Source organism: Lissotriton vulgaris, chromosome 3_1, assembly GCF_964263255.1.
Source record: "Lissotriton vulgaris chromosome 3_1, aLisVul1.2, whole genome shotgun sequence".
Lineage (NCBI taxonomy): Eukaryota > Metazoa > Chordata > Amphibia > Caudata > Salamandridae > Lissotriton > Lissotriton vulgaris.
Window position 1 is genome coordinate 1,092,486,784 of NC_141689.1, and position 72,089 is coordinate 1,092,558,872.

Sequence of the window (72,089 nt, forward strand, 5' to 3'; positions counted from 1 at the left end):
TTGCTTTATGCATGATAGCAAGAAAAAAATAAATTTTCTTTATCTTATTGTAAGCTATATCGCAAGATCCATAGGTCCCCAAATTTTCTCATTCTTGATCATAGAGCCTATACCCCTAGCCTTTGCGAGAGCAGATTCCATATCGTAAGTTCCTTTGACAATAGACCCACAGTCACTGATGGTTGGAGGCAGCGGGGAGACCCACATCCGAGCAATAGCCAACCTGGCTGCCACCATCATAATTGCAAAAGACTGTGCCACAGCTGGTTTATCCACCTGATACTCTAACATGATTTCCAAGACAGTCAAAGTAGGTCCCAATCTAAGTTTGCTGTACAGTACTTGACCAATCTTCTGTCAATAAGACTGCAATTTCGGACATTCTGCAAACATAGGGATAGGATTTGCAGCCTTAGTCCCACATTTAGGGCATCTAGTCTTTTCCCCCTGCTATTACCTCCTGCCCATTTATCAATCCTTTCAGGTGTATAGTACAAAATAGTAATTGTATGAAAGTGTTGTAGTTGCAGACTCACAGAGTGAACCGAGTCGCCTATATTGCCCAAAACCTGAGTGATCGTTCCAGTTGTTATAACAATATTCAACATTTGGCTCCAACGTACCACTAATTTTACACAGCCATCTACTTTAAAACTCACCAGCAGTTTGTACATAAGGGATTTAGGGCCAGATGTAGGTAAGTTAATGTTACCGATTCATAAGTACCGAATTTTACCGATTCGGTATTTATGAATCGGTAAAATAGAAGGGGGAGCTGTAGAAAGAATCAGTAATTGAATTACCGATTCTGTAAGAATCGGTATTTACCAAATCGGTAAATACCGATTCGGTAATACCCATTGATTCCTATGGGCTTCAATGCCTATAGGAATCAATGGGCATTAATTTAATTTCGGTAAATACCGATTTTTGCAAGGGTGCAGGGGGTGTCACTTTGACACCCTCTAGCACCCCGATTATAAGGCATGTGTGACATGTGGCACACAGACATGCCCTAAGGGCATGTCCGTCTGTCACATGCCATAGGTGTGCATGCACACATGTGCATGCACACCTACATTTCAAAATGACCGAATCAGTAAAAATACTGATTCGGTATTTTACCGATTCAGTAAATTTACAGATTCGGTAAATTTACTGAATCGGTAAAAAAGGGCCCCTACATCTCAAATGACCATTTACCGGTCGGTAACGGCCGAAATCGGCCGTTACAAGTCGGTAAATGGACACCTACATCTGGCCCTTAATTTTCTCGGTATATAAAAGATCTCATATCGGGGATTTAGTAATCATATTTAGATCCACGTTCTTCCGCAAATATTCCCTTATCTGTTAGTATTTGAACAGTAGATTAGTAGGCAACTTATATTGAAACTGTAAGACTTCAAATGATTTAATCCCTCTTACATCATACAGATCACTCAAGCATAAAATCCCACATTTAAACCAAGATCTGCCCCTATCATCTTGAAATATGTCCGGGAGCATTGGGTTTCCCCAAAGTGGGAGCTTATTATGAATCAAAGACAGATCACTCTTGGCAGCCATAGCCCGACATATAAACACACTAGGCCTCATTTATGAGAAATGACGCATCACTGCGTGAAAGCAGCGATGCGTCACTTCTCAGTGCGCACTCCTTGCGACATGATTGATGCTTCATATTTATAATATGACGCATCATGTCACAAGGAGTTACAGATACATCAGTATTTCTGAGGTATCTGTAGGCGCAAAAGTGACGCATTGCTGGAGTGTGTCACAAAAGTGACGCAACTCCAGCAATGCGTCCTTTCACATGGGGCAAGCCCCATGTGAAAGGGCCTGCGTCAGTCTTACGCCTGCTGTGAGGCAGGCGCAAGATTTTGATGCAACGGCGTCCTAGAAGTGACGCAGTGAAATCTCATAGATTTCACTGCGTCACTTCTACGAGGCTTTTTGCGGGGGAACTCCCCCCCTGCATACATCATACCTGACGCAGGTATACTGTAGCGCAGGGGTTTACAAAGTGACGCATCTGCTAAGATGCGTCACTTTGTAAATAGTGCGCAATAGGAGGCATGTTTTACGCTGCCGATGCGTCACAAAAAGTGACGCATCGGAAGTGCAAAACTGACGCAAGGTCTCATAAATGAGGCCCACTGTCTCTAATTGTCTTAAATTTTAAAATAATTTGGATCGTTAAGGCGACATAGGAAACATAAGCTATCATCACCTAGCATCAGTCTATATAAAGAGTCCTTCCGATCAATACCTAGAAGATGACGAAAACGCCCAGCGAACGCTGCTTAAAAGTAAACTCTAAAATCTGACAGACCAAGACCACCTTGTTTATAAGCTAATTTAAGCAGGTCAATGGCACGCCGAGCCTTCTTGAAACCCCAAATAAAACTACTCAGGCCTTCATCCACTTTTTTAAAAAAAATGTTAGGAAGACGTAAAGGAATAGACCTAAATAAATATAAGAATTTGGGAAGTATTTTCATCTTGATTAAGTTAAATCTCCCCAAAAGCCCTATAGCGAGTTTATGCAATTTTTTTAACGTTTTGACAGTTTCATCTAATAGAGGTGTATAGTTTAAAGATATTATTTGGCGTACCTTAGTAGAGACCTTGACACCCAAATACGTCGCTGTAGTACAACTCCCTGAGATTGGAGAGCTAGGTTTAAAATTAATAGGAACCTGTGTTTTGTTAGTGTTTAATTTGTACCCGGATACTAATCCAAATTTCATTGCAGCCCTCTCAATAGCTGGAACAGCTTCTACTGGATTGGTAGAAAAGATTGCCAGATCATCCGCGTATGCTGTTATTTTCAGACTGCTAGTATCAGTTCTAAGTGATTTAATATATTTATTAGCTTGTAAAGTACGTATAAACGGCTCTATATAAAGAGCTAATAAAAGCGGGGAGAGAGGGCAACCCTGCCTCGTCCCACAAGAAATATCAAATGAGGTAGATTATGATCCACAATATAAAAGCTTAGCTGTGGGTTGATAGTATAAGGCACGCACCCACTGTCTGAATGGCCTTCCGAGGCCAAATGCACTCAGTGCAACCCATAAAAATTCCCACCCAACCTTGTCAAAGGCCTTTTCGGCATCCAATAGGATCATACCTAGACCCACCCCCTCTTTCTCAGCATAGTCGAATGCCCCAATGGCCATGTTCACATGTGCTGCAGTATCTCTACCAGGTATAAAACCGTGTTGGATATCGGACACCAAGCCTGGCATCATTGGGGTAAGTCAATTTGCGAGAAGTTTCGAAAAGATCTTCGCGTCTGTATTTATGAGGGAGATGGGTCGGTATGATCCACAATCTGTAGGCGTTTTGCCCTTTTTAAGAAAGAAAACAATCTGAGTCATGTTCCATGGCTCCGGCATCTTACTGTCTAAACCAATATATTGAATAACTGCGCTAAGTGGGGCAAGCAATGTACATTTAAAAACTTTATAGAACTCAATAGGTATTGAATCTACCCCTGCAGCTTTGCCTGAAGGTAGTGCAGAAATAGCTGTACCTATTTCTTCCAATAATACGGTATCATCTAATAGTGCTGAATCATCATCACTTAAAACTGGAAGGTTACTTTCAGCAATATATTGTATGATATCCTCTTTATCGACTATAGCCGAAGACGAGTAAAGGTCCCCATAAAAAAAAGAAAACTGCTCCAAAATAGTTGAGATTTGGTTATGTAAAGTACCATCTGTACCCCTTATAGCACTAATTTTAGTTTGAGCTTTTGCTTCAGCTGATTGAAAAGCTAACACTTTACCAATATGCTCCCCATATTCATATTGTCCCTGATGATATTTATTATACCTTTCCGCTATTTTACCCCTAAATAGTATTTTCACTGCCATTCTTGCATCTAGTAAAGAGAGCAAAAGCTGATCCTGATCTGTTTGACATTGTATTACCGCCTGAATTTTCAACTCCAAAAGGCCCTTTCAGTTCAAAGTGATGACAATTTGGTTTGAAAATGCACCTGTCACCTTCCAGAAGTTAGTGAACAGAGCTTAGTGAACAGCATTCTTTCCGGTCCATGAGCTTCCAGTCCAGCTCATCTTGATGATATTACTCTGTCTATTTTCACCTTGGAGGAGCACCTGGTCACCTTAAGGAAGAACTTCAGGTGCTGCAGCAGGCAGGCCTGAGTATTAAGGTAAGTAAGTGCCAAATAGGGCAAGGCTCAGTAGTGTTCTTGGATGACCAAGTAGGTGGAGGTCATGTACAATCTCTTCAGCCCAAGATCCATACCATCTTGGCTTTGGAGGGTCCCAAGACTCATACTCAAATAAGAGCTTTTCTTGGCCTGACTGGGTATAACAGAAGAGTTAATAATGGGTAAGGTACCATTGTGGGACCATTGACAGAGCTTAATTCCATGAAACAACTCCAAAAGGTTATTAGGATTGAGCAGTGTCAAAAGGCCTTTGACACCCTAAATGAGGCTTTGTGCTCAGCACCTGTCTTAAAACCACCTGACTTCAGCAAGGAGCGTATTGTTAAGACAGATGATTCTGAACATTGGATTGGGGCAGTGTTGGTAATGGAAAATGATGAGTGCCAGGATTAACCAGTTACCCTTATTAGTGGCCGACTCCTCCCCAAAGTACAAAATTCGAGATCCATTGAGACAGACGCCTTTTCTGTGGTTTGGTTCCTGAAAAAGTTGCGACCCTAATTGTTTGGGACACACTTTAGAGTTCAAACTGACCATAGACCTCTCAGGTGGCTTGTACAGATGAGAGGAGAACACTCCAAACTGTTGAGGTGGTTCATTTCCCTACAGGGTGTAAACTTTACAGCACATCCAGACTTGGTACCGAAACTGGCCCTGGTGACCAGCTCGGCCGGTCCCGGTGTGGGGGAGTGTTAGTGGAAAGCAGCACTCCTGTCTCACTGCTGTTGCTTTTGTTACCGGGGGCCGAGGCTGATATTGCAGATATGCTGCAAAATCAGCCCCCGGTAACAAAACCACCCCGTCAGGGGTCCAAAAACCACCCCACATCCTGCCCGCCCACTGGGGTCGCGCCTGGTGCCCGCTATGGCCAGTCCAGCCCTGCTTTACAGTGGAACACATACTTTGGGCTGACCATGGCTGTGCATATGCCCTTTCCAGGTTCTTCCACTTGGATGATGAAAACTACCTGGAAGTCGGTTAGTTTCTTATCACCTTTCATCCGGAGGGGGACCATGTAAGGAAATACCTCTGTTTGCGCAATCATCTTCAAGTTTTGGGGCTGATGCTGCTGGTATTTGAACTCTGGAACTGAACTGAGCCTGCCAAACAGACATCTGTGCCAGTGCTGTGACCCTTAAAAGGTATATATATATATATATATATATATATATATATATGATTGGTTCACCCACAATTGGCATATGTTGAGCTACATATAAGTTCCTAGTATATAGTACCTGGGGTACAGAGGGCCTGTAAATTCAAGTGTCCCTCATGGACTGCAGCATTTATTGTGGTGCCACGAGTGTGACAAAAAAATTGTGACTCCCATTTGCCATTGCTGGCTGGTGGAGCAGTTTTCCGACTGCTAACTCGGCTTTAAAGTAATGCCAAATCTCAACATTCCTTTTCAATATATGTAAGTCACCCATCAGGTTGGTCTAACTTCCCCAAAGCCAAAGTGCTTTATATTAAAAAGCAGGACATACAGTTTTGTATTTCCTGACAGTAGAAGCCCCACATTGTTGTTTTTACTATAGAAATGCTTGTAGCCCCATTGGCGAGTACAGGGTTGACAACTCAGCTGTGCTAACTTCTGAAAGGGACTACTAAAGATGGTACTTCAAGGTGTCAAAGAAATTGTTGCAATGAACCCAAAGATGATCAAGTTGGATTTAATTTAACTTTTGTACACATGTCACCTTTGAAAGTTGCCACTTTGTTGCCCAATGTTTTCCAGTGACTGTGTATGGTTGCTGGCCATAAGTTAGTCTTCTGCCCTCCTGATCAGAGGTGTGAATGACTCTCAGGACACAACAGAAAGGGCCGCCAAAATACAATCAGGTAGACCAAGTACTGACACTCAAAAGTGTTTGCACCCAAGACTGCTGGACCTGGGAGAGTTGTCAGAATGTAGTTTGGTCACCCAACAAGGAAGTTATCATTGGCTAATGGCCCTCTGATTTCACAGTAACCGGAGACCAGTGGCAACTGTTTTTGGCTGAACTTCGAATGGCATTGATCCCTGTGCCAAAGTCGCCCTACTGCGTTCATGAACTGAGGGGTGGCCACAGGAAGACCTCCATCACTGGGTCAGCATTCTCAGCATCCTTGACCATCTTCAGCATCCTGTATTTACTGCATCAGAACCTCTCAATTAAAGTAAATGGTGGTTCTCGCAATAATGATGAAAATGCAACCTATTTTTATAAATGGATGTTGGATTTTTATCTTGTTGCATTTTCTTCTTATTCAGCTGTTTTGGTACTTTTTAATACTTTATAATAGTTCTTGGGATAAAGCCTGCTTGCACAGTGCCACAGCTACACAGGGTTGAGTTATCGTTTTTTAAAGGAATCTCACTGAGCCCAGTGCAGGTAGTGAGCTTGTTACACGTTGAGGTCGTTCAACCACACCACATAATAAATCGCTTTCCCAACACTGATTTCTTATGTTTGACCGACCTTTGCCTCCTGATTTTGGTATATGAAGCTAATTTCTCCTGGCTGTGTGTCCCGTGCATACTTGAACTGTTTTCATGTGTCCACCATTTATTATGCCACCATCACTATGCAGACAGTGATTGTTTGACTGTGTGGACACAGATTTCACAGTTAATAATTCTGCATATTAACTATTATTGGAGAATTACAGATGTAATATTTTTTCTGTGTTCAATATAACAAGATTGTTTAACTTGATGTGAGTGTGGCTTTAGGCCAACACAAGTTTTCAGTTACACATTTTAATGTCGGTGAGTTGAGCAAACTGAAGCCAACTCATCTGCCCCCTCTCTGCATGTGCACCATGGAGCTTCAATTGTGACCTTCAACCTTCACTGTTTAATAGATAGCACAATATGTAATTAGTTCTGTGATCTGTTAGCACTTTGACATTTATAAAATGTAATGTTTTTGTGCCTGATGTTCCTGGACAGGACAGATTTACAACTGTATATAGAGTGATGGCCACTTCCTTCTGCCGAACAGAGGTGCTGCTGGTGTTGTTTTCTGCGTAAAGCATAGTACAGCATATTCATTCAATTTTAGGAAAATGCCAATATTACCGAGGGATGTGTTTTATATTTAGGTATTGGCTAGTGCAGTGTTACCTTCTTTGTCACAACACAGATACTGTAAGGTTGCTCTTTTTAAAATTGTGGAAAGGTACACCATTCGGAGGTTGAGCCAAGTCTTTTAGTGGCCCTCTGTGGAGCAGACTCCATGCTGGTCTGTTGATCACTATTTACTTAGAATAACTTTCAGGTTTTCTCCTGCTTACTGAGCAGCCCATATGACTGATGCTTCTTGATTCTCATTTGTCATATGCCAGCCTATATTCAATGCAGGCTATTGATTGGTTTAGGACTTGATTTCTGCTGCCTATCATATTTTACATTACTATGTGTCCCACCCTCCCTCTCTTAATACGGCTAAGTCTGATTCAGACACCAGAAATAATAAACCTTAAACATACCACTAGCCCATCCTCAATCCTGGTCTTTCTCTTGATGTGCTCCTACCTTCCTTCTCTTTTCTTTTTCTCGTTCTTCTGTTTGCCTTGTAAATCTTTTGTACAAATACTGGCTTAGCAGATACTTTATGTCTTTTGTACATGTTCACCAACTGCCCAAGGAATCTTTCCTTCCAACTGTAAACAGCCCAAGGAATCTTTCCTTTCAACTGTAAATAATGTATATATACCTGTACATATCCCTTCATATACATATAGGCCCCTGTCTATAGATTTTTTGTGGGCTTATACTCTTAATTATGTATGCACAAGCTCCATGTCTATCTTGTAGTGTTTTTAAACTGTTTGTAATTGTACATGATGTTCTAATATGTGTTGACTTATGTATATATAAATTGATGGAATGCATATGTTTTTACCGACAGCCCTGAAGAAGTCCCAGCTTGGGACGAAACGCGTCGGCTGTATGTTTTACTGAAAATTGAAAATAAAGATTACCAGAAGATTACCAACCACTTTTTGAGAAATAATTCTTTCTTGTGATAAATACCATTTGCACTTATTTTTTGTCCTTTGTGGTGCACCTTTGCGGTTGTTTTAATTATATTTTACATTATGAGTATTTTGAATGTTGAATAACCATATTTTTAGATTTGGGGGTCTCTAGTTGGCACAGGTAGGTACTTGTGACAAATAGGGACCCCTGCCTCTAGTCAGGGTAAGGGGGTACACTCCTAAAATAACCCCTGCTCACCCCCATTGTTAGCTTGGCACAAGCAGACAGGCTTATCTCAGAGGCAGTGTGTGAAGCATTTGTGAACACATACAGTTATCAAGTGACAACACTACAGATGGACACCACACAGGTTTTATGTAAAAAATAAGTATTCTTTATTTAGACTTATCACAAGACCACAAACGACAAAAATCCACAATACTATATTTAAAATGGTAGAATTAGCTTAGTTCTCTTTAGATCTTAAAGTGCGACACTTTGAGCCAATGAACCTTAAGATGGGACAAGCAGGGCTACGAAAGTCTTGCAGGGAAGTTGATGCGGTAGTCTCTTACACGCAAGGACAGTGATGCGTTGAAGATCTGGTGCAAAGAAATAAAGATGGCGCTTTCTCCTTGATGCAACAGGCTTCCCGGTGAAGTGGCGGCATCTGTTGAGATGTCCATCCTCTTCTCCGGCGATGCGGGATGCTTTCCACGATGTGAGCCGCGACAGGCCCTGCGACATTCTTCCCAGTGGTGCGGCGGTGTCTGCTGCAACGTCGATCTTCTCTCCTGGTGATGCGAGTTGCTTCCACAACAATGCAAGCTGCAACAGGCCCTGCAACACTCTTCCCGGTGATGCAGCGGCGTCTGCTGCGACGTGTATCCTCTTCTCCGGCGATAAGCCGCAACAGGCCCTGCAACACCCTTCTCAGAGATGCGGCGGTGTCTGATGTGAGGCCAATCCTTTTCTCCTGCGATGCGAGGCACTTCGTGTTGTGGAGCAGCAGTTCAGTGACACGCTTCTTGTGCTTGAGTCGCACTTCCAGCTCCTTGCGACACGCACGTCCTCAAAAAGTCCAGCACAACTGCAGGCACTTCAGGAAGACTCTTGGGGAGCTGGTGGGTGAAGTATGTTGTCCCTGAGACTTCAGCAGGAGGTAACCTCTGTTCCAAGCCCTTGGAGATCCTTACAAGTTGAAATAAAGTACACAAAGTTCCTTTCTCCTTCCTTTGGCAGTCAGGCAACCACTGCAGGCCATTCCCCCAAGCAGCACATCAGCCTGGGGATAGTCTCTCCTCAGTCTCTCTGGTTCCACTCCTCAGAAAAGCTTTCTTCTTCTTGTTCAAAAGTGATCTAAATTAATATTTATACCCCAAAATCCTTTGTCCTCTGAGGGCGGAGGGGCCTTTGCCTAGTCTAAGCCAGTTCTGGAGCACTCTGTTTACATGACACCTCTTTCCTTTCACAGTGCTGGGCAGAAACATCAGACACCCCACAGGAGGTGGAACCAGCATGGTGGAGGAAAGGCACAGCCCCTGAGCACTCTGTTGACATGACTCCTTCTCTCCTTTCACAGTGCAGGGCAGAGACATCAGACACACCACAGGGGGTGGAGCCAGCACTGTGGGGGAGCGGCACAGTCCTAATCAGGTCCCAGGTGCAACTCCTCCCACCCATCTAGATGCAGATCTCTCTATTCACCACTGTGCTGACTCATCCTGTCTCCTGGACTCCCCCAGCCCTGTCACTCAAACTCCAGACAAGGAATACACAACCTAGCAGAGGCAGACTTGGATAGTTAGACAAGAAAATACCTTCTCTCTAAAAGTGGTATTTTCAAACACAGAATGTAAAAATCAACTTCACTAAAATATGTATTTTATCATTCTGAGTTCAGGCGTACTAAACTCGAATTTCTACCATGTTCTTTGAGTCAGTTAGGATTATAAAATGTAATAATCTACCTGCCCATTCTGGCCAATGGAGAACAGGTAGCCTTGCAATAGTGAAAAATGAAAATGGCTGTAATTCACTATTAGAACATGCCACGCACACACCAGAAACCACCACTGGGTCTGGGCTCCCAACAGCACAGCTTAGCCACAAGCTACTAATAAACAAAATGAGGTGCCAATACTGCTATTCAATTGTAAAAAACATTTTTCTCAAAACATCTGAGTTAAACAATATGCTTTGGACTCACATCTCTGTTCTGAATTCAATCTTTTTGTTTTTTATCAAATCATTTTTAGTTCACAGGTTTGGTTTCTTATTTGACCAAATTCACATATTTAAAGACCTTATATACACAGAGCAATTACATTGATCACAACACAAATTTCAAAGGCAATATATACATTTTCAAACATCATTCAGTCATACACCTCTCATACAACCACAAACATCATCTAATCATACATTTACACTGGAATAACAATATTCACAGAAAAGCCATATATTCTTAGTTCGTTTGGAAAACCTATTGGTATCTAATATATACAACTTTTTTTCTTTTTTTCTTATGGCATTGGTAGTCTACGCGTTTTGAACTCGCGTTATTAGGGAGTTCTCATTAGGACCGAGATCTCTGACTCGCAGAGTTCTTCTGGTGGTATTGAATGAATTTGTACCCGACGAACAATCCACTTTATATGTTTGGCTTGCTATTCACTTGATGCCATGGACTGCCTGGCTCTATACTGCACTGGCAGGCTCAGGCTGCTGTGTACATATATGTTCACGTCTGCCTTATCAGTTCTTGGCAGGACGCCTATATCCAACCTTATAGTTACAGTACACCCTGCCCTTGAGCCTTCCATAGGGGTGTCTGATATGAAGAAAATTGAAAGTTTAGGGACTAGCAAGTGGGTGCACTTGCCCAGTCAGCATGGCAGTACCAGACTGCACACAGGCTCTGCAATGGCAGGCCTTAGACACACTTTTACAGGCTGCTTCTGTGGGTTGGACAGCCAGTGCTGCAAGCCCACTAGCGGTACAAAAGGGGGTGGTGATGGACGGAGCATCTGAATCAATCAAACACTCACACCCAGTCAACAGATCTGGGTTTAATCCATCACCGTTCTTTAGCCCACTCTGCCACCCCAGCCCACTAGCAGCATTTGGATTACCAGCTCTGGGCACTCCTGGTGCACTGTACTAGGGTCTGACAAGTTAACCAAACAAGCCAACCATGGAATCACTAATCCATACATCAATTTACAATAGGGAGAGCATATGCACTTTAGCACTGATCAGCAGTGGTAAAGTGCCCAGAGTCATAAAACCAACAAAAACAGGCCAGACAAAATACAGGAGGAAGGCAACAAGTTCAGGGATGACCCTGCAAAAAGGGCCAAGTCCAACACAGCCCCCTTCCAGCCAAAACGCAGTGTAGACCAATCACTACCTACATGGGCTTCCCTGCTTTGGGCGATAGAACATGGACCTGGCCCGCAACAGCAGGGGCATATTCCAGTTCTATGCCAATCTGAACCTATTTCAATTCCTCTGTCCATACTCTCAGGGTCCATCAAGCTAACCCATGTGGAGCCTTTCTCCTCACCTGTGGACACCACCTGTGCAGCATCTAAGCGTAACTTGCTCACAGGTGTGTCCCTACAGACAGACAGCAAGCCACAGTGGTCACTGACAGTAGTCAGGAATGAGAGCCAGGCCTTATGCCTCTCAGGGCTCTCAAACCTCTGTGGAGTCAGAGAGCAGGGGGCAGTAGCCCCAGGTGCTCGCACCCTTTATCGGCTCTCCCTCCTGTCAGGTCAGGTATGACATCCTGACACTGACCCACCAGCCCCAGGCCTGTTACCAGTGGCTGGACAAGAGACTGAGGTGGGCTCTCCCACACCCAGTCCTCCTCCTTGGGGCTCTGTACCCTCCCACTTGGAGCGGTACCACCTTCCAGAATTGTCAGGGTGCCTGTAGCAGGCGTCCTGCACAGTTCGCCCACCATTTCAGGGGTTCTATCCTACAACTGGGTTTCCAGGTCAGGTGGACACACTGAACCAGGCCCTCCAACCTAGGGTAAAAATCCTCAGGCTGCACCAGGGTCAGAGGTGAGGATTCCCTCCCTCTGCACCCCCTTCCAGAGCACTGCACCCTCCCAACTGGAGTGGAACCCCTAGAACCTACCTCGATCAGGACACTGATTACAGTTGCCCCTTCCTACAGGTCAGACAACACCTGAACCTGGCTTCCCAACCCAGGGACCAATCCCTGCAGTTGAACACTTGCCTGGCAACCCAGGACTTCCTTGGGAGCACATATGCTCCCCCCGAGGGTGACACATAACTCATGTGTCGTGTGACAGTCTGCCTGGCTCAGATCTCCTGACCCCTGTCCATCTGACAGTGCGCGAAGATCCCCCAGGGCAGAAGTGGTTTCACCATGGTCATTCAGTGGTGACCCAGCCCATCTGGCTGGCCCCTGACCCACTGGTTCTTCGCTGGGGACTCTTTTCCCCTCTCACCCCTCAGTCTGGACTTCAGCACCCTCCACTTAGGAATGGTACTGCCAGACACTAGAACTGAGGGAGGCCTGCTTACAGACAATCCCAGTTCACCAGACACTAGGGGATCCCCCTGAATGGGCAGCCCATTTGGACAGCCTATGCTCCCTACCTGGTGTTCCCTTAAAGAACCATCCAGGCCCTGAGACTGGGTTTGAGGCACCTTGGGACACGCAGCCCCACACTCACTCCTTCTCCACTGAGACAGGATGTGGGTCCCTACACCCCTCCCACTACACTGGGACCTAGCTGGGCTACACTGAACCTCTTCCCCCACTCTGGGCTGGAAGATACCTGAGCCACTCCTCTGATAGTCACTCCCCAATGCCTTTCCAGACCCTCTGGAATCCACCAAATGGTCTGCCTACAATGTGAGCTCCCTGGGGTCAGGGAACTCACTCTCCAACAAGTGTTGGCATAGCTCTGGAAACCACGGACTTACAATATTCTCTCCCACAATTGGATCACACAGCCCCCTACAAGGGTTAACCAAACTATCCTTCAACTCACCATCCAGTGCCTCACACACGTACTCACTCCACACCACTCTTCTGAGATTGGCAAGACAGTATCTGACTGTCTCTGTCACTCAACCCACACTCTTCTGGGCGGTCTTCACACTCGCATACCAGGACTTCAACCTTGGGGGAACCCCTCTCCCTGCACCTCTCATCTAGAGTCAGTAGAGTGTCCCTCCCACCACTAGGACAATGAACCCCTGCATAAGTTACCCCATTCTCCTCAGGGACACTGCGCACTACTGGAGCTACCTCATGTCCTTGAACCTCCTGGTGTATGTTAACCCCCTCCAAGTCAGGCATCAAATCTCTAGGTGTGTGTACTACTCCCTCAGCACTAGATAACTTAATTCTGCTGCCACCACCTGAGCTGGATTCCACCTCCAACTCAGCAAAGCTCACTCTCTGAGCTACACACATTTCTTTTTTCTGGGCGGAGACACTCATGGCCTCAAGCCTCTTGAGCTCCAAATCAAACTCCCTCATTATCAACTCATACTCAAACTGCATCCACTTTTCCTCTAGGGCCAATTTCCTAGTTTGCAACTCAAATTCTAACTGCCCACTTAACTTGAGCTTGGCCAGCTCCAATTTGTGCATCCTGATTTCTTTCCAGTCAGCCAGCTCCTCTGGGCACAGGCCTTTGGTAGAGACACTGCTACCTGCTGGGGAGGGTATTTTCCTCCCCTCCCAATCACAATCAACAGATGCTATGGATGCTGCTTTACTCATGGTGGTTAAACTTGGCAGTTTGCAAAAATAGAAAATCCCAGGAAAACAATCTACCAAAAGTATGTGGTCACATTTTAGTCTGCACTTACTAGTAGTGTTCACCAATCACTGTACATGAGTCACAAATGCAAGTCCAGAATCCTCACCGCTGACCACCATTGTTAGATTTGGGGGTCTCTAGTTGGCACAGGTAGGTACTTGTGACAAATAGGGACCCTTGTCTCTAGTCAGGGTAAGGGTTACACTGCTAAAATAACCCCTGCTCACCCCCTTGGCAGCTTGGCACGAGCAGACAGGCCTATCTCAGAGGCAGTGTGTGAAGCATTTGTGAACACATACAGTAATCAAGTGACAACACTACAGATGGACACCACACAGGTTTTATATTAAAAATAAGTCTTCTTATATAGAATTATCACAAGACCACAAACGACAAAAATCCACAATACTATACTTAAAATGATAGAATTAGCTTAGTTCTCTTTAGATCTTAAAATGTGACACTTTGAGTCAATGTACCTTGAGATGCGACACTCAGGGTAACAAAGGTCCTGCAGGAAAGGTGATGCGGTAGTCTCTTACACGCAAGGACAGTGATGCATTGAAGATCTGGTACAAAGAAATAAAGATGATGCTTTCTCCATGATGCAACATGCTTCCCGGTGATGCGGCGGCGTCTGCTTCAACGTCAATCCTCTTCTCCCCTTGATGGGAGATGCTTTCCATGATGCGAGCCGCAACAGGCCCGGCACCACGTTTCCCAGTGAAGCTGCGGCATCTGCTGCGATGTTGATCCTCTCTCCTGGCAATGAGAGTTGCTTCCACAACGATGCAAGCCAAGACAGGCCCTGCAACACTCTTCCCAGTGATGCGGCGGTGTCTGCTGCGACGTCGATCCTCTTCTCCGGCGATGACCCGCGACAGGCCCTGCGACACGCTTCTCGGAGATGCGGCGGTGTCTGATGCAACGTTGTTCCTTTTCTCCTGCAACCCTTCCCCATGATGCGGCGGCGTCTGCTGCGACTTCGATCCTCTTCTTCGGTGATGCGAGGCGCTCCGTGTTGTGAAGTGGCAGCGGCAGTTCGGGAACACGCTTCTTGTTCTTGAGTCACGCTTCCAGCTCCCTGCGACACGTAATTCCTCAAAAAGTCCAGCACACTTGCAGGAACTTCAGCAAGACTCTTGAGGAGCTGGTGGGTGAAGTCTGTTGTCCCTGAGACTTCAGCAGGAGACAAGTTCTGTTCCAAGCCCTTGGAGATCCCTACAAGTTGAAATAAAGTACAAAAAGTTCCTTTCTCCTTCCTTTGGCAGTTAGGCAACCACTGCATGCCAAATCCCCAAGCAGCACTTCAGCTTAGGGATAGTCTCTCCTCAGTCTCTCTGGTTCCACTCCTCAGCATAGGTTTCTTCTTCTTGTCCAAAAGTGATCTATATTCTTGGGATCAGGGTCCCAATATTTATACTCCAAACTCTTTTGTCCTCTGAGGGCAGAGGGGCCTTTGCCTTGTCCAAACCAGTTCTGGAGCACTCTGTTTACATGACTCCTTCTTTCCTTTCACAGTGCAGGGCAGAAACATCAGACGCCCCACAGGAGGTGGAGCCAGCATTGTGGAGGAAAGGCACAGCCCTGGAGCACTCTGTTGACATGACTCCTTCTCTCCTTTAACAGTGCAGGACAGAGACATCAGATGCACCACAGGGGGTGGAGTTAGCACTGTGGGAGGCAGGCACAGTCCGATTCCCACCCATCTAGATGCAGATCTCTCTATTCACCACTGGGCTGACTCATTCTGTCTCCTGGAATCCCCAAGCCCTGTCACTCAAACTCCAGACAAGGAATACACAACCTAGCAGAGGCAGGCTTGGATAGTTGCCCCCATTCTCAGTGTTTCCTGCTCCCGCTTCCACCATTTGTCCAAGTTTGGATGGCCGCCTGTACGTTCGCGCTGTCGGGAGAAGAATCACTGAGAAGGCGAGGAGACTCTACGCACCGACAGCAGGGTCGAGAATGACGCCGGTTCTGCCTGCTTTCTCTGGGTTCCAACGCTAACCGGCTCCACAGCTCTACCGCCTCAGAGGCAGCATACAAGCTACTGTGGCTGTTGGCTGTATTTGAGTAAGGTTGGTGAAGGGCGCCAACAAAGCATATTGCACCACCAACACAAAAGCCGAACTTGAATCCCGGCATCAGCTTAACAAGTTATCATTCTGAGCAAATCATTTAACATCTCCATGCCTAAACCTCATCTTTCTAAACCGCGGACAAGGTTTACACTTTGCTGATCTTTCCGGGGAGAACAGCTGGAGCCAAAGAACTCCTTCCCCGTCCTGACCACGGGTGCCGTCTTTGAACTCCCATTAAGGGCATGGTGCGCAGGAGCCGTGAAAACCGTTCATGCGGCATACCGCAGACGTAGTTCCCGCAGTACATTGCCATTACAAGTCCCACCCCCCCAGGTGCGCAGCAGGAGCCGTGAGCAATGTATGTGTTCCATACCACAGAGGCGGTTCCCTCATCATTTGCATATTCTCCCCTATGCGCGGCAGGAGCAGTGAGCACCGTTTGCGTTTCACACCGCGGAGGCGGCTCCCTCCTCCTTGCTCACATTTACCAAGTTGCACCGCAGGAGTCGTGGGCATCCTCTGTTTACCTAGACAGCGGTGACTGTCTCCTTTTCATTTCAAAGCCCCCCCCCCCCAGGTGCGCTGCAGGAGTCGTGAGCACCGTTTGTGTAGCTAGACCGCTGTTACTATCTCTTCTTCATTTTTGTCCCAGCAGGAGCTCGGCAGGAGCTATAGTCCTTATGCTAGTAGTCCCAATAACTGCCGGTGCGGTTACTTCTTCCCATTCTTCATTTGTTTCCCCTTGGAGCACTGTGGATTTCTGGGCAATCATCCCCATTCAGGAATATGACATCAACACCAGTTCAGCACGTCATGACAATCTGAAGTGAGTGCACATTCCCCTGTCCTTTCTATGATAGAAAGCCTCTGCTACTCTATTGTGCACTTCCTTCTACTCTGTCCCTCCTGGAGAGCCTGCTACTTTCACCTGCAGCCGTGCATGGTGTTTGAAGCTCCAAGAGGCATTCAAAAAGGGGTCAGGGCTCCCGCAGCGTGGGAGCCTGCTACTTTCACCTGCGGCTGTGCCATGTTACCGCTGCTTTTGGGGCACTCAGACCACTGTTGGGCCACATCATGGCCGCATCTTCACCGCTGCAGGGGACTACATCCCCCATCATCCTTCATGTGGCGCATGCCACGCAATGCTTTTGAAGCGCCAGGAGGTGTTCAGAAAGGGGTCAGGGCTCCAGCAGCGTGGTACGCGCGCGGGCTGTCCCCGGGCAAAGTCCGGGCCAAGGACCGAGCTTCGTCCGAGCACGTCAGAGATCAGTAGAGGCTGGGCTGGGCCACCCCTCTAACATCAGCTATGAGTACGCAGAAACAACTTTGCAGCCAATTCCAGGGAGGTTGAAACGCAAAAATTCCAAGAAAGTCTGCGTCTATTATCTCATATTTAACCTCAGTGGTGGGTGTATTAAATAAGGAGATAGCTAACGCAGAAAAAGAGCTGGGTTTGGGCACGAGCCAAGACCCTGAGCAGAGGGATGTTGTAACTAAGTCTCTGAATAATCTTCCCGTACCTCTGGAGCCAAAGGTGATGATAAATACCCTGATAGTAGGGAGTGAAGTAACAAACTATGATGTTGCTCTGACTGGAGGTACGGATGGCGCAACAATAGAAATTCGGAAGATCTGGAAAGGGTATCTATAGGACCGATTTTGGGGGCTTTTGGGAAAAAGAGGTCCACTAGAAAAGAGAACAAACGGCCCAAAGGCTCAATAAAGAGCAACTCTATGCAGGGGATTGTTGCAGATACAAACATTCAATTAACATTGCGTAACCTGGAGGAGGATATATTTAGCTCGAGGTCGGAATCGACACTTTCAAGAATAGCTATAGACATAAATGACACTTTGAATACTTGTGTTTCAGGCATTTTGAATAAATGTGAACGTATTGATTCCTTCTTAAGGGAATCAAGAATTCTGCTTGCCACCCTCAGCCTAATTAGGCTACCCAAGGTACAAACAGAGTCTAGACTGGAGAGACTGATCTTGGTATTCCCCCACAATTGCACTCACAGGTCATGTCAAAATCTAGCTCCCCAGTTAGAACTGAGGTAGTCCAGGGTCCCTCTGTTGGGAGGGGAATACCGACCCATGGTGCTCAGAGCCCTTAAAATGGCATGGCTCTGGCTACCAGTAGAACTCCAGCCCCTCCAGAGAGGAACTTAAGATGGAATTGCTGAAGACATAACCTTCCCCCAAAAGCTACCCCTCTGGTAGTGGTTCTTGTAGGGGTACCCCCACTTTGTGACCATGATAAGGAATCCACCCTGTCTTTGCTACGAAAAACTAAACACTGGTGTGATCAATGATGTAATGGCAATGCCGAGATTTCAACTCACATTTTATTGGCTAGATGGGTGGGGTGGGTCAGAAATTGTCCCAAACAGGTTGACAGTGATTACAGTATTGTTAACTTTAATATAGCTGGCAGGTTGTTCTGGGATGCTTCCAAGATGGAGAGTGGGGTATTAGGGCTTTGCCGCTGGGTTTTTTCTATCCCCTAGTAAGTAGATTAAAAGCACCGGCTAGTCTCCATAATGAGGTACACTCTTTGAGGTCCCATCGAAGTGTTAACTACCACTCCAGACTTAGAGAGCCTGAATCCATCCCTGTAAGGTCCTGCTGGAGAGATGTAACAGCCCCACATCGATTAACCCTGCCACTAGGGCAGGAAGGAGGTGGTTTAGCTCTAACAAATAGATTTCTCCCATTGTCACAGCTTGATGCGAATGATTGACTGGAGGCGTACTCTGATTGTTCACCTGATCCCAGCCAAAACGATCAGGCTCTAGATGTAGAAATTGCCTCTAACTATAAGATCATCATCTGGAACATAGCGAGTCTAAGAATCTAAAGAGACGATCCAAGCTGGCTGAATTTTATAAAGCAATATGATATAATCGGCCTCCAGGAAACGTGGGATGGGGCAAACAATTTTTGGTTGGATGGGTTTAATTCTTATTGTTTACCCGCATGTCCTGCCCCGGCTTGTAGAGCTAAGGGGGGCCTTATGCTCTTCTTCTCATTAAAACTGAAAGGGTCTCCAAAGAGGTTGGAGGTGGGTTCCCATAACTGCTTGATAGTAGAACTAACCACTCCTAACTCCTAAAATATTATTTGTTAATTTTTATAATTCTGGGGAAAGTGATTTTATGAATCAACACTTATTTGAAATGTTTTTTAGAAGGTTACAGGCTAAAGCAATCCACGTTTCATTACAATATACTTATGGGCGTTTTTAATATTCATTTGTGTGATTTGAAGTGTTATGTTGATGACACACAACAGGGGGGGTCTTTAGAGGACCTCTTGGCCGGAGCTGATCTCTTCGAACCTGGTTTTAATGATTGAACTGATAAGTTCCCCACGTTAATAGCCAACTTGAGGGGCACTATCATTCATTATATATTTATCTACCCCTCGATGTTATCTAAGGTAGTGTTCTACAATGGTAGTTTGTCTCAGTGACCACAATCCAGTCATTTTAGTGCTTGATAAAGATTGTGGCCTTTTGGGAACAGCGGGAAAGAAAGTGGCAGCTAACTGTGTGGTAACAAGTGCTCAGGGGAGGAAGCTCAAATGGTCCAAGGTAATCCCTGAATTATTCTTTGCGGATCTTTGTGAGTAGGCCAAAGTAAACACTGCAAAATGTGTAGATTGTATTACCCCAAGGGTTGAGGTTCTTAGCGCCTTTGAAGGTATTTGTGGCCAGATCACATCTGATTTGACTGAATATATGACTTTACTCCGCATGAAAAGACTTCGCAGACAATCGCAAAACATTTTTTAGTCTGCAAATACCATGACTTCGCATTTTTTTATAACGAAACAAAGACAACTAAAAATGTTTTTAAACATACAGTCAGTCAGTCAGTCAAATTTCTTTATTCGATTAATAAAAATCAAAAAAGGTGAACACGTAATACATTTCATCATTACACGCACAGTACATCATCTATTAGTTACAAATTTATAAAAAAGTTTCCACATAAAAAATTCATACAGTCAGATTTCATGGAATTAATACATATAAAAGTTATAAAAACATCAAATATGTAAAAAATGGGCAGATTTTAATAGGTGTAAACTATGTTTAGGCGATTCTTATTAATGCGAACTCCTGCGACTAAAAAATTTGCTACGTGAAATGTTACTCTTGCACTAGGTAAAAGTTGCAGGAACATGAGTGCTGGCCTAGCCTGTATAAAGCCTGCCTCACGCAAAATTGGTAGCAAATATTTTTTTCTGATCTTAGTGTAGTGATCGCAGAACATGATAAAATGTAATGTGTCCTGGGTAGAAAAATGATCACAGTCACAGGGTTTAGCATTTTCTGATATATCCCAATTAAGATAATGATCAACCATTAGATGGATAAGATTAAAACGAAATCTGATTAAAAGGAATCGATGAAATGGTCTGGTTACTAAGATAAGGTAAGGTTCGATGCCCGGGACAGTCATTAGCATGTAGTTCTTTCTGACAAATGGCTTCTTTAATTCACTTTCTTCCCTTTCTGATATATACATATTAGCCAGGGTACTTTTTACTATGTTAACGTCCTCTTTTGTAATACGATCTGGGGAGAGAAAAAGCTCAGGACGTCCCGCTTGTGTAAGCTGTGACTTAACATATCTCACCCACGGGATATTTAAGGCTCTATCCAGGGCTACACAGTCTTTAAGGATTATATGATTTAATGATATCTCCTTTTGAGCCAGGTTTTTAGCCAACAAATGACTGGGGCTAACTTTAATGCGTCTGTTACATAGCCCAAGCCCAGTTCTGCGTGTAGTGAGTATGTAGGGGTGGATTGGGGAACAGAGAGCAGAGATCTTAAAAATTTATTTTCCACCTTTTGAATCTTGTCGTGGTTCGTGTGACCCCAGATGGCAGAGCCATAGTAGGCTATAGCCAAACATTTGCCTTTATATACTTTTAAGATAACCTCCATGGGGCGTGCTCCCAGCCTTTTTGTAATTTGAGGTTTGCTGGGGACCCCAGGTTCCTCTGTCATTAAAGATGGCCCCTGAGTATGGGAAGAATGGAACTCTCTTTATCTCCTGCCCAGTACAGAAACATGTTTTTGTTTTCTTTTTCCTGCCTGCAGCTCCTGCGATCATAATCTGGGATTTCTGAGAGTTAATTTTCAGCTCTAGAGAGGCCATAAATTTACCAAAGGAAGCCAATAATCTGTTAAGGGCCACCGCGGAACGTGCCAAAAGGACGGCATTGTCCGCGTACAGGAGGACCGGGATCTTTGTCTCTCCTGCACGCGGGATGTCCAAAGATGAATCAGCCAAAGCTGGCTCAAGGGCGTTAATATAAAGTGTGAAGAGGAGGGGGGCAAGGATACAACCTTGCCTAACCCCCCTCTCAGATTTAAAGTGATAGGTGCACCTCCCCTCCTTGGTGACTTTTACCGAGGCCGAAAGGTCGCGGTGGAGATCAGCCATGTAACTAACCAGTGGGGGATCAAAGCCCATGTCCAAAAGGACCCCCCACAGCCTCGCCCTGTTAACAAGGTCGAAGGCTGAGGAGAGGTCCACAAAGGCCATGTACATTGACCCCCCTTGGCAAACGAATACTTATTTATAAGGAGTTCGAGGTTAACACACTGGTCCAGTGTACTCCTGTTAGCCCTGAAACCATATTGTGCATTTGACATAATCCCTTTCCCATCAAGCCATGTTGTCAATCTCCCCAATAACACTCTGCCCAGGATTTTTACACTGGAATCTATTAGCGAGATCGGCCTGTAACAGGCTGGATCTCCCCTCAGACCTTTTTTAAAAATTGGTATAATTATAGACTTTGCCATTGACTCGGGGAAGTTATTGTCTCTTGTGGCATTAAAAACGTTACTGAGGATTTTAGCCCAAAAATTCGGTGCGCACTTGAAGAAATCAGCGGGTACCCATCTGGGCCCGGGGCCCTATTCTTTAGTGTGTCATTTATGGCTTTCTCCACTTCCTCAACCCTGAAAGCCGGGACCATCGCTACATTTCGGGGAGGCGTCATCTCGTGTATGGTAGTGTGGATTGGATGACTGTAGATGTTTCCAAAATGAGCCACCCACTGTTCATCCGGAATAATACATTCTACTCCATGGTTCTCTACGCCCGAGAAGTAGGGATGGTTTATGATAGACCAAAATTTGGCACAATCCCGCGGAGCCTCTACTGATAGCAAATCATTCCAGGCCTCATCTTTGATCTTTGATTTACGGGCCTGGATGGCCTGTTTATATTGTTTTCTAAGAGATGCAATAAGCACTCTGTCCCTAGGTTTTTCCTTTAGCGCTTTAAGGAGAACTGAGTGGGCTTTTGAGCAATTGGAGTCAAACCATTTTGGCCCCAAATGCCTACCTGGTTTTGCTTTGACCGTTAACTCTGTATTAACTTGATGGCATATAACATTAAAAGCCTCAACTATTGGAGACGCGCGAGCGCGTCAACCAAGATGGCCGCTGCCACCGGAGCTCCGTGAATACTACGGCCCGTAATTTTCTTTGACAATGAATTTTGTGTCAAGAAGTCGGCGAAAATAGCGGCGCTTGCCTCCGCATGCTATTTCGTACCTATGGAGTGAATTTTGGGCGAATTCCTTCGACGGAAGTACTTCTTCTGGCTCCATGGTTCCTGCTCCCAGCTCTCCTTGCAGGTACTGCCGGCTTTGACTGCTTGGGGGCGGAGTAATATTTATGATAGAGCCTGGCTTGGGCCTAGCCCCGCCTACAGTCCAATTTAGCTGCTGCACCTGTCTTTTTATAGAGATTTTTGGTATTTTTCGTCATTTTTCTCACATCTTGAGGTGGTTTTTCTTCACTTTCCTATTCATACGTATTAAGGAATATTTTTTCACCTCAGAATGGATTCCAAAAACCCAACTACTAACAAGAGGAAACAACAGGTTTCTCCTCCTCCTACCAAATCAAAGGTTGTGGAGTCATCAGAACCTTCTCTTGCATTAATTCTGGAGGAACTTAAAGCATTACGTCTGAATACTGACACTATTGCCTCAGAAGTCAAAAATGTTCGTAAAGATATGGCTTCTATTTCAATGAAAGTTTCAGACAATGTCATCAAAATTCAAGACAATAAAAACAAGCTGGACTCTTTCACACCATTGATAGCCAAAATTGTTCCAATGCATAATCAACTGCTGGACTTGGAAGACTTTTCTTCATACCACTAAGCTAGCTGACATTTGGAGATTACACTATCCCACTGGTAAAGATTTTTCTTTTTTCTTCAAACCTCATAATTCTCACTCTAGAATTGATTACTTTCTACTTTCCCCCCTTCTTGTCCCATCTGCCACTAATCCTACTATTGGTACCATTGACATCTCAGACCATGCTATGATTTCTTTTGTTTTGAATGTGTCGTCTTCTTTTGTTAAGCAATCCAGATGGCGTATGAATGCGGACATTGTTCCCAACGATACTCATAAACCCAAATTATTGCAAGCGATCCAAGACTATTTTATATTTAATCCGGAAGACTCTACTTCTGTTAATAATCATTGGGACGCTTTTAAAGCTTATGTTAGAGGTTCCACAATTTCTATTATGGCACATGAAAACAAAAAAATTAATTCTAATATAAAGACTCTCGAGAAACAAATAGCCCACTTTGAATGCTTATTCATTACTTCCAATGACCCTCAATATAAAATTAAATTGTAAAAACTTAGATATGAATTTAATGCTATCCTGAGTACTAGGGCTGGGATTCAACTCTCGAAATCAAATGCTAAATTCAGCTTTAATACCAATAGGTCTGGTAAACTCCTCGCTAATTACTTACGTATTAAAAGGGATAAAACACAGATTACTTCCATCCAAGGCCCTCAAGGTACAATTGCACTTTCTCATAATGATATTGTTCAGGAATTTTTACACTTTCATTCCTCCTTGTATAATAAACCTGATCCCTGTGATGATTCTATAATTGATGCTTCCAATTTACCTCATATTTTTCCTTCTGACAGAATTGGGTTGGATTCGCCTATCACTAATGATGAGATCCTGAATGCTATCAAATCACTCCCAAAAAATAAATCTCCTGGTCCGGACGGCATACCTGCTGAATTTTATAAAGAATTTCAATCTCATTTACTACCTTATTTATACCAAATTTTTCCCCACTTTAGTTCCTCCGGTACCATTTCAGGTTCTTTTTCAGATGCTTTAATTGTTGTCCTTCCCAAACCTGATAAAGACCCTACCCTTGTCTCTAATTACCGTCCCATCTCCCTAATTAATCAATATTGTAAATTGTATGCTAAAATCCTTGCCTCTAGATTAGCTCCTGTCCTGCACTCTATTATTCACCCCGACCAATCCGGTTTTATGAAAAACATATATTCTGCTAACAATACTAGAACATTATTACATGTCATTGAAAAAAGTTCCTCACTCCTTATACCTGCTGGTGTTATGGCTTTAGATGCAGAGAAAGCCTTTGATAAAATCCATTGGCAGTTTTTATTTAAAACTTTATTATCCTTTAATTTTGGACCCTTCTTTATTCGTATGGTTTCGGCTTTATATTATGCTCCCACTGCCCGATTATTCATTAATGGCCAAATTTCTAATCAATTTTCCCTTTTCAGAGGCACACGTCAAGGTTGTCCCCTCTCCCCTCTCCTATTTTTACTAGGAATAGAACCCTTTCTTAATTCCATTCGTAAGTGCGATGACATTCAGGGTATCACCATTAAAGATGTAACTGTTAAAACTTTGGCATATGCTGATGATGTGTTATTATTTATTAGTAATCCTGTTACATTAGTTGCTTGATATTATCTCCAAATACTCAGTGGCGTCAGGATACAAATTAAATGTTACTAAAACAGAATTTGTTCCCTTAAATGTGCTTTGTACTCCCGATATGTTACCTTCACCTGATATTGTTTGGCAAAAGAATACGTTGAAATAACTTGGTATATTATTTTCATCATCTTTGTGTGCTACCTTGAAATTGAATTGTGAATTCATTCTTGATTATGTCAAACAAAAAACTTCGAAATGGTCCTCTCTTCATCTTTCATGGTGGAGGAGAACGGAATCAATCAAAATGAATATTGCCCCGAAAATATTTTACTCTCTTGCAATGATACCAACTCAATTCCCACTCAAATTTTATATGGATGTTGATACACTAATATCTAAATTTCTTTGGAATAATAAACCTCCTCGTATTGCTTATAAAAAATTGAAGATTCCTAAATGCCAAGTTGGTTTTGCCCTACCGGGTTTTCATTTATATCATAAGGCATTCATTTGAAAACAGAGCTCGTTATGATTTAGTATTTCACCTATTGTCAGTCCTCCTATTTGGCTTCATATTGAAAATTCCCTTGCAAAACCTTTTCCATTACCATCCTTATTAACTATGTCTCCCACCACTAAGGTTATCCATTCTTCGTCCATAATTAAGTCATCTAGATTAATTTGTTCTGATTTGGACTCTAATTTTGCATCTCCTTTGCTTTCCACAGTGCATTTGTCCTTATGGCATAGCGCTTTAATAAAATTAAATAGAAATGTCTCTTTTTGGTCTTCATGGATTGATAAGGGCGTTTTCTATCTTAAAGATGTTTTCTTAGATGGTGCATTTATTCCATTTACTCAACTCCAACTAAGATTCAATTTACCAATGTCTGATTTGTTGAAGTATCAATTTTTGTGTAATTCTATTCTAGACTACTTTCCAACTGGTATCCCATCTATATCCTCTGCTGATTTTTAATTTATGTGAATACTGTTTCTGTAGTCTCTATATTTTACAAAAAACTCACATGCTCATTAGGGTCTAACGTTGATATAATCTCCACCTTTTGGAACAATGAACTCTCCATTTCTCTATCAATTGATTCATGGTCATCAATTTGGCTCAATAGTATTTCTGGATGTTTACCGGTTTCACTTTATCAAACTAACGCTTATATTTTGTTTAATTCTTTATGGACACCATTACGTTTATTTAAAGCTAAATTATTACCATCCAATCTATGTTGGCACTGTAATTTACATCCTGGATCTTTACGTCATATGCTATTTGATTGTCCTATTATCATGAAATTTTGGTCTGAAGTTTGGAATGTGATATTGAAAATTTTGCCTATCTCTGATCCGCTTTCTTATCAACTGTTAATATGTAAATCTGTTGTTCTAATTAATCCTCTAGAAGATGCTTAAGCTAAGTTATTTAACTTTTTGGTTGCGGCTGCGTTAAAGTCTGTTACTTTTTGTTGGAAAGATGCTACTTCTCTGTCAGTTCATGCTTGGTGGTCTTGGATTATTTTCACAAGAAGAGGTGCACAGTTATCTTTAAAAGGTGTTCATCATAATTCTATGCATTTTCAATCATTCTGGTCCCCTATAGATTCATATGTACAGTTATGATTCCTGTTTTTTCAATTTTGCTATTTCATCAACTGATTTTTATAATGTTTTTTAGCTTCTTATTGGTAAGTCTATTTATCTAATTTATTATGCTATGAAATGTATCATCCCTCCTTCCCTTCCCTTCCTCCTTCTCTCATATTATTATTTCTCCTTTGATTGACAACTGTATTGTGCGATGTCAGACTATTCATTTGTGATTGTTCTTATTCGCCTTCATGTAATTCAATGATCTAATTCATCAATTTTCTGTATGTATTTATGTGTTTTCCTATGCTAAAAATTTTATAAAATCCTTTTGAACTGAAAAAAGCCTCAACTATTATTGCATTTGGATCAATATTATCCAGGCAAATGCCCACCTCTACCTCGACCTTAGCCAGGGTGTCTTGTAGGAAGGTCATTGGGATTACTTTGTCCCATTTTAGCCTCCGATTCTGGTCTTTAGGGACCAGCTCAGTGGCGCAAAGAGCCTGGGTCTCAATACGTTCCAGTAATCCCCATCAGATGACCTCCAGGATTACGGGATTGTGGTTGCTAAAGACAGAATGTTCTACCCTGTAGTTTATGACTTGCGACAAAACATGAGAGGATAGAAAAATAAAATCAATAACTGTGCCTGTATGATTTCCTACATATGTGTTTGACCAAGCCCAATCTCGCAGCATCCAGATTCATAGAGATTCATTGAAGCCAGGAGAAGCTCCAAAGCCTCCCCCTGTTTTGTATGTTCAAAATGCATCGGTAGCGAGTGGGGGAAACCCTCACTATCTTCCCGAATGCACTCTAAACTACATGGGTGAATATTAAAGTCTCCCATGAGTATGACCTCGAACCCATATTTACTGGACTCCCTGTACTTGCCCAGAAAATCCCCTAGGGAGTCTAGATGCTCGTTTGGGGTATGACTGACTGGAGAATTATAAAAATGTATAAGTAATAGGGTGGGGGAGTTAATTATCATCAGTTCAACAACTAAACAGTTTTTAGAACCAGATTCAATCTGTTTTGCTATGCCTTTTATGTTTAATGAAATGAGTGTGGCTAGTCCTCCCTTCGCCCTGCCAGCCGTACTTGATTTGGCTGGAATACTAAAATGGGTATAACCGTCCACTGCCAGGCTATTTCTCGTATCCCAAGTTTCTTGCAGTGCTAGAATTTCGTGGGCTCTAACCATACCCAACCAATTTTCATCCTTACTTTTTGATCTGATACCGGCTATGTTCCAGCTCAGAATACTACATGTATTTTTTGGAAGTGACTTAGCAACAATCAAATCTTTTTTGCCACAAAGGTTTAGTTGTCAATCTAACTCCTCCATCCCAACAAGTGGCAAAAAGCGGTTTGGTAGAGGTATACCCCCACATTGTGTGTTGACCTTATTCTTGGGGACCATGGATGATATATTAAGTTGCTGAGGAGGGGTACAAGATGCCCTAGATCTAGAGATTCCATCATAAGCAAGTATTTCTGAATGGGGTTGGCTGTATGATGATAATAGGGGCAGCCTACCTTTCTGGGCATTTAGAGGTTGATAGAAAAAGCCCAATGGAAATGGTCTAACCCCAGAATTAGTGATCTCAGAACCGTCCCAAAACAGTCTTTCAGTGACATTATTCTCACGGAAATTTACAACAATATAGTCCCCTTGAATTGACTTTGGACCTTTACCTACCCACCCCACTCTCCTAACCATGCTAATGGAGGCGGGTAAGTCATAATCCCCGCTAGAGTAGTGTCTACACTATTCTCTAGTTTTGCCTAAAAGTTCCCCTGTAGACTCAGTGGCTTCTTGTGCTAAGGGTGGAATCCCAGTTAATACAGCCACAAAAGGGGCGGCATCGGGGGGAAGATGCAACCTAAAGTTGCTAGGTTTATGGATGGTAGTAGTGATGTTTAACTCTGCTGTATTATGCTTCTGAGTGTCAGTATTTATGGCGAATGCACTGGTATGTGTGAAGGTACTTTCTTTGCCAAGGGCCAATTTGTTAAGTTTGCCTACTTGTTTGTCGTTAGCTTTTACTCGTGTGTCAGGTGTAATTACACTTGGCCCTGAACATTCCATAGCCTCCGAAACTATGGGGGGGGCGAGCTTAAGGATGGTGTTCCCCTCCCGAGAGTGCGAAAGATAATCTTTTATGAAATCGTATTTAAACATGCACAACTACATATATCACGCATTTCTCAACAACCTTTGCTTTCACAAAGAAAATAAAAGTCAAAGAAATGCTTTTTAAAAATATTTTATCACTTAAACGTTCTTTCTTTCTAAATCAATTACTGTAAAAAATCGAACTTACCTTACCGCAGATCTTTCCTGCATCCGTTCCCGTAGAAGTCACTCAGAATTGTAAAATTATTGTTATAATGAATTACTGCTTTCGTCAAAAGTATTAATAAAGATAAAAAAGAGACTCAATTTAGCATCAGTACCCTACGCTTCCCTTGTAAACTGCTTCACCACCTATAAAATTCTGCAGCCTCTCCACTTTATTTTTCTCTCGCTATTTTTTTTCAAGAAATAAGTTTCATCCTAATTTTTGGCACATAAGTAATAATTCATATTCGCCATCTTCTATCGTGAATGCAGTGCACGGTCAAGAGTCCGGATTTACCCTTAATTAATTCAGTAAGTCTCTTTTTTTTATTTGTTCTTTTTCCTTTGTTTTAAAAAAAAAATGTAAATCCTTAATCTTCATGCACCCTCTCTGTCAATAACAATCACCCACATTGCTCAATCAGTTGTGATCAATGTGAAAAAGTGACATGCTTTGGAGCACAGAAATGTTTCTCCGTCGACTGTAGGGCCGTAGGTTTCTGATGTAATCAAAAAGAAGCCGGTACTTCCATGTAGATTAAGTAAGTTACTTTATTTGAGGTTAAGATGTAAGATAATAAGATAAAGTGATAACCCCATCAGGAGCAGCTGTCCTGCTGGTCAGCCCCCACCCAACTGACATTCACCAACTTCTAATATTCCATTCATGCAACATTCCACATTACATGCATTCTAACTGAGCAGCAGGAAGACCTAAGATACAACATATCTCCCTTTGTTATGGGAACAATTGCATTGTGAAATATAATAGATGAATCAAGATACAACATATCTCCCTTCGTTATGGGAACAATTGCATTGTGAAATATAATAGATGAATCAATTAAGATAATGACCACATGTAAAGTACACATAGTCACAAAATTAAAACAATGCACTCAAAAATTTTTGAACAATGCACAAATAATAAATACTCAAAATAATGAATATGTGATAGAATCCCACACACCTCGCATCACAACCAGTCACACCATCATCAAACTGACAAAAGAAAATGCATCCTATCACACACCATACCACACCTCTCCAAACTAACGAAGGAGACATCTCACCTCGCACACTACAGTCTGAGCAGAACGCCACATAGCTTCCTGAAACAAAGCACTATTCTTCAACAAACACCATCACACCCAAATGCCACAAATCATACCAGTTGGCCAGACCAGAACAATAAGCAACACCCACAGGAACAAACCCTAACACCGAATATATCAGGAAACAAAATGTACACCTCAGACAAATGAACAAGTCCTTACATAACTCATTCATACACCAGAACAACCCTTACATAACTCAATCATACACCAGAACAAGCCCTTACATAACTCATTCATGCGCCAGAACAAGCCCTTACATAACTCATACATGCGCCAGGACAAGCCCTTCCATAACTCATTTATACACCAGAACAAGCCCTTACATAACTCATTCATGCACCTGAACACGCCCATACATAACTCATTCATGCACCAGATCAAGCCCTTACATAACTCATTCATGCGCCAGAACAAGCCCTTACATAACTCATTCATGCACCAATCAACACTACACAATACACAACTGTTGTGGTCAAATTCTGTGACCTGTATTCCCAACGTGGGCTCTTTGACCCCGTCTTTGGGCTTTCCGTTTCAAACTCTTTCCAGATACATCTTGGCTCACTGGTCTGCCAATGTTTCTGAGACCTACGTCCATTTCAACTTCTTCACCAAACCGCTTCAGACGTTTTTAAGCTTTTTCTCTCAAGCATGCTTACTTGGACTCCAGACAAACAGCCGATAATCTATTTTTTTTAAAAAAATGCCATGAAATTGAACGTTTATTTGAACAACATTGGGCAAACAAAACACCAGTCACGAGAAAACGTTAATCCGGTAAGCAACACTCACGGCAAACTGAAATTAAGTCAGTCCCTGGTTCTTACAGTGCTGCGACATTCTCTGTATATTTCAATGACACAGGAACAGGTGGTTCACGGCACGAAAGTGCACCAAATAATGCCTCACAAGCGTCAGACGTGCATTGATTGTTGTCACAGAGGATGACACTGTGATGAGGTAAACCTGCAATTTTGAAAGCGTCTCGTGCAGAATACTTTCAAAGTAACCTGTAGCCGTTGCTCCATAACGTTGACTCCAAACAAATTGTAGACATATTTCTTCTTTTTTTTTTATTCCATTTTCCGGTTTCCACTGCGCTGACTCCTTTACTCTCACCCAAAGCATCGGTGCAGGCCTCCTTGAGTTTCTTGCCACAGCGCAGACTCTACACTTAAACCCATAATGTAGTCTCACAAAAAACGAATGACACATCGACTGGCATTAAGTATGTGCATCACAATATTAAGCATGTACATTTCTCTGTCTGAGGCCCGGTTGCTGCCCCCGAACACAAACAAACATCAGGGCGGCTGTTATTAGGCATGTACTCTACACCGAGGCTCGACTTTTCCTTGCCCCCGAACTTCAACAAACCACAAATCACTCGCTATTAAGCTCTTAATTAATGCTGATCTGGCACAACTGGGTATTAGGGCGACCGGTGGCAGGGTCACTGATGGGGTTTCTTCTTTTGTGCCAGACAATGTTACACACATTCATATGATAGCTGTTAAAAGTCATTTACCTCCAAATTATTTTTCTCTTCAATTTCCATTTTTGATTCCAACCGCTTTGACTTCTTTACACAGTTTCAGTCTAGTACTCCTTTAGCTTTTCAGTTTCTTTTAAGTTGCACGCGTAGATTCTTCTTCTCAACAAAAGCCAAATGATGTAATCAAAAAGAAGCCGGTACTTCCATGTAGAATAAGTAAATTACTTTATTTAAGTTAAGATGTTAGATAATTAGATAAAGCGATAACCCCATCAGGAGCAGCTGTCCTGCTGCTCAGCCCTCACCGAACTGACATTCACCAACCTCTAACATTCCATTCATGCAACATTCCACATTACATGCATTCTAACTGAGCAGCAGGAAGACCTAAGATACAACAGTTTCTCTTGCTGATACCTTTACAAAAAGATGTACGAGTATCAGAACACTGACACAAACTATGGTGGGCTCTTGAGAAGTTCTACAGAGAGGATGGACCTTCGTTCTGGACTAGCATCAACAAGCTGTCCTCAGGATATAGGTTGGTGGCAGTACTGTTGATTGGCCATTACGTAAAACTACTGTCAATTCCTTCTGCGCACCTTGCTTACAAACTGTGTAAGTAAAGTAATAATGTCACGGACATCCAATTTTACATTGTGGAGTGATAGTATTGCGTGCAGAAAGTATGTGGAATGAATGTATTTGCAGAGTGAAGTATGAGGAATGAATGTATTTGTGGAGTGAAAGTATCCGTGATAATAGTATTCATAATGAAAAATTCGTAGTGAAGGTTGAATACAGATTTGACTGTGATAACCAAACCCAGGTTAAATATGGGCCAAAGGTGGTTTGATAACATCTGCTCACAGGCCCACCAAAATCTGGTCCAAGCCCTAAAAAACACTCCTCGAGATAGGGAACAGATAGCTACTTTAAGGAGGCAGTATAAGTCTGCGGTTCATACACAGAAAAATTAGATTAAAGAAGAGGCCTGGAATGCACTTTTATCTGTTGAAGTTCTAAAGGATAGTTCGAGATTCCGGGCTATTGTTAACACACCTTTTTTCTCCAGCACAGAAAATAATGCTATGGAAAGTAACATTACAGAGGCGCAGTGGCTTTCTCGTTTTGAGGCAGTTTATGGTTCTAATATGATTCTGGGCCCCCTCCCTAGCCTATAAAATGATAGAGTTTTACCTTTGTTGGTTTTTAAGGAGGACGATATTGAAAGGGCGATAATAGAGACATCTAGTAATAAAGCACCTGGCCCAGATTGTGTGTCTGCAGATTTGCATAAATGTGACCCTAAATTCTGGGCTAAGACATTAACAAAAGTTTTTAATGCCTCTGGTGCTCAGGGGTTTCTTGTATCTTGGTCCCTGTTGACTATCATACCTGTTTTTAAAAAGGGCCAGAGAAAGGGATCCACAGTGTTACAGACCAATATCATTGATCGATTCTGCAGTCACAATTTTAGGTAAAGTAATTCCAGTTAAAATCAAGGACTGGGTGGATGACAATGAGGTTTTATCTAATTTACAATATGGTTTTAGACATGGCAGAAGCACTATGGATCCGTGCCTTAATCTATACTTATTAATAAGTAAATATACCATAGCCAAAAAGGGTTCTCTGCAGATGGCTTTTATGGACCTTTCTCAGCATTCGATCTGGTTAACAGATTGAAGCTGTGAACTATTTTACTTGATTTGGGCATTGATCCTCCTCTAGTTTATTTTTTGGCAGATTTACACCGGGACCTCTCAGCTACAGTTAGGGTCACTCAGGATGGTAAATGCACTAGGCACTTAAATCAGGCAGAGGCACCGTCAGGGATGTATATTGGTGCCACTACTTTTTACTCTATATGTTAATGCGTTAGACAAAACCTTAGATCATGCTAGCTTGGACATTTCCCTGTAGAAAGGACTATTCCGGTTCTCCTATACGCGGATGACACTGTGTTATTAGCTTGTGCATCTATAGGCCTCCAGAGGCTTCTGGATGCCTTTGGGGCCTATATGAAGTCCTTGGACTTGATAGTGAATATTGCGAAATCACATGTCAAGTCATTGGGCCAAAGAAACAGAAAAACAAAAAACTAAATTCTGTAACGGAGCAGAGGTGTCCAGGGTAACCTCCTTCACATATCTGGGGGTCTTATTTGATGATAGATGTTCCTGGGTCCCCCAACAGAAAGCTAAAAAATATGCAGTAGTTAGATCAACGTCAGCTTTACTAGGGTTTGCACAGCGATTGGGGGCTAGGCCTCTTGAAACCATGCTTAGCATATATAGATCCAAATGCTTGGCTATTGCTATGTATGGCTCAGCCATTTGGGGTTATAAACACCTGGAAGGGGTTCAGATAGCAGAAAACAGATTTTTACGTACACTCCTGTCCGTACCGCAATCAACCCCAGCTTTGTTATCCATCAGAAACTGGGGCTTGGGTTATGTGTCTGATCTGTTGGGAACAGCACCACTGGTTTGCTGGCTTAAAACATGGCTTCATCCAGATTTATCTCTGAATCATCAGATTATGAGGGATTGAGTTACCTTGGAGAAAGACAGCAGTATTCTGTGGCTGTCCTATGTTAAGTCTATGTTTTTTAAACTGGGGCACCCTGAACTTTTCAATGCTCCGGAAGGAATCAAAAAAGAAGACGTGAAATGGGTTGAATCACAATTTTTGAATATTCTGATGATGGAACACGAAAAGCTGGAGCTAAAGAAACCATGTGTCAGGGCTCATTATTTGATAAAATCTCCACCATTAATGGAGCCATATCTGAGAATAGTGACTAAGCGTTTCCATCGCTGGCTCCTGATCAGGTTTCATCTCAACCTAATTCATTTCTCGCTCGGTAGCATGACAGGGTAGTGAAAACCAGAGGATATAGGCCCTTGTCAGTGCGATAACTTCTCACCTCAGGACACACTGCATTTTATGATGTTTTGTGAGTATTATAATGAAATTTGAAGGAGGTTTTTAGTCCCGCTATTGAGGCATAAGGGCTTCTTACAGGTTAGACCAGCATTACTTTATCTCCAAATGCTTAATAATACTTGGGACATTTTTAATATTGCTAGTTTCCTAGTCGCTGCTGTTCGCCTTAGGAAAAAAAGACTTCCTCCGTTAATTCATGTATGGAACCCCATATTGTATATCTCTATTAAGCATGGGCGAATTTTGCGAATCTCGCGTTCGCGAATTTTGCGGATTTGCGAACTCGCAATCTGCAAAATCCGCAAATTCTCGCGAATTTGCGGATTTTTTTTTGTGTTCGCGCGGGTTTCTGCCAGGTCGCGAGGGTTTTTTTACAATTTCACAAACGCGAACTTACCTGTCAGGTCGCAAGTATTGCGAACTTGTTGTTTCTACGTGTCCAGCCTGTTTGGGACACTCTTCTTCATCACTGCCACCCTCTGTCACCACATGCCACCCTCTGGCTCACCCATGCCACCCTCTGTTTCATCACAGCACCCTCTGGTTGTCCAGTGTACATTATTGTGGCAAAGCAAAGCACACCTTCCCTGCCTCAAGTGACCTGAATTAATTTGGGGCTGATTAATGTGTCACAGAATATTTTTTTAGCTGGCACCTGCTTCCTTAGTGCTTCCTGATTAGTGATCTTTTGCACTTGCTAAGTGCTTTCATTGTTGCAAAATTAGTTACAACACCTGCCCTGCCCCAACTGACAATAATGAATTAGGGGCTGATTAATGTGTCACTGGATTTGAACTTCCAGCCTGGCTCCTGCTTGTCTCCCTTAGCTGTAATTCAGGACCTTTGTGGCATATGTGTAACTATTCTGAGGGTCAGAGCAGGGTCACATAATAGTTGCAAGTAGGCAACTGAACTCTGGAGGGGCCCTTCAGGAAGCACTACAGGAAATGGCTACTAATGATGAGCTTGAACTTTTGAACCTGGTAAGTAGTTTCAGTTTTGCTAAGATCGTATTTCTGCAATTTAGCGCTTATTCGCGGGCGCGAAGTTGAACTGGGAAGCCGCGAACTCACACGAACAGTGCGAGCAAGCCATAAAATCCGCTGCTCGCGGATTTGCAGATTTTGCGGGAAATTCGCGAATCTCGCGGATTGCGAATTTACCGAAAATCCGCAAAATCCGCGAGCGGAACGGATTTTCCTCCCATACTTAATCTCTATGAAATTTTATCTTATATACTTTTTCTCTTAGCTTTGATGAATTATATAATTGCTGTTGATGTTTTACTCTTTTTTTACCATCTCTCATATGTATTGCTTGATGACATGATTTGGTTTATTGTATATTGTGTACTGTACTTTTAGGATTTTAATTAATTGAATAAAGTGGTTTTGTCTGTCTGTCTGTCAGTCATTCTCTGTGTCAGTTATTCAACCTTCACTCTTGCTGCCTAACATCATTCACGTTTGTGCAGCAATATTGTTGTGTTCAGATGTGCTTCTTAAACAACATCAGATACTTATTCATATTTTTCACTCCTCACATTGATTCTGGAGTTCATTTAGGATCTTTTATTCATTCTGCCATCTACATTCTCATAGTTCCTTTATTCAGAGTAGCCTCTGCATGCTTTGTAATGTTTCTGCTTTACCACAAATAACTTTTTATCCTTATAATTTCAAATTGTTTATAGTTAATAGTGATATACGAGCTAGTATGCTGAGATTTTAACCTGTTCGGTCTGCTGAGCAAACCAATCAGTCAAATCCCATGGGAGCATTGTTTTTTCTATATTTCAATATCAACACACTGATGCAGTAAATGTACAGTTCATTAACTGTACTGTGAAAGAGAGGATATTCAGAGTATGCAATAAGAAAATGTAGACAGGACTTTACATGAATTTGAATAGAGTCCCTGGGAAACAAATACACCCAAGTACTACTATCATTTTAAAAGTAAACATTTATAAGTGTCATAGTCTTTCAAAACATTATGAGCAATTCCTTTATTGCGGCATTACTACACTAAACACGTCACATCTGAAACATATACACTTTCTATAAAATTATGCCTTATGACTTTCAGCTTAATTTAGATCTGCCCTGCAGTTTGAATGTATGAACTTGGTAATGGCAATGAATGAAACTCTAAGCCGCTTGTGCAAAAATTAAGCAGCATTTTGTTCTTTTTTTAAATATGTAAAAAGTGCTTTTTTGCAGAGCTAAGATAACCATCTTCCCAGCTTTCAAGAAAAAGTAGAGTTGTAAAGAAATAATATTTCTAAGAGGAAGTCCTCTTTCCCTATTTTTTGCTATCTGTCTAGTTCCAAACTCAGCAAGTGGCCAATAGGGCAGATCACACAAGGTTTTCCCAAAGAAAAGAAGGCACTCATTTTCAATATTTTAGCATAGGGCAGCGACACAAGTTTCCCTGCTGCACTGCCCTACATCAAAAAAAGAGAAGATATGTGCTGTATCACATAGATATGGCACATTCCTATACTCTTTCATATCACTGGCACACAATATGGTGTTGTGTGCCAATGCAGGTACCCGTGCACCATGGTGCAAGGGTGTCTGCGTTGAAATCAGGTTTTTTATGTGGTGGAAAGAACACCTTCCTACACAAAAGCAACTATTTCGCCACCCCTGGGGAGGAGTAGGCTTTTAATGAATTCCCAGGTTTACAGCATATTGTAAACCTGGGAATGTGTCCAATGCCATGGGTGTTATGCTGGAACATCCACTGAAACACCTATGGCATGCCTCCTTATTGCAGTGTGAGGCAATGCTGCGACTTGAGCTGTGTTCCCTCACATCAGACCCACAAGCCTGTGAACAGCCTTGCAAGATAGCTTTAATTGGCCTTGTAGATATGGGTAACCCCAGGGCGCTGCTGGAATGTCATAAAAAGTGAGGTTCTGGCAGCGTACTGGGCTTGTAAACAAGCCCCTAATTGTTTAGAGGTGTGGAGAGGTGTGGTGCAGCGGCCAGGGCAGCTGACTTCGGAGCACAGGGCTCACGGTTGGATCCCCAGCTCCGACGGCAGATCAGCTCAGCACCATGTGATTCTGGGCAATAGCTTGCTTAATTTCCATGATGGCTCCCAGTGCCTTGAATCCCGTAAGGGTGAGTAGTTCGCGCTTTACAAATATCGGATTTAAGATATATTTTTGAAACATACGTACCCTGTTTGCGACCTCACCCTGTTCTTGTGGACATCAATATGTCTGATTCCATGAAGTGGACCATGAGTGATCTTAGCAGATGTGTTATAAAAGTCAAATACATTCCTATAATCAAGGTAGTTCTGTGGCATGGGAGGACCAAATTATGTGGCAGGATTAACTAAATTATGGATAAACAAGAGACATATTATGTGGCATTATACTGCACATATTGTGGTCGTTGTACCCCATTATTTAGTATTTTTCATGTGTAAACATTATTTGGGCAAAGGGTTCACCTCATTAGTATTAGTTTTGCACACAAATACAGCAATAAGTATTTGAAAGGTAAACAGTCCAACTTTGTGAAGGGTCTTCTACTGCACAACAGCACATGTTACCATGTTTTTTTAAATCTTGGATCTGTTTGAGCTAGAAACAAAATTGTTCCTGATAAAACCTGCAGACTATGCAGCAGATCATAGATTATTTAGCTAATCTTACAATTCCCTTGTTATGAAGAAAACGCAACTGATGCAACATTGTGTCATTCAAGTGACTCTATGTATAATGTAGCAGTGTACAGATTAATATTAGTTTACTGCTTTACATCATTTTAAAAGAGGCTTACCGCATTACTTGAGGTTTCTGTGGAAGGATCTCACTTGGTCCTCTTCTCCACCCATTTTACAGATTTCAGTAATATTCACTCTCTCAAAAAAGTAATACAGTGATGTTGAGTGGGGGAATAAAGACAGAAATCTATAATTACTGTATAAATCATGTGTGAGTGAAACCTAGTGATGTCTGGCAATGGCTCCACATTGACAGATGATTATGCCTAGCAAACAGTGCTATCTTCAGTTTGTGGGGCCCAATGCATGAGACATTTTGGGGGTCTCTGTTTGGAGCAAATTTAAATGTATTTTATTACTCATTTTCTGTTAACTCAAGTTGATATTTACATCAAACTTTCAGAAACAGTATCACACAAAAATCAGTTGAAATATGTCTTGGCCAGGGCTCCAAAATAACCATAGGTTGACAGTCGATTGCGAGAGACAGAGAGAGCACTAGAGGCTGGTAGAGAGAGGGAAGAGATAAAGGTTGAGGAACAGACATAGGTGAGATAGAGAACAATCTTACTTTCCTAGGAAGGATAATTGGAAGGTGGGGGCCCTGGACATCAGCCCACTTTTTTGTGTCTTAAAAGGTATCTGATAGCAAAGGGACACACTAAATGCCTGGATTGTTTCATTTTACATATTTCTAGCCAACCTGGCTGACAAACCATCATATAAACTGCCATACTTGCTTGAATGTAATATATCCTCCTGAGTCATGTTCGTAGTATATTTAATGTGACATTGTCAGGAATCGAACCAGGAGGCTGCAAGAGACTAGCCTAGTGGGTGCCATCACTACTTCTGGCAGGGAAAGACATTGTCTCTCTTGGACTGAGCTTATTCATTTGCGCTCCACTAAGATGGCTGAAAGCGCTGAGGTCAGCGCTTCAGTCTTCCTGCCTTGAGCACAAGACCTTGAGCACCACTCAAGACGGACACTCCCCCACAGCTGCTTGCACTTCACCAAAGCCGTTGGAGAAAGAGCAGCTTCTGCATTACCAACGGTTAGAGTTAGTGTAGAAGAGATACTTCGTAGCGTTTACGGCGGTAGCTTTAGGAAACACTGCCAGGTCGGGCAGAATTAAATATTTCCGGAATCCAGTGACTATTGTCCTTGACTCCGTTTGACCTTTCAGTCATTCTCAGAGCATCCTATCATCAAGAGAAAGAATTTCCAGACACGCAAGTACTGTTTAACCCCTTCGCTGCGGCGGCAATTCCGCCGCAGCGCTAGGGGAGGCAGGGGGGCGAGCGGTGGCCGCATGCTCGTGACGGAGCCGCTCCGTCACGAGCCGTGGTTGAGCTGTGCTCGTGACGGAGCGGTTCCGTCATGGCCCCGCCCGCTCAATAGAACGCGCCGCGCAGGCGCGGCGGCAGGGCCATGATGGAACCGCTCCGTCATGAGCACAGCTCAGCCGATGCTCATGACGGAGCGGCTCCATCATGAGCATGGGAGGGGTTAAAATAAATGTTAAAAGCGAGTCTCACAGAATAATTTACTCTCCAGAAAGTCTCGTGTCAGCCCAAGCTCTCCGCAGTTCTTGGCACCTGTAAAGAGAAGAAAAGAAGAGAGTTTAGTTTTCAGTTGTTTGTAAAAAAAATATTGTTTCGCTTTCAAATATACTTACCAAGAATTGTTGTGCTAACCAAGCATACTACATTTCCTGAGTTCCTGTAAAAGAAAAGATAGAAGGTTTAGTGACTCAACTAGTTTAGCTCTCGCTAAAGATTTGGTTTGGTGTTATATAAGCATTTAAGTTAGCTTTCTGCTAATAAACATTAAGCATTGAACTAGACAACTGCAAAGTGGCTGAGTCCAGTTAAAAGGGTATGAATAATAATTACAGAGAAAAATACACAGATAAATATAAAGAATTGCCCAATACTGAGTGAATGTTATTTGTATTTTAAAGGTGTTAAACAAAAGAAAGCTCATCCTTTAACACTATAGAAGAGAGGCCTAGCCCAGTCTGAAAAAGGGTACGTAAATCTAGAAACAGGAAATTGATAGAATGAATGTTTAAAAGATTGTTTGAGCCTGAGTAACTTGTTTATTTATGTTACAGTGTCCATATACTGAAACGCAAGAAGAAAACTAGAGGTAGCGGTTCAGAGAAGGCACCCAAGATAAGAAGATGAGGATGTCTCTTCTTTATCCTATCCCCTCTTCCCTCTGGGAGTGTCTTCATTCTTCCTAAGAAAAACTCCTTGGAAGCAAGGGAAACTCAGGGAGGCATTGGGAACAGTCATCATTCTGCTCCTGTGAAGTACCGGGGGACCTTCAAGTAAGACTCTTGACGGCGTGAAGTGCCCACTACTTTTTTCACACCCAAGCAGAATGGCTGAGGGATTAGACCTGAAGAATTTAGGTGGGGTTTTAGAGGCTATTCAGAAAGAGTTGTTAGTGGTTAGAGAGCAGAACAGAAACTTAAGGCAAGACTTATTGGCCTCCAGTAGAGACACACCAGATTTAGCTAACAAGATGGACGGTTATTTTTAAGGCACAAGCTTTGCAGCCCTTTCCCAGGATGCACAAACTACTAGTACCACCCCTTTACCACACCCAAGAAGCACTACACAGGTAATACACTCATTGTCCCCAGTTATTCCGCTTGCCTCACCAGAACGTTTTAATGGTGACCCTCAAAAGGCCCAAATTTTCCTTACTCAATGCTCTCTACACTTTACGTGTCAGCCCACCATTTTCCCTGATGCACAGTCCCGGGTATCTTTCATTCTAGCATACCTAAGTGGAGAGGCAGCTGCCTGGTACTTGCCTCTGGTCTCCAAAGATTCGGCTATCCTGTATGATTTTGCTGAATTTAAAAAAGAATTTTGGTGGATCTTTGCCTGGAGAAGAGTTCCTCAAGCCATGGACAATGAGTAGCGGGAGTTAAGGCAAGGTAATAAGGAACTAGTTCCCTACCTGGCCCAATTTAATAAGCTTATTGTAGAGATGGACTGGCCAGAGAATAAAAAAGCTGCATTGTTTTCAGAGGTTTGCAAGATGAACTCAAAAATGCCTTGTCCCAAATACCCAATAGACCCATAGAAGTTTCCCCACTTATCGATTTGGTCCTAGAATTGGATTATAGACAGACGGAAAGAAGAGGCGAGAAAAAAAGGGAGTTTCGCCCGAGTGTCCCAAGATTTGACAGAATGAGGTCCGAAGGAATTAAGTCGGCAGAGAACCGTCAAGCGGTAGAGCCTATGCAGATTGGGGTGAAGAGAGGCCCTCTTTCCAAAAAAGAGAAGAGGAGATTGAATAATCTATGCATGTACTGCGGGGTCAGAGGCCATTTTCTTAAGGTTTGTCCTAAGAAACCAAAGACTTCGCCGAAGGAAAACTTGCGGCACCACCAGTAGGAGGGGTTGGACTGGTGGATGCGAATGAAATCACAACTCCAGATTCTCACGTGTTGGCGAACACATTGCAATTGTCTGCTCTGCATCCAACTCTACCAGTTTCCTTGAAATTTAGAACATCTATCCAGTCTGATATCCCGGTGATGATAGACTCAGAAGCCACCGGAAATTTCTGCGAAAATAAATTTGCCTCAAAGATAGGATTGCAAGCCATACTAAAGACCGAGAGTGAATCAGTGAGAGCAGTTGATGACACAAATCTTTCTTCTGGTCCAATAGTTAGTCACGCTGAGGAAGAGGAACTTGCTCTACCAGATGGTCATCAAGAAAGCTTACAATTTAACTTAATTGATGCACCACAGTTCCAACTAACCCTAGGCCTCCCATGGTTAATGGAGCATAACCCTCAAGTAGATTGGGAGAAAAGATCTGTCAAGATGAACTCTGATTACTGTAAAGAGTCTTGTTATCATGGCGAGGACTGAGTAAAGGAATCAAGCTTAGCTGCTTGTTTATGTGAGAATGGAGTGTTGGTGTGTGTGATACGTACAAAACAAGCTCCAGAAATGTATCAGGACTACAAGGATGTCTTTAGTGAGGTCAATGCAGAGAAACATCCCCCTTTTAGGCCTTACAATTGCAAGATCGAGTTGGAACCAGGGGCAAACCTTCCGTGCAGCAGAATCTACGCTCTGACGGAAAAAGAGGATAAATATTTGAAAGAATATATTCAGACCTACTTGAAGAACGAGTTCATCAGGCCTTCACAGTCTCCCGTCTCTTCGCCACGATTTTTTGTGCCAAAGAAGGAAGAGGTCAATCTAAGGACCTGTAGTGGCTATCGTGCCCTCAACAGAATCACTATCTAGAACCGATACCCCTAACCTTTGATTGCTGTACTCCTGGACCAGGTTAAGGGGGCTCAGATTTATACCAAACGAGACCTCCGAGGGGCATACCAACTGATCTGGATCAGAGAAGGCAATGAATGGAAGACAGCATTCAGGACCAAGTTCGGCCTATACGAGTACCAAGTAATGCCTTACGGTCTCGCCGGCTTTTCAGTATTTTATAAACAATGTTTTGAGTCAATATAATGACAAGTGTGCCATTGTCTACATTGATGACATTATGATCTATTCGGCTACAGAAGAAGAACATTAACGACATGTAAGAGAAATATTAGAAAAACTGCCAGAAAACTGCTTATATGTCAAGCTTGAAAAATGTGCATTCAATGTCCGCTCAGTAGCTTTCTTAAGCTTTGTCCTAGCTCCAGAGGGAATCACCATGGATACACAAAAGATCAAAGCAGTTTTGGACTGGCCATCACCAACGACTGCAAAGGAGATACAGCGATTTATTGGATTTGCAAACTTTTACAGGATATTTATTCAGGATTTCTCCCAAAAGGTGTTTCCAATTACTCGTCTGTTAAGAAAAGGCGTTCCATTTTTCTGATCTGAGGAGGCGGGAAGTGGCCTTTCAGTCTCTGAAGCAGAGTTTTACTTCGGCGCCCATACTCCTCCACCCTAATCCTACAGAACCCTTTCATGTGGAGACAGATGCATCTGACCAGGCTATTGGAGGAGTCCCATCTCAGAGGCGTAAGAAGACCGGTCACCTGCACCCAGTGGCTTACTATTCTTGAAAACTTCTCCCGGCCGAGATCAACTACACAATCACAGAGGAGGATCTGTTAGCAATTAAAGACCCCTTTAATGAATGGAGGAACTACCTAATGGGAACCAGACATACGGTAACTGTGTATACAGACCACAAGAATCTGCCATTCCTGAAATAGGCAAGAACAGTAACGCTGCGCCAACTTAGATGGTCTTTGTATTTTGCAGATTACAATTTTTTTTTTTTTTTTTAAATTTTTGAAAACCTTTATTGTGCATAAGAAAAATTACAAATACGGGCCTACAACCAACCGGCCGGCCACGAACAGCTGGGTAGCACAACGGCATACTTTATGGCGACACAGTACTGTAGCAGAATTGCAAACGATTAACGGAAGAAGACTGAAGGGTATCACCACATCGTGTCACAGGATGACTGTAGGTTTAATTTTAAAGTTTTTTTTATGCAACTATCAAATCAGGTCGTAGTGTTCCATACTAATAAAGAAGATAAGAGCAAGGTCCATGTAGACGGGACTTGACTTTAGCGCCTGTGTCAAGCAAGTCTCAAATCGGAAACCAAGTCCCCGCCAGGCAGGATGGCCACACAATAGTTATGTCACATAGCAACACCCATAATCTAATCGCCTAACCACTGCCACCCTACACCCAGCACTCTCATACATGGACAAGAAAGTGAAAATCATAGAAGAAACAAAACAGGTCCCATAGAAACTAACAAAAAATGAATGATAACCCCCCACCCTACACACATGCAGAGGCTATGTCCTACCCCCCCCCCTAGCAGCGTGCCTGTCGCCCCATAAACCCGAAATTTAGAAAGAAGAAAAGTCGGAAAAAGGAGAAAGAACAGCAAGAAGTGCAGATTAAGAAAGAAAGGAGACGAAAGGAAGAAGAAAAAGAAAAGGAAAAACATCACTCATGACATTCAGGGAGGGAGAAAAGAACAAGCTAATCTACCGCTCCCCGAAAGGAAAAAGGTGGGGGGAGGAGCCCACTAAACATCAGAATTCCCGGGATCCCAGCCGTCCACTGCGTACCCACACTGAGTCCTCCCATTCCAAAAGCGGCTGCGCTGTATTTAATTGCAACGACAGGAGTGAAGGAAGAAATCAGTACACGATATGTGCACCCAACACACATAAAAGCTGCCTCCATCCCCGGCCAACCCGCACAAAAAGCATAGCGTCAATAATTACCCCAAGAACGACATGATAGCGGGCGCACATCAAGGCTGGGCATTAATGATTACCCTTTAGTCCCCGGGCCCGGACATAACCTCCCTTCCACCACCAAATATCACACCAATACAGGATAGACACAAGTTAAATCGGGAAGGAGGCTGCAATTACCAATCAGTCAGTATTACAAAACGAAAAACAGTCCAGGTCACCGCCAGCCGATTAATCTAGCCGAGATGAGGGTCCCCATCAACCCTGGCCCGATCGACGAAACATCTCCAGGCATGACCAGTTCAATGGAAACCCGTCCGGCAGAACAAAGGAGCAAAATGGCCGCTCCCGCCGGGAAAGGTGCAGAAGAGAGGAAGATGAGCGTCCCCGGTCTCCAATTAAGTCAGTGTCCAGGATGACGAGCCCCCCCTGCCATGTAGGATGTCGCTCACTTCGGCGATACTGGAAGGGGGCTACGCCCGCTAGGGGGGCAAACAACTGAGAGGGCACCAAGCGAAGCCCCGCTTTCAATCGGTCCGGCAGAATCAAAGGAACCGGTGTGAGGGAAAACTGCGTAGCAGTAGCAGCATCGGCAGGGAGGCGCGCAACATTGTAGCCAGGATTGTAACTGTCTTCCACACGCTCTTGTAGCAACACTGTAGTCGTTGAAAAATCACACACAGGCAATAGAGAGACAAGCAGCCTCGGCCGCTGTAAGGAACTCACAGCTTCATCGATCTTATCCCCCAGTTCCTGAGCAGTGCGCCGCCATGTTGCTCGTAGGTCAGCAAGGGCGTCGAGAACATCGCCATAGGTCGGGTCACCCTGCCACAGCAACCGATCTTCACTACCCAGCGCCGCCTCCGAATCCTCGCCCGGGTCAATTGCAGGCAGGTCCGCGCAGGCTGGGAACAAGGAACCAGCTCTCCGTTCCCGCTGGAGAACGAGCGCCATTGTTGTCTCTCCCACGAAGTCACACTGGAGGGAGAGGGGGCGACTCCGTTATGGAGGGCAGCCGTCGTATCCCGGGGGGGCAAGCAGCTCTCAGCGCGGAGGGTCCTGCACAGTGAGAACCCACTCAACAATCAGGGGCACCCACAGCGCGCGACCAGAGGGGCGCCACAAGATGGAGACCGCTCAGGCTAGAGGCAGTGCAGGAACGGAGAGCGAAGAACAAAAGGATCTCGTCTCCCCGGCACACACTCGTCAGCCGGCTGGAGTCGCTCCTCACAGGACAGGAGGAATTCTTTCCGCCACTCATAGGCGGGTCAGTCCCATACGCCGGTACCTCCACAGTCCCGCCGCCCGACAAAGAGCCCCAATGACCTGCAGCAGCAATCGGTTTGAGGGTCGCGGGCAGCCCCGGTGAGTGGCTGATCCCGAAATCCTCGTCCAAAACGGCCGGCGATGGTCGCAAATGAAAGCGACTGTCCACAGCGCACACAAATCGTCGTCCCAGCGCGGAACAAGCAAGGATTGGTGCCAGGATATCCAAGTGGAGCAGACGGCCTCGGGAGCCGGGCGCTCACACGTCCGTCCCGTCCGCCATCTTGGCTCCTCCCCCGCAGATTACAATTTTGTAATTACCTATCGCCCAGGAAGCAAAGAATGGATAATGAAGAACAAAGGATGGTTATAAATGATCAAAAGATCATACCAGAATCAAAGATTGTGGGGGCCATTACTAGTGAAACTTTGAAGAGAAAGTAATAAAGTCTTTTATTCTAGAAGAACTTCAGCAATTGGTTTTGGCAGATCATCTCGAGAAGTCCGAAATGGGTTGCCCTACCATAGTGGAATCTTGTTTGTATCAACCCTGGATTTGTGGGAACAAATTTGGTATGATTGCCATGATCACCCCATCGCCGGTCATAAGGGAATTAACAAGACTGAAGAACTGATTAAGAGACCCTTCTGGTGGCCTAAAATGACAAAAGATGTCAAGCAATATGTGTTAGGTTGTGGAATTTGCGCTCAGGGAAATCCAACATAGCAATCACCTCAGGGGATTCTGCTAACAATGCCTACACCCTCTTATCCCTGGCACATGGTGACCATGGATCTAGTTGTAGACCTACCTTCTAGTCGGGCTACAGTGCAATTCTGGTTTTTGTGGACACCTTTACCAAAATGGCCCACTTCATTCCTTTGTAAGACATCCCCAGTGCTAAGGAATTGGCCACACAATTTGGTTTACATGTGGTGAGGTTACACGGAATCCCTAAGGTTCTCATTTCAGACCGTGGCACTCAGTTCCTGTCCCATTTCTGGAAGGCTTTTACACAAGGTTTAAATATAGAAACTAGTTTCTCCACTAGATATCACCCAGAGACTGATGGACAGACTGAGAGGGCAAACCAAGAGCTGAAGAAGTACCTGAGATTGTTCCTGTTACATCAGAAAGGGGACTGGCCGAATCTTCCCTGGGCAGCAGAATTCACCCACTCCAACTCCCAAAATAGCTCTACTGGTCATTCTCCATTCTACTAAAATTATGGACGACATCCAAATCTAACGATTAGTACTAGTGAAATTTCAGTTCCAGCAGTCAATGATTTCGGCCAGCATTTAAGTAAAACCCATGAGGCAGCTAGAGGAAAGTTAGAGAAATCAAAAGAGACGTACAAACACCATGCTGATAAAAGGAGATGATTAGAGGATGATTATCCAATTGGATATAAGGTTTGGATTGGCACCAAGAACTTGAAATTAAAAGGAAAACGGAAATTCCAGACCCGTTTTGTAGGTGCTTTTGAGGTTGAGAAAAAATTGAATTCTGTGACCTACAGGCTAACGTTACCTACGCAATTGAAAGTTCATCCTGTTTTTCATGTCTCTTTACTGAAAAAAATCTTGTGCTAACCAAGCATACTACATTTCCTGAGTTCCTGTAAAAGAAAAGAAAGAAGGTTTAGTTACTCAAATAGTTTAGCTCTCACTAAAGATTTGGTTTGGTGTTATATAAGCAGTCAAGTTAGCTTTCTGTTAATAAACATTTAGGGGCCTATTACGATCACAGGTAGATCGCCACCATTGGGCCGGCGTTGCCCACCGCCGAGCCAGCGGTGGCGATCCACCCGCCAAATGTCGCTGTGACACCTTCGCCATATTAGTATGGCAAGGGGCACCGTGGCGGATGGAAAGACCGTCTGTCGCTTTTCTGCCGGTCAGATTGCCGGTCGAGCGAAAAAGGCAGATCTTATGGTGGCAGTGCCTTGAAGGCACCACTAGCCGTATTATGATGCATGTGGAAATAGTCCTTTCCATGGAAGCGATGCCGCCATGGAAAAGCTTGCCGTCTTTAATATTGGGGGCCCGTTGTGGCCCCCCAGGGTGTTGGGGGTGTGGGGGGTGCACTTGTGGGGTACCTATTGTACCCCCTTCATTGGCATACACAAGGTGGCAGGTCCTGCAAGGTGGCAGGCACCTTGCTGTGTCAGTCATATTGTGCATGCCAATGCTCAACATGCATTTTGTGCATTACAGTGGGTAATATGCAGGATGTGACCGCCAGGGTAGCGGGTGCATTCTAATTGGCTTAGCGGGACCACTGCACCTCTGGCGGTTGGTTCCATTTACCGTTACGGTGGCCGGCGGACAATGTCCGCGCGCCATCGTAATGGGCCCCTAAGTATTGAACTAGGCACAAGGGCTTAGTCCAGTTAAAAAGGTATAAATTATATTTACAGAGAAAAATACACAGCTAAATATTAATAATTGCTTAATACTGAGTGAATGTTACTGGTATTTTAAAGGTGTTACATAAAAGAAAGCTCATCAACATTATCGGAGAAAATTAAAAGCAGATTCACCATGTCAGAAGCGAATAAAGTAAACATTTGTGATTCCTGTGAGAACCTTCAAGGAGAAGCTCACAGACTTGACTGATAGGATTAAAAATCTGGCACACTCCTCAGAAGATATGAGAAGGGAAGAGACTGACAACTGTAAGGAGATTCAGCATTGCAAGGAAAAAGAAAAAGCCCACCAAGAAAAAATTGAAACGTTTTGGAGAATAACTCAAGACAAAACAATCTAAGGCTCCTGAATGTCCTGGAGGGGAAAGAGGGTGAGAACTTGAAAGGGTTTTTTATAGGTCTGATCCAAAAAATAATACCAGAAGCCAGGAAATTAGATCTTCTCCATGATATCCAAAGAATTCACAGAGATACCTTTAGGCGCAATCCGAATAGAGATGGACCAAGGAAAATGCTAATTAACTTTAATACCTACTCTATTAAGGAAAAGATACTCTAAAATGCATTAAAAGCAGGATAATACACTAGAGACAGATGGTCATTCCTTATTCGCTCAGATTTATCAAAAGAAATCCAATCGCGTCAGTTGGATTTGGGCAGGCATATACAGGATCATAAATCTCTAGGCACCGCTGCGCAAATTAAGTTTCCTGCCACACTAAAAATAATATGGAATAATAAAATGCACATTTTCAGAGACCCAGAGGAAATGGAAAGCTTCATCAAGCAGATACAAACCTAAACTCCTGAAAAGGTTAAGTCCACATACACACATAAGGTATAAGGCTGGAGAGATGAAGGCCGCTGGGCAGCTTCTATGCCCATGTTGGTCAAAGGGAGGGTTCCCCTGGGAGAGAGGATGGGGAGTTATGAGAATGGGGTAAAAATGCACGATATGTATTTTGCAATTAGCACACAGGGATGGGAGCAGTGGAAAAAAAAAAGTCCTCATATGCGAAAATCTTTCAGACAACAGGAAATGCTGTTAGAACATGGTTAACATAGATAACAATCACACTTTGAGGATACTCAACTAGAACATAAATGGGTTGAGAGTAGCAAATAGACAAAGGCAAATTTTACAATTTCTTAGCCAATCTAAAAGTGACATTACATTGCTGCAAGAAACTCACCTGCAACACAAAGAATGGGAGTCAATACTTAAAGGGCATAAGTGGATACACCAGTTTGCATGTACCAATCAGAATTTAAATATTAAAGGGGTCGCAGTACTGTTTAAGAATTCAGCTCATGCAAAAATAATAAAAGTAGTTCCAGATCCTAAAGGAAGGTGGGTCATTGTGACAGTGAGGATATACAGTCAAAACTATTCCATGAAAAGCTATTAATGCCCGAATATAGATGACCCATCACCACTACATGGCCTATTTCAACAAACATTGAATGATGACCACCTTATCATAATGCCAGGGGATTTTAACACTCTGTTGGATCCCGAATTAGATAAATCCACCCTAGGCCTACAGTCAATGCTCCAAAAATGCAAACGTTTATACAAAACATTATGAAGAATTTAGGACTAATAGATCCCTGGAGGCTGGGAGCTGGTTGAAAGAACAAATTTACACATCAAAATAAAAAATATGGTCATGCATCCCGTGTAGACTACTATCTCATTGACTCAAGATTAAGTAATAAGGTTAAATCAGTTTTTCATCACCCTGCACACTTATCTGGCCAATCAGCAGTTAGTTTAGAGATATCTATAGAACAAAAGGGGCCTGAACTCAGGTGGACTATGGAGAGGTCCCTACTAGGAGAATTGGAAATTCAAATAAAATTGAAACAAGATACGCTAGATTATTTTGAACTGAATACTGGTTCCTCTTCATTACGGGTTATTTGGGATGCCTAGAAAGCCTATATTAAAGGAAGAATAATTAGTTATGCTGCACATAGGAAGAAAGAAAACAATAAAAAAATCAAAATGATAGAGAAGAAAATAATCTCTTGGCAAGAAGATCTTTATGTTGCAGGTGACTCAGCAACAGTGAATGAGATACAAGCACAAATTGATGAGGGAAAGAAAGAACTTGAGGAACACTTGGACGGTATAGTAAAGAAAAAATAGTTTGCTAGCAAGTTGGTGCACTACGAGTATGGTGAGGGGTGTGGGAGGTTATTGCATGGAAAACTAGGGGAGACCTAGTTAGGAATTTAATAAAAGAGGTAATCATGGAAGAGTCAGATGTAAGTTGTACTGATAATAATGACATTTCGACCGCTTTTACCGATTTCTTCCAAAAATTCATATACGGAAGAGATCTCATTGTCGAATAAACAGTTATCTACCTGGCTTTTAGGTGACCCTCTACCAAAACTTTCACTAGACAAGGAATCTCTACTTCATAACCCATTTACATCTGAAGAGGTTTTTTTTATTAATAAAACCCTGAAAATGGGAAAACCCCCGGACCTGAGAGAGTCCCTGGCGAACTCAATAAGGTTTTGACAGAGAAAATCACTCCCTCATTAACCTTAGTACTCAACCCAAGTATTCCTAAACATTGAAAACGTCCCAGAATCCTGGAATGCAGCCACAACATCCCTTATATTGCAACCCCACATAAATCCCCAAAAAAGTGAATCCTATCGCCCAATATCTAAACTTAATAACGACTATAAAATATTCATGAGAATATTGGCAAAAAGGCTAGATAAAGTATTGGGGGACCTAAAAGGAATTTCTCAAAAAGTTTGTATGAAAAATAGACAGCTAAGTGATCTTACACATGACCCGGTATGCGCTATAGATTTGGTCACAGACAGAAATCTTCCACTAGCTGTCTTGACTGTCGATGCTGCAAAGGCATTTGACAGGGTTAGCCGGCCCTTTCTCTACACTGTCTTATCCCATAATGGTTTGGGGAGCAATTTCGTTAGTGCTATAAAAAAAATCTATACATGCCCTTTCGCAAGGATCTTAATTAACGGTTCACTTACTCAGCAATTAAGAATAGACAGGGGCACACGGCAAGGATGTCTCCTATCCCCGTTGCTGTTTAACCTGTATATTGAGCCCTTAGCAAGGAGGATTAGGAAAGAACAGCAGATTCAGCCTTTCCAACTGCAAGTTTGGGTTAAGAAAGAGGCACTCTACGCCGCTGACCTAATAATATATGCGCAAAATCTTAAAGAATCATTGCCAATTAAAATTGGTTTATTACAAGATTTTGGTAAGGTAGCTGGATACCAGGTAAACAAAGAAAAAAGAGAGATAATGGCCTGGAATACACAGCTTGATCCTACTCTTAGAAAAAACGTTAAGAAAGAGATAAGATACTCAGGAGTTTAGGTAGTTCAATCTCTGGAAGAAATGGCACATAAAAACCTTCTCAAACCCATGAAAGAAACCAAAAGGCTTTTGCAAACATGGTCTACCTTACCCTTATCGATCATCGGAAGGGTTAACCTGATAAAAATGATGATTCTGCCGAATTTCTCTTTTATATTTAATGGCTTACCACTATATTTCGAGTTAAAAGGGTTTAAGAAACTACAAGGTGATCTGACAAGCTTTATTTGGGTCAATAAGAAATCAAGAATTGTTTTGAAAAAACTTCGCAAAAAAAAGACATATGGAGGGCTTGCTTTACCAGATTTCCTGCTATATTACTGGGCTTTTCAGTTAAAACAATTCAGAGCATTATTAACTAAACGTGTCCAGCTACTTTGACATTGCTTTGGAGCACTAGTTAGTGATCTAGCAGAACAAGGCAGCTGTTTCTTGTTTAAATATGGGCATCCCAAATTCTTCAAGAACATTTGTCTGAAGGTCCTGAGCGTGGCAAGTAGACACTGGATTCAGGTCAGAAGAATATTAAATTTATCGTTCTATAGCCAGTTGGCCCCAATTTGGAAATTGCCCGGGACTCCTCTATGTTTACAAGACTCCTTATCTATACCACTTATAGATGCCGAAATCGAAAAATAGGGCCAACTAATTGACGAGCAGAATCAAATTTTGAGGAACTATCTATCAGAAAAAACTAAAAATGTATTGTCTAGATTCAAATATCTGCAACTAACAAGCTGGGTTCAAAGTCAATCATTTGTAGGTGCCTTGAATGAGTGGTAAACAGCTCTATATGGTAACCCTTACAGAAAAAAGAAACTGCTAAATGGTACTGGATGTTAGTCAAAAAGGAAGATTCCTATAAGATGCCACTGGAGGAAAAATGGAAAGAGGCCCTTCCAGATGTCAACTTAACAACTCTGTGACAAGTATCTATGAATACACTTTGCTTGTCACATACGCTCCATTAAGGAAGAACCATTTATTTACTATGCACAGGGTGTACTGGTCCTCCAAGAAGTTGTTCAGAATAGGAGGGAAATAAGATGCTGCCCGAAATTTGGACTCCAAAAAGCAGATGACATGTATATGTTTTGGCAATGTTCTGGCGTGAATACTTATTGGCTAGATGTGGGTAAGATATTAACAGACATACAGAAAAAGTACATAGAGGTAAGCTTATCTCTGATTATTTTTGGGATCTTAGATAATCAGGGTTTAATGGGAAGAACAGGAAATTGCTTGAGCAGCTGTTATTCATTTTAATCATCATTGCTCGCAGGGAAATCTGTATTAATTGGATTTCTAGTAGTCCTTTGTCTTGTGTTGCTTTGTAAAAGATCGCCAGGCGAATTGGCAGGTTAGATTGTATAAATGCCTCTGAGATGAGATCCAGCATATGGGAACCTCTTGTTAGTTATGATTCAAACTCAGTTAGGCAATAGAGGATTAAAATGGTCCAAGCATAAGGACATCGTAATCCAAAGGAAGGTCGGCGGGGGAATCCTCGATCCCTCAAGATAAAGGTTGAAAGTAGGTGTATCTTGGAAAGGGAACATCCGGTAGGATGCAAGTGTATATTCTGTTTCTCTAAACCCAGAATGCACCGCAACAAACACCTTTTTGGATTGTCACATATGAGGACCCAAACATTTTTTTTTTAAATGATGAAGCCTGTGTCACACCTAAGCCAGTTTCAAAAAAGTGTTGTATCAGGTAATATTTAGAAAATATTGTTCCTCTGTATCCTGTTTTTTGACATCTTTAAGGTCCTTAAAGTATGGTCAAACAGCTGATTGACAAATTGTAAATTAGATGCACTCTGACCACTAAAGGGCAGCATTTCCCTTAAGCATCTTCAGAGTCCATGAGATCTCCTAGCAGATTCTTGCTATTCTTTGAATCTTCTTGTATTTTCGGTGCTTGTGGTTGAACCTTGTGTGTTGAAGAATGCATCTCAGTAAATTGTATGGATGCTAAGAATCAAAGAAAAAATCACAAAGAAAACGAAGGAGCGGGAGTGTGTGTCTCATCAGTGTCAGTGACACCGAGCCCAGAGACCTGAGGGGGTCGCGGAATCCTGATTAGCGCTGTATTTTATAATTCAACCAGCATTTCCTTCCTTGCACAAAGGCTCATGGCACTATGGCTACCTACTGATCTAATGTGGCGGGTGATGATACCCACTCATGAAAACGGAGATTAGTGAGAGCCCGCCCACCGTGTTTCCATGGCAATTGCAGGTAGGTGGGCGCCCGCCAAGGCTTCTGGGCCTACCGGAAAAATGAGACCACTGCACCGAACGGTGCACAATAACTAGTGTGAACATATACATGTGTGGTTTGAAAAAATGGTATGGAACATAGGGAAGCATCTTCATTGCCACCCCGTTCGATCAGCCCATTAGACAACTACATATGGTGCCACTTCTTTATAATTTGCTGCCATTATTTAAATTCCTTTTTTCAGTTTTAAATAGCTCAAACTTGAGCCGAAGGTATCAGAGTGCTTCACACGAGCACCAGGTCCATTACAGATGTACCCATTCATTTTTAGGTAGGCGGAGATTAAGTGATTTGCGCAGAATCACAGGACGTTTGAGCCTCTGGCCAGGCTCGAACCTGGTTTCCCAGCTTCAAATTCGGCGGCTCTAGTCATTATGCCACACATTGGTGCGATTAAGTTGTAGTGAAAGACAATTTCTTCAAATCCATATTAGGAATATCTGGGCCCCCATTCTGTGTTCTTAGAGCATCTGTTGTTGATGTAACGCTCTGGCTCTCCAATTGATGGATTGGTAGAACACTGATTACACTCCTTCGGTGGTGGGTGTTACCCCACGAGCCAGGTACTTTTTAACATCACTCACTTACAGATAAAACCCCACCACGCACTCACATAGAAAATCCTCACTCACACCACACATAGTCATTGTAAGTGCTCCTGCGTAGTCATAGGTTGCAGCACGCCGCACCCCGGAGAGGGGTGCGAGGACTAAGCATGGGCGGAAAATCCGTTACGCTCGCGGATTTTGCGGATTTTCGGTAAATTCGCGAATTTCCCGCAAAATCCGCAAATTTGTACGCAGCGGATTTTTTTTCTTTGCGGTGTAAGTTCGCAATTGCGAACGTGTAGGTGCGGCGGGCAGCAACAATCTCGCACTCGCGAAATTACAAAAATTGCAATTCCGCACAAGAAATCTACTAGCAAGCAGCATAGACCTTCTGAAAATGATTAATTTTATCAGAATAACTCCTCAGGTTGACATTTGCCTGCACTTTTTTAGATTTGAGGCCTCTTGATTTTCTTTGGATAACTTTTGGATTAGAAATCAACTTTCTCATATAAGCTTGGTGGGGCATTAAAGTTGCTGTAATGCTGCTCTGCAGAAAAACGAGTTTTGCAAAAGTGAAAGCAGGTTCAAAAGTTCAAACTCATCATTAGTAACCGTTCCCTGTAGTGCTTCCTGACAAGGGCCCCTCCAAAGTTCAGTTGCTAGTTGCAACAATTGTTCAGTTGCTAGTTGCAACAATTGTATGACCCTGCTCTGACCCTCACAGCAGGCTCATAGAATAGCTACAAGTAGGCCACAAAGGTCCTGGAAAAAAAATTGCACTGCAACAGAAAGCAAATTACAGATAAGGATGCAGGTGCCAGACTTGAATTTTAAAACAGTGACACATTAATAAATCAACCCCAAATTAATTCATGTCAGTTGAAGCAGGCAGGTGTGCTTGCTTTTCCCCCCCATAATCTGCAGTGATGATGAACCAGAGGGTGGCATAAGGCATTGATGTACCAGAGGGTGGCATGGGTAAAACAGAGGGTGGCAGGGGTGAAACAGAGGGTGCTGGGAACCTATGATGATGAACCAGACGTAGAAACAACATAATCGTGACCGTTGCGAGCCGACATGGAAGTTCGCGATTGCGAACTGTTACAAAACCCTCGCGAACTGTCAGAAATCCTTGCGAACTGGCAGAAATCCTTGCGAACACAAAAGAAATCCGCAAATTCGTGAGAATTCGCGGATTTTGCGGATTGCGAGTTCGCAAATTCGCAAAATTCGCGAACGCCAGATTCGCAAAATTCGCCCATGGTTAGCGAGGACCCCTATGATGAAGCATGACACCAAGGGGCCTGTTGGTGTGTGAGGGTTATCAAAACAACTAGGGTGTTCCCCACCACTGGAGGATACACCCGCCACCGAAGGAGTGGATTCTCTTTGTTTAAAAACATTGGCCAAGGGAGAACAAATCCATTTTCGACCAAATCTCTCTCTCCCCCCCTTTGTTATTGATAGAACACTGATTACCACATGCTTTAATTTGTCTTTTGTATATATTTCAATTTGTGTTTGATAATTTTTTGATAGAGCACAATGTTCCTTTAGAATTTGCAGATCTCAGAATCGATAGTTTGTATCACTCCCTTCGTTGTAATGAGATTAAAGTTTTGGAAAGTGTTATAATCATGTGTTAAAAAGAACCAGAGGTCATCTTTATTGAATAAGATGATCTTTATAAAATGTAAAAATGTGTTCAATATCAAGCAGCCACCTAGTGTTGTTACATGTTCATCAAAACAAATCAAGACACTTTACTTTGTGATGCGCAAATGATAAATGTTCTTGAAACCCAGTTTCCACACATGATAGTTTGTGTGCCATATAGTTTAATCAGTAGCATTACGTCTATGCAAATTTAGTGGATATTTTTCAATGAAAAATGTGCTGTCCGTAAATTACAGTGTCCTACCGCACCATAATTTAGTAATATATCTGCAACAGTGTGCTCCAATAAGCATCAATGGCTACATACTACACCATTACCACTCTCTTGATGCACTTTTTCCTAGTGTGACACTTGGATTGTAAGTTCCTATGATTTCAGCAATGTAACATTAATGACAGTCCCCAACTCTGAAATTTGTTCCAGTATCACTGAAATTTTTAGCATATAGTGGCATATTCTATGTGATATCATATACGGGCATACTGTGATATCATGGCAGCCGCTACCAAGCACGGGTGGTGTGGAGGGGGAGTGGAGGGGTGAAGGAGAAAAATAAAAAGAAACTCACTTACCTGAGTGCCATCGGGTGCTGCCGCCTCTGCTCCGTTTCCTCTGAGCCACAACAGGAACCTCCCAGCCTCCCAGAAGCCCCTGTCCAATCACAACACTGTCTTAAGTAGCGTTGTGATTGGTCTGAGAGCCATGTTTGGTGCTCAGACAGGGACTTGGAGGCTTTGAATGCTCCTCACCAGGCAGTGTAATGCAGCCTGGTGGGGAAGATGCGAAGTGCCTATGACTGTTTGACCGGCCCTCTTGGGCCAGTCAAACTGTCATGCACACTTTAGAGTGTGCTTCACAGTCGTCCCCTACCCCCTTCACTGGCCAGCCCGGCCCACCCACCCCAACCCGCTCACCTCGCCCCGCTCCCAAACAGGAAGGAAAACGAAAACGATAATAAAGTTAGTTCTTATCGTTTTCATTTTCATTTTTTACACTGCTCACAGAGCAATGGGGCCCTGCTCCTCCGCCTTAGTGGTGAAACCGCCACTGGAAATATGCTAAATTAAATTTAATCTTTACATGCTGGGAACACATGTTAAGAATACATTCAAACTGTGATCTGCTTTGTGTGCTCTCAGCCCGCTCCATAGGTAGGACAGCTATGTTTTAATTTTTTAACTTTTGTAGATCTATAACTATTCAACCCACTTTCATGTTCCCAAATAGTACAAATATGTTTCAATTTGGTTCTCAAACTATTGTCTTGTAAAAGTATTTTTTAACTTATTCATAAATTGATCCCCGGACATGCTCGTTTGAGCTTGCTCTCTTTTTGGCTCAACAGTGCAGTTACTTTCCAAATTTGCTCTCCATCTGATCCACAGAATTATGGGCCTGATTCACAGAACTAACTTAAGACAAAATCCTAAACTTACTACAATTTTGGTATTCAAAGAATGCACTTACTCATTTTGGTATTCACAGAAGGCACTTACTCATTTCGGTATTCACAGAAGTTAGGAGTCCTAACTTTAGGACTCCTAAATGCCTTCTGTGAATACCGAAAGTCTTAAAACTAGGATTTTTCTCAGTTTATGAGACCTAAAGTTAGGAGTCCTAACTTTACTACTCCTAGTTTCGGTATTCACAGAAGTAAGGACTCCTAACTTCTGTGAATACTGAAATGAGTAAGTGCCTTCTGTGAATTCCAAAACGAGTACGTGGCTTCTGTGAATACCAAAAGGGTAGTAAGTTTAGGATTTTGTCTTAAGTTAGTTCTGTGAATCGGGCCCTATGATTTTAATCTACTCTCAAACTAGTCCATAGCATACCTATGTTTTCATTTTTGCATGACCGCCTATAAAATTGTTTTTCAACGTGTTCCCCATATTGCTCCCAGCAGGATTTCTACATCATTGTTTTTAATCTATTCTTACGTTACCTCCTTAAGACACTTATACTTGTATCTGATTCACAGAATGGTAATTTGCCTTATCAATTCTTCCATTTGCTCTAATTCATGCCATTTACATCCAGATAGGAGTACCCTTGCTAATTCATATTTTTATTAAAGTGTTACATAAGAATCAATCAGCCAGTATGCAGTTCACCCCCGAAGCAAAATAAATTCATATTTGCAAATAAATTCACATATCCCACAGATATCCTTTTATTTAAACTCCTTCACCACACCTCATTTTCTTGTCTTTAGTTTGGCCTTATTTCTAGCTGATAGGGTACTCCTTGGCTAACATGCAGAGCCAAACTGTTGGTGAACCCACTCGATTGAACAGCCGTATTTCCATTTGTCAGGGAGATTGGGGCAGTTATCTACTGTCTCTGTTTCCTTTTGTGACCGCTTGGAAAAGCCTAGTGGTCCTAAAAATCCAAATTTATAAATGAGCCCCACACTGGTTGGAAAGTTTGTCAGGACCATTCGTTTTTTTGTTTTCCAGCTTTGAGAATTTGTTTTTGAAAACCAAATAAAATTGCAGATTGGCTGCATTAAACGTGGCAGTGTTCAGTTACAGTACCTTCAAAGAAGCCACTGTGGCTGTGGCTCCTCAGAAGACACATAACTTTCTGCCAGGTGGAGATCTCTAAATAGGACAGAGAGTTATCTTCCAGGATGGCATGGCTCATTGCCTCTGCCACCCTGGTGGGACAGAGGGTTATTTTAAATAAGGCCATTAATTAGGACAATAAGGTTCTCATTAAGCCCAGGGCTGAATCACTGCCTCCACCCAGGCCTAATACCATCAGCATCCCACCAAACACCCATCCACTCCACTTCCATGGCCGACGGGTGTATGTGCCCTTGAAGTAGAGGAGCAGTTGGGTCTTGGGTTGAAGGTGGCAGGTGGCAGGCAGTGACATACTTCAGCGTTGTAATGAGGAAATAGAAATTTTTAGGTAGCCAATGTGTCCCCCACTCGCACCCCATCCATGCACCCATGTTCCTTGTATGTCATGTAACTTCCTTCCCGTACATGCTAGAAAGACGCATGTGCATTTGCGTCCAACGTTAACATGTCAGTTATATAGTTCTCCAAGAAAATCACGTTAATTAGGCTTCTAGGCCTATGGTGCCAACGTCTTTACATGGTACACTTTCGAATCTCGCACACGTTTTCTCCATGTTTCCTGGCTCCGTCGAGCTAGGCCCTTAATCGAGGCTCCGAGTCTCTTCTGTCTCCGAAAACTGTATGCATCCCTGACCTCTGCCTTACTTCCTGCCCAGCGAAGCGGTGCCCGGCTCAGCCTGGCCTGCCTGCCAAAACAGTATTTTGCCTACAAGTTATCTGCTCAGCCCCCTCGAAAACACATTCCAGTCTAGTGAAATAGGTAAACATATTCCCAGCTGCAGAGCAAAGGGCCCGGCCTTCCTGTCCTCCTTGCAAGTGATTTACAGAACCCGTTACCATGGTAGGCCCATGGCCCCGCGCATTGCACCAAGACACGTATCCACGCACTAGCATTCAGTATTGAACGGCCTCTGTCCGAGAGACCTTTTACTTCAGACACTGCATCCTCCAAACATGAGATACCAGATATGCTATAGGTACAGGTCATTCTGACATCCCAGACACCAGTCTCCTCTACTAGTGCTAAAGTCAAAGCCCCCAGTTCTCCCCAGTTACACGTCATGCTCAGTTGCGCGCGCATCTAGGTAAAATGTTTCTGCTGATCCTGCAAACTTTCTCTATGCATCCACCCACTTGTGACGTTTCTTGTGACGTTTCTCTGACATGTCAAGTGCACGCCCACGTGTACGCCTTTTTACACACCTCCTGTTACGCACATGTGTTCTTATCTCTCTCTTTTCACCTGTTACGCCTACTGCATTCATTTCAATTATACTGTTTTACTATATATAATGTGTGATGCTAATAAAATGTTGAATATCCCTTCCTGAACCTTAGTGGTGATGGAACATGATGTCCTGTTCCTCGAGGAGCATAATTAAAGCCCGTATGACTCAGATACCACGGACTCTGCCTCTCATTTGATTGAGCTATCCTTATTGATATTTAATGTATGGAAAATTAGTTCGGTAATTTTATTTACCACATAATTCTGGCGCCCGAACAGGGACCCCCCCTTCCCCACTCGCCGGCGATGTTACACAGGCCTTGACCCCTTCTACAGCCGTGAAGGAACCAGTGCACACCTGCAGGTTTTCCTGCTATCTCCCTCAGGCCCACGGAGGAGACGGAGACTGCGGTCCGGCATCCAGACGAGGCGGTGAGGAATGCGGAGGATCCCGACCAGAGCCCCGAGTCGAGAGAGCAAGGTCCGAGGTATCCGGAGGCCCACCTGTTCCGAAGCGCATGCGTGGTAGCGTTACAGCCCGACGACGTAGCAGTCCAGTCCAGTCCAGTTTCCGAGGCCTTCAGTTTCTGCTTCCCGGTGAGTACCGTTGTTGGGAACGCATCTAGACGGGTTAATTAATTTGTGCCCGGTCAAGACAGGTCTGGGTACACAGACCTGGTCCGGACGTGTTCACTTAGGTGAACGCGGTATGACGTGTCTCTTTATGGGACCGGTATTGTCTGTACTGTTTTAGCAGTGCATCTAGTAATCCATGTTTCTAGTATTGTTTCTCGAGATTTTCAGAATTTTTGTTTTCTATGTACCAGGTAATATCAGTCTGACATGTTTCAATGTGTTTTAATGTCGTGGTATGAATGATTGTTTGCTATTCATTACTGTGTTTACTGTGCTTACGTTCAAGTCAGTCCAAAAATGCCACTGTTCTCAAAATTACGTCAGATAGGAACTAGGAAAGGGATACTCGAAGAAGCAGTTCCCGTCCCGTCTAGGGACACTCCTGGACATTTTATGTACCATAAGCACGGCTTAGACGCCATACTGTATCTAGATTTGTGGGTCGAATATACTAAAGATCTGGAAGAGAAGTATAGATGGCCTGCCTCAGGGACATGGGATGCTGATTGCATCATGAGAGTAGAAGAAACATTATGGAAGAAGAAAGCCAGACAATCCCAGAAAGATGCCATAGAATTGTGGCGTAAAGAAGCGCATAGAAGAACAGAGAAAGAAATCAGGAAAGCAGAGAAAAGTAGAGAAGAATCTGAAAGAGCCAGAGAAAGAGAGTTACTAGAAGAAGGAGAACGAGTCAGAATAGAACAATTAGACCGACAAAGAAATGCACTTATTACAGGCATGTATCCTGTTCTTGCCGAGGGCCTGCCCAAGGCGACCCCGGAAGTACCCCGTAACTTGCCACCACCATTGGTCCCGACTAAACTCCGTCACAAACAGACCGCAGCGGACATTTTCCTTTCTTCCTATTTAGATGATGTAGCACCAGCATATACCAATGTACGCGCACCACCTGTTAATAATGTACAACAGCCTATTCAGTCTGTTCAAGCCATACAGCAGCCTACTCAGCCCGTTCAGTCTGTCCAAGACGCGTTACCTCCACCAACTATTCCTGTCACTACTACTACTGTCCCTCCTACTGTCAGACCTTACAATCCTTTTGCTACACCGACAACCCAGAGTCTGCCTACACTACCTGCACCTGCTTTTCAAATTATGACACCAGCAGCAACATCACAGCTAGTTGATGGTTACGCTTCCGCTTCAGGAGGCGCCGTAGGAGGTCCCCCTGTCACCCCGCCTCAAGTAAAACGAATAACGCTTAGAGAAGTAGCATTACAACATCCACCCAGAGCTGCGACATTCGCATCCCTTAGACAGTACATTACAGATTGTAGATATGATCCAGTACCAGGCGTAGACGAGATGATGTTATATTCATTACGGTTAAGACGTGTTACAAACTATTTGGTTCTTTTACCGGAAATGATGGACCATTTAGACAACATATATCATTTTATTAGAACAGGGGAAAAACCAGAATGTATTCACGAGGCCATGGCACATCACAAGGTTGAGACACAAAAAATTATCTTACAGTTTTTGATAAATTGTTTGATAAGGGGACGAGATCGGCCCAGTACAAGCAAAGAAGAGATGAACGCCCTGATAAATTGGAGTAACAATATAGCTGATGGTAAACATGATAAACAAAGTAGTATAGAAGCCATGTACAGAAAGATTCTTAAAGAAATTCTAGAAATACACGAAAGGGACCAAGCAGCAAGAGAAGATGAGAAAGCAGATAGTGACGTCAATGAGGACGAAGATATAGACACAGGAGCACAAGACGGAACACGAGGCAGAATAGCGTACGTAGGAAGAGCGAGAATTCCTAAACAGAATCCTTTTGACAGACCCATACGCCTAGAAAACAAGCAACGTTTCCTTTCTCCCATACCAGAGCAATGTTCTCTTGAACATGTATTCCAAGCCACCGATAAAATACTGAAAGAAAGAATAGGTTACAGTGAACTTAGTACAATGCGTGATCAGGAACTAGCACGGTCAGCAGTACAATGGGCTGGAAATACTAGCATATATAAAGATGATTCAGTAGCGCAAACATTTTTGAGTCTTACCCCAGACGAGCAGCGATTAGTTGGTATGTACATGATCCAGCATCTCATTACACTATATGAAAGTCAGCATTCTGATCCAGGTCCCCTATATAATGTACTGGAAGAATTACTCCTAAAAAGATGGAGAGGCCTAGGTACCGATTTAATTAATATCATTCTAGAACAACGCCACAAATACAGAAATTTCCTGACTCCACATTTCGTTCCTGTTCCACCCCCAGTAAGACAACCATTTTACATAGACAGACAGAATCCCTTACGAGAAGTTCACCCCGTCCAGACCACAGGGGGTGCGCTCCAGCGAGTATTCGTATACACTCCCTTGACCAAAATGGAATTATTGGAAATGAAGAAATTAGTGCCCTGTCATGATAAAGATCCAGCAGGTTTTCACCGTGAATTAAAAGACATGTTACTCATGGGGGATTACACGTATCCCGACATTCTTAAAATGTTAAAGGTATTGTTGCCTGCCGGCATATACGAAAAACTTAAAGAGAAAGAATGGGAGGTGGGAGATAAAAAGATTATTTGGACTGAATTAGAAGACGAAGAAAATGGGCGAGTCCCAGGTATAGGTCTTGGGGACAAAGCCAAAGCATTACCAGGATTATTAGTACAAGTTTTGCCTAGGTTATTGACAATTAAAAAGGAAGACTGGGATGCAATCTCAGCCTGTAAACAGAAGCAAGACGAAGACACTAGCGATTTTTATTCTAGATTCGAGAAATGTTTTATTATTAATAGTGGCCTGAAAACAAGTAGTGAATCATATCCACATCTTTTTGTGACCAAATTAGTCGAGAATTCCATACCACAGGTTAAAAACAGAGTATTGAAAGTCGAGAGTACCTGGCAAGCTAATACCCCTTCCCAAATGTTACAAATGTTACAGTACCACCAGAACCGAATTAGAGAGGAACACGAACATGAACAGAGACGTATGAAAGATACAAAAATGAAAGTACTAGTTGCCCAGTCCGTCCCAGCAGATGGTCAGAAGAGGGGTACGATACAGACTAGTAACTCTGCAGCTCCTGGTAAAGGGAATTGCAACTACTGTAAACAGCCAGGTCACTACATAAATGAATGTGCCGTTCTAAGACACAACATAGCCACAGGCAAAACGAAAGAAAGACCGCGTCCACCTAGACCAGAACACGTTCCACAGAATATTCCGCAGAACACGCAACCTCCCCAGAATGCACAACAACAGACAGTACCTGTACCCCAGCCCCAACCCATTGCTGCCACGCAACATGTCACACAGCAAATGTACCAGTATGCACAGTCGGATTACCCCGATTATCAGCAGTATACATGAAACAGCCTAGAGAGGGAGGTTGGCTTGCCCCTTATCGAGGTTCCAGTAGATCAAGAGGGTCCCTATGTACATAGTCAGGTATTAGGGAAAGACAGAAAATTTTTGATTGACACAGGGGCGAGCAGAACTACCATTAGTCATGACGAGGTTCCAGGGGCACCCCTCTCAGGCTCACAGAATGTTTCCCTTGGATTTTCAGGAAAGCCTATTGTTAACGAAGTGTCAAAGCCAGTTCCCCTTGCAGTTGGTCCATTGTCTCGTACTACAGATTTGTTACTTACAAAATCATGTCCTGAAAACTTGCTTGGTATTAAAACGTTGAAAGCACTAGGAGCAGTGATATGTTGTTCTCCGGAAGGAGTGAGATTGTTTTTACGTGACTTTAAAGGTCATTATGTGTTGAGAGATTTCGATCCAAGATTGCAAAATGTACCACAGCATTTATGGGCGCAAGGTCCAACTGATGTAGGTTGTATGCACATTACTCCCTATCGTGTCACACTCAGCAAGGTGTTGTACTGCCCCGAATCCGACAATACAAATTGCCACCTGAGGCTGTAACAGCCTTAATGAAAATTATTGACGAGCTCATTGCCCAAGGAGTAGTTGTAGAAACTGACTCCAATGTATGTAATTCTCCAATCATTCCGATTCTTAAACGAACAGACCCAAATGCACCTCCAGTCTACAGACTGGTGATCGACCTTCGCGAACTTAATAAATGTATAATACCACAGTACCCAGTAGTCCCAGATATTTCTTCACTATTGACTGCCATTGATTCCGAAGCTGCGTTTTTCACCGTGATAGATCTAAAAAACGCCTTCTTTAGTGTCCCCATTCATCCGGAAAGCCAGTACCTTTTCGGATTCTGTTTAAATGGCCGAAGCTTCAAATTTGCACGTGCACCCCAAGGGTTCACAGAAAGTCCTAGTATTTACAGTCAAGCACTGAAACGACAACTAGACAGTATTCACATGCCTACTGACACTGCATTGCTGCAATATGTTGATGACTTGTTAATTACAGCACGGACCGAACGTGACTGCGAACGCGCATCACTGACTGTCTTGTATTTTCTGGCCGACACGGGGCATAAAGTGTCCCCTTCGAAGCTACAATTCTGTGCCCAGCAAGTGGTATACCTTGGACACTTGCTGTCCAAGAGGGGTAGACAGTTGACACCAGATCGTATCCAGTTAATTGCACATCTGCCACAACCCAAGACACAAAAGGAGGTACGGGCCTTCATTGGCCTCACTTCTTACTGTAGACAATGGATCCCTCAGTATGCATATCTAGGCAAACCACTCATACAGTTGACAACACAGGAGGCAGCGACTTCGACTGTCCTCCCTTGGACTCAGGAACATACACAAGCTTTTAATGACTTGAAGAAAGCTTTATGTCAAGCACCTGTTTTAGCAACACCATGTTACAGCAAACCTTTTACGCTATTTGTCACAGAACGCGATGGCACAGCATTATCTGTTCTCACACAAGATCAAGCAGGACACCACAAGCCTTGTGCTTATTTTTCTAGTACATTGGATCCAGTAGCCCAGGCTTTGCCTGCGTGCCTAAAATCAGTTGCAGCAACAGCTCTAGCAATCAGACAAAGCGACTCAATAGTATTAGGACATCCTTTGACAGTACAGGTTCCACACTCCGTGGAAGTTCTCCTGAACCGAACCCAGACTCAACACCTGACCATAGCACGACTGACAGGATATGAACTGACACTGTTTCAACCACACATAGAAATCAGACGCTGCAACATACTTAATCCTGCCACAGTGTTACCCTCCATTACAGCAGATCCAGTACCACATGACTGTGTAGAAGTCATTAATACTGTGACAAAGCCCAGACAAGACTTGACAGACATTGCATTGCCCGACCCAGACCTGACACTTTACGTGGATGGTTCATGTATGAGAACAAGCACAGGAGAGTTAGTAGCCGCATATGCAGTGACCACTGAAACTGAAGTCATAGAAACACATCGTATTGACACATTATCTGCCCAAGCAGCAGAGCTCATCGCTCTGACCCAAGCCTGTATACTGGCCAAGAACAAGAAAGTAAACATATACACAGATTCACAGTATGCATTTGGAGTTGTTCACGACTTCGGTGTTCTCTGGGAAGAAAGAGGTTTTTTAACTTCTCACGGTGCCAAGATACAACACGGTCCCCTCATTCAAGCCCTGTTGGAAGCAATACATTTGCCTACAGCTATAGCCATCATGAAGTGCAAAGCACATACTAAAGTCACCGACACTATTTCCCAGGGTAACGACCTGGCAGATCGAACAGCCAAACTCACAGCTCAGACTCAGACAGACATACCGACTGATCCGACAAAGACAGAAGTAACTTCACTGACACATTGCATGACAGTTAAGGATCCCACACTAGATGTACTCGACATACAGACACATGCAACTCTAGATGAAATCAAGAAATGGACTGAACAAGGAGGGATCCAGACAGATCAGGGATGGATGACGAAGGGAAGAGCCACATGGTTCCTCCCCGACTCTATGGTTCAAGTTATCATTAACACAGCACATAGTCCAGCACACTTGGGAGAGAAAGCCATGTTAGACAGCATACAGAACATCTGGTTCAACAAGCATTTACGTGCAGCAGCGAAACAGAAAGTGCGTACCTGCATGATCTGTTGTCAGTTCAATCCAGGCAAAGGTATTCCCGTGGAACAAGGTGGATTTCATCCTCCTGACAATCCTTTTGAAGTCCTCCAGATGGATTATATCCAGATGGACAGATGCCGAGGATTCAAGTATGTCCTCGTAGTTGTATGTGCCCTTTCCCGATGGACAGAAGCATATCCAGTCCCCGATTACACTGCTGTAACCACTGCCAAACAACTGGTCCGTGAATTTTTCCCGCGATACGGCTTGCCCCATGTCGTGTACTCTGATAATGGTCAGCCATTCTCGTCCGAGCTTATGAAACAGGTATCACTCCTTTAGGTTACCAGTGGAAATTCCACTGCGTACGACATCCCGAAGCCGCTGGTCTCATTGAGAGACATAATCAAACCCTGAAAACACGATTAGCGAAGGTCTGTGCGGAAAAAGGTGTAGATTGGATAGTAGCCCTGCCAGTTGCCCTCTTTTACATGCGAATGGTAGCCCATTCTAGAACTGGATTGTCCCCGTATGAGATTGTTTTTGGACGTCCCCCAAACATGTGGGGTACGCCTATGCCCCGAAAAATAACCGATGTTGACAGTAATATGTTGACCGATTACCTAGCTTCCTTGATGTCTGCACTACTATCTTGTCGTTCACAGGTCGCGGCTGCCATCCCGGACAATACCCAAGTGAAACCGCATGAAATCGTTCCAGGAGACCTGGTTTTGGTCAGAAACTTCGACCGAACGAGCCCTCTAGAGCCCAGGTGGAAGGAGCCCAAATTGGTGTTGTTGACGACGAGGACCGCAGTGAAGATAGAAGGCCGGAAGGGGTGGTTGCACTCAAGTTATATCAAGCACTTTCATGGATTGTGTCCAGAGACTACAATAAAGGACTGCCCCCTTTCGGACACTGACTCTAAACTCCCCCTGTTAGAGAAAACTCCTCAACAGGAGTACCGAGTCAAGTTGAGGTCTAGTAAGTCAGACAGCGTTTAATTGTTTAAGTCCCCCTCGGGTGAAGCGGTTAGACAGGTTTCTGACATGTATAAGATAGACCCAAGTAGTCAGAGAGATAGGCGAATTGAAAAGAGAGAACAATATTGTAAAAATCTGCACAGTCGATGCGTTATCACATTAATTTTCATGTTTCTTCTGAGTCTTACGATTATATGCATAAGTTTAATGCTACATGTCTTCTTTCCTCTTGATTCTCATGTACATACTTCCCTTAATGACACTGTAGAGCACACTTTCAGCGACCTGCCTTCCACGAACTGTCCTATCGATTAGCAATGCGCAACAATACATTCATCCGTATGTTACACCATTCTCACCAGACCAGCAATGCCACCAATTGCTGGGTATGTGGCCGACTCCCTCCCTATCAGAAATACAAGGGAGCTCTGCCCCTCTTTCCTTATCCGTTTACACATAATGGTTTGTGTGGTGCATGGTTTACTTTAATGTCTTCCCTAGATTGTAAGTCCACAGTTTCCCAAGGCGATTGGATATGGGGGAACCTGAATACAGTTATGAATAGAATATGTTTCCCAGACAAGGAAGGTTTTCCCCAAAGGACAGGGACCAATCTAGAAAATGAAGTGTATGGATTAGGTAATTTTACACTTAACCTCATGATTCTGAATGTGCAGTCTGAGACTAATTCGGACTTGCCGTTTATTACAGTTTTGCCAGTGAAAGGCGAGTTATGCGTCAGAAAGAATGGTTCAGTACATCTAGGACACAGTGACTGTAATCAGACCCCCCAGGATATCGCGATTTCGCGATTTCGCGATTTGCCGCGAAATCGGCACTTTTTAAAAAATTGCCGCGATTTTTACAAAAATGCCCGCGAAATCGGCATTTTTTGTAGAAATCGCGGCATTTTTCGCTATATCCTGGGGGGTCTGCTTTATGTGGCTATCGCCTGTGGGCGAGCAGCCAAGATACTCAGCAGCATTGGAGAGGCACAGCGGGGTGGCAACCCTCACACCTCCAGCCCTTGATGACCTGTTAAGAGGTGCTTCGAAGGTGACTGAGAGGAGGGGGGGGGCAGCCCTGACACCTCCAGCCCTTGCTGACCTGTTAAGAGGCGCTGCAAAGGTGACTGAGAGGGAGGGGCTGCAGGCTCAGGAGCAGCGACATCTATTCACATGCAAACAGCCCTGAATGCATCATGTCTCTGCTATTTAGAGGGGGCTCGCACATTCCATTTCTACCCAGGGCCCCAAACATCCGAGACTCGGCCAGATTACACCCCTGATTACACCGAGGCAGCACGTGGTTCTCTTCACAGAGCGTAATTACTGTCACTAAATTGTAAGCAAACCTCGGTTCTTCAACATGCAGTTTATAATGTAAGAAAATAAAGAAATGGCACAATCGCACCCACACTGATTAACAAAGTATGGTGGACAATCAGTTCAATCAGTTCTCTTAGAGTATCTCCGGTAAGTAATCTACATCACAGTGGGGGATGGCATTTTGGACAGAGAGCCTGTCTTCTCGTTGTCTTGTGCAGGAGGGGGCGAGGAGCCCAAGATGATACTAGAATACTGCATGCCCACCCCTGTGCCCACCCTGGTGGATCCTGTTCCCTCTCCTGTGATGGCTCCTGCCCTCCCCTCAGTGATGGCTCCAGTCCATCCCCTGCCTGTGATGGCTCCTGTCCCCCCATGTTGTGGCTCTAGTCCACCTACACCTGTGATGGCTCTTGTCCCCCCTGTGGTGGATCCTGTCTCCGCCCTGGGTGGCTTCTGTACCAGTCCTGGAACGGCCCCTGCAGCGAGGGTGAAGTTCTTGATGGGCCTCTTCTCAAAAGGCTCAGCTCAAGATTAATATGGAAAGGTCGGTGAGTAAGTAAGTGAAGGGATGGGTGAATGGCTGGATGAATTAGTGAAAGGGTGAATGTATGAATGAAAGATTGAATAAATGGATAATGAGAGAGGATGGATGGATTGATTGATGAGAGGGGACGGATGGAGAGAAAATGTAAATAGCTGGATGTATGGGTGGAAGGGTAGCTGGATGATGGATGAGGGGAAAGATGGATGAGGGGAAAGATGGATGAGGGGAAGGATGATGGATGAAGAGAAGGATGGATGGATGGAGGGGAAGGATGGATGGATGAGGGGAAGGATGGATGGATGATGAGGGGATGGATGGATGGTTGATGAGGGGGTGGGTGAAAGGATGGATGATGAGGGGATGGGTGGATGGATGGATGAAGAGGGGAAGGGTGGATGGATGGAGGATGAGGGGGTGGGTGAAAGGATGGATGGATGGATGATGAGGGGATGGGTGAAAGGATGGATGGATCGATGAATGATGAGGGGAAGGATGGGTGGATGATGAGGGGAAGGATGGATGGATGAAGAGTGGGTGGGTAGAAGGATGGATGGATGGATGATGAGGGAAAAGGATGGCTGGATGATGAGGGAAAAGGATGGATGGGTGATAAGGGGAAGGATGGATGATGAGGGGAAGGACAGATGGATGGATGGATGATGGGTGGGTGAAAGGATGGATGGAAGGAAGGATGGCTAAGTGAAAGGGTCGATGGAGAGAGCAAGGGAGGATGGATGGATGACTAAAATCGTGGATGGGTGGAAGGATTAGTAAGTGAAAGGATGGCTGGATTGGTGAAAGGGTAAATGGCTGAATGGATGAGTGAATGGATGGATGGGATGAGGAGTGGATGGATAAGTGTACAGATGGATAGGGTAAAAGGGTGGATGGATAATGGAGATGAGTGAAAGGATGTACGAGGGGAGGATGAGGGGATGGATGAAGGGATGGATGAGTGAAATGATAGATGGAAGGATACATGATGGAGGATACATGATGGATAGGTTTGCAAACGGTTGAATATGTTTGGAAATGGCTGGGCTTACTTATATACTATTGCACGACCTCTGATGTGTTAAAACGTACCTATTGTCCTGAAGTTTTGTCCTGAATTTTGACCTCCTGTCCTGAATTTGTGTCCTGAATTTTGACCCTTTGTCCTGAATTTGTACACTCACCGTCCTGAATTTGCACCAATGCCAGTTGGTCACCCTATTCGCGGGCTTGGAGACGGAGCGCCATGCAGAGATGTCTGTCCCTCAAGATAAACAGACAGAACCACTCAGCCGAGAGAGCTGAGGCGCACACGGGACGGGGTATCTGCAGAGGCGCGCTGGACAAGGGATGAAGTCAGAGGGTTGAGCTCACCTATTGCAGACCATTTCCCCCTGGGAGTGAGCCATGGGAAAAATCCTAGAGGCGAGAAATTTAACACGGGCGTCAAGTGGCCCCATGTCATGGGTGTCAACTTCAACCAGTCCCCGCTTTTAAATCGGAGACGATTTGCGGGCTGACATTTTGCAACGAAACTACAAGTACCAACATGCAGTTCGCTACTGTTTAACAAGTGACCACTTGGCGGTTTTGACTGCTCTTTCTCTAGTGTTTAGATCTGTCGAACGGGCATCCGGTGGGATATCAGGTCGTGTTCAAAATACACTGTAAAGGGGCGATAGGTATAGCCATCATTAGTGCAGCAGGTACAGTGGCACCAAGCTCTAAGGCTATTGCAAGACACAAACTGACCTGCAATGGTACGCCTCTTCTGGCGCAGGACTTTGCAACGTGACGCATCTGGGAGGTGCGTCACGTTGTAAATACCCCGCACCATGGTGCATCTTTTGTGCCTCCGCTGCATCACAAAAGTGACGCAACGGCGGCGTAAAAGCAGCGCAAGGGGCTTGTAAATCTGCCCCAAAGTGTCTACATTGTAAAGAAACCAAATATACATAGCTTCATGTTGTTAAATAACTAAAAAAACTAAGATATCTGTGTTTGTTGTAGGAAAAATGGCCACATAAAATGCCGCAAAATTGCCGCAAAATTTCAATTTTTGTGCCGCTAAATTTGCTAATCCATGCCGCTATATCCTGGGGGGTCTGTGTAATACTGTGGTCGAATTCAGTGATAAAGGAAAGTCTACTTTCAAAGCTTCCCGCCATTCTTATTTTATATGTGGTCAGACAGCCTATGTACGTCTGCCATTAGATTGGGATGGGACGTGTTATATTGCGTTCCTATTACCACCTGTTTTTCTAGCCCCGCCTGATTATCATCGAAATCCACATCTTGTGCATGTAAGACATAGAAGGGAGATCAAGACCCCGATTGTCGACCAGACTGAAACAACATGGGAGCAATATACAGATTTCAATAAAGGATTCTTTTTCTTTGTAGGTCCTGTCCAGAATAGTAAATTGATACGCAAATTAACCAGAACTTTGGAGGCAGTAGTGAATGAGACTACTTCTGCTTTAGGTAACCTGACCGAGTAGCAGTCTGCTATGAGACTTGTTGTTCTTCAAAATCGCCTTGTCCTTGACGTCATCCTGGCCGATAGGGGCGGGGCTTGTAGAGTCATCAGATCCAGTTGTTGCGTGTTTATTCCTAATAACGCGCCATCCGTGTATAAGGCCATAACACGGCTTCATGAAATTGCTCACCTAATACACCAGAATCCAGGCTCCTGGACTTGGTCCGGTTGGCTCTGGAGTGTGATATCTGCCTGAGGATGGAAATTGTTATCATTCCTAGGAATAATATTGGTCATAGTATTCCGTTGTTGTCTCTGTCTGCAATGTGGGCCAG